At 38.6% G+C, this 72,089-nt stretch overlaps 1 protein-coding gene and 2 long non-coding RNA genes across 4 annotated transcripts in view; all 3 read left to right on the top strand.

Annotated features, from left to right (window-relative positions):
* LOC138896311 (uncharacterized) overlaps positions 1-41 on the top strand; it is a 3,080-nt gene extending 3,039 nt beyond the window's left edge. The window contains exon 6 of the mRNA XM_070181110.1: positions 1-41. This exon is cut by the window's left edge and continues 257 nt beyond it. Coding sequence (XP_070037211.1) covers positions 1-41 — 41 coding nt within the window.
* A 19,379-nt stretch (positions 42-19,420) lies between these two features.
* LOC138895039 (uncharacterized) lies at positions 19,421-47,855 on the top strand. Of its 2 annotated transcripts, XR_011409243.1 has the most exons (4): positions 19,421-19,561; positions 19,657-19,872; positions 47,299-47,608; positions 47,682-47,855. It is a non-coding gene; the product is annotated as an uncharacterized lncRNA (long non-coding RNA). The 2 variants fall into 2 exon arrangements; XR_011409244.1 differs by lacking the exon at positions 19,657-19,872.
* Positions 47,856-49,651: 1,796 nt separating this feature from the next.
* LOC108943500 (uncharacterized) lies at positions 49,652-51,922 on the top strand. Its single transcript, XR_001967429.3, has 2 exons — positions 49,652-50,339; positions 51,753-51,922. It is a non-coding gene; the product is annotated as an uncharacterized lncRNA (long non-coding RNA).
* Positions 51,923-72,089: the final 20,167 nt, after the last annotated feature.

Below are 72,089 nucleotides of genomic sequence, written 5' to 3'. Positions count from 1 at the left end.
TCTTAGGGCGTATCAACTATATCAGCCGTTTCATAGCATAATCAACTATGATATGTGAGCCGATTTTCAAGATGTTGAAGAAAGATGCCGCAACGAGCTGGACTAAAGAATGCCAGAAAGCCTTCGACAAAATCAAGGAGTATTTATCTAAACCACCTGTTCTGGTCCCACCGGAACCAAGGAGACCTTTGCTGCTTTATTTGTCTGTACTAGATGGGGCTTTTGGTTGTGTTCTGGGACACCACGATGAGACGGGAAGAAAGGAGCAATCCATATATTATATGAGTAAACAATTCACACCCTATGAAGCACGGTACTCTTTGCTGGAGCGCACCTGCTGTGCTTTGACATGGATATCTCAAAAGTTGAGGCATTACTTCTGTGCTTATACCACATATCTCATATCAAGAATGGACCCATTAAAATACATCTTCTAGAAACCCATGCCTACCGGAAAGTTGACGATATGGCAAATATTGCTGAGTGAGTTCGACATCTATGTAACTCGGAAGGTAGTCAAAGGGCAAGCATTGCCAGATCATTTGGCAGAAAATTGTGTAGACGGAGAATACGAACCATCGAAAATGTATTTTCCTGACGAGGAAGTATCACTTGTGGGAGAAGACATCATTGAAGCATACGATGGTTGGAGGATATTCTTCAACGGAGCCGCAAACTTCAAAGAATAGGCATTGGAGCTGTCTTAGTATCAAACACTGGCCAACACTATCCTGTATCCGTAAAACTCAGGTTTTCATGTACCAACAATATGTAGAATATGAGGCTTGCATCTTGGGACTCAGGTTGGCCATTGACATGAATGCTCAGGAGTTGCTGGTGATTGGAGATTCTGATCTCTTGGTACATCAGGTTTCAGGAGAGTGGGCCACGAAGAACACTAAGATATTACCATATCTGTACTGTGTGCAAGAGCTGATCAAGAGGTTTACGAATTATACAATTCAAACATGTTCCAAGGATTCAGAATGTGTTCGCAAATGCATTGGCCACTCTATCTTCCATGATACAACACACAGACAAGAATTTCACCGACCCTATCCCAATAGGAATTCATAAGCAACCAGCTTATTGTGCTCATGTTGAAGAAGAAAGTGATGGAAATCCATGGTTCCATGACATCAAAGAATACTTGGCAAAAGGAGAATATCCGGAGCACGCAACTCATACTCAGAAACCCACACTCCGAAGGTTAGCCAACCACTTCTTTCAAAGTGGAGGGATTCTATACAGAAGGACAGATTCATCATACCAAATAAGTAAAAACCTAAAAGGTCCAAATTATGCTAAGTATAGGTCCTACTGTTACAAAATAGTCGTGTTAATTTAAACATGACAGGGAAGCAGGTTATGACAATTACTGGTGAATCAAGGGAGCCAAAAACGTGCTAAAGGGCATATTAACAGAGAACTAGCCATAGTTGATAAAAACAAAGATCTTGATACAGGATTAAAACATGCTAGATAGGCAAGATACCATTACAGAAATTCAGAATATAATAGGAAGAGAAACTTGTGCCATATAGAAAATGCAAACACTCAGGTTTTGAACGCAATCGACTAGTTAAACTAAAGAGAGTACAAATTATGCAGATGAAGCATGTTTGAATAACAGAATTGGCCTTTTTAGCAGAACTAAACACTAAAAAGATGCTAACTAGGGCAAAGGTCACACACAGTAGTGGTTCAGAACATACTTAGGAGAATCTAAATTACTTGAATGAGGCTTAGGCACGTTTCGACTAGCAACATTATGAAGTTAAAGGGTTAAAGAGACCTAAAATTGAAGTAAAGCAAACAAGAATAACCCAGAAAACATATTAAGCTATGAACCTCAGAAGTGAAAACATATGCGAATTTCAGATATATAAGAATTGAAATTGCAAAAGACAGTAACTCACCAGTTAAACGAATAACAGTAAAGAATCAAAATTCCACAAGAATCCAGAATCTCAATACGTCAAAGTTCCCAAGAGCTTCGAAAGAACTCCTGGAAATGCTCGCACCAAGAGGAGGTTGAGTAACAAGGTCTTAGTGGCCTTGGCTTTCAGCCGGCCAAGACAGAATATAGAACAAGAGAATAGCAAAAGCCCCCAATTTTAGTGAAGAATATGTCGATTCAAATCTGCCTCAAAGGGGAATGGGGAGGGATTTATATAGCAGTAAAAATTGAACGACCACACAAGGAAACAGAGTAAATCAAACAACAAATAAGGAAAGAAAGCATGTAAAATCAATTCAAAATCAATTTAGGAGAGAAATCAGGTAAACCCTAGTTTTTTAGGGAAAGTGTAAATCAACAGAGATCTAAATGAAATCGGACTCACATAATATGATATTGAATGTATGTAGATGAAATAATGCCCAAATCAAAGATTCGAACCACTTTGGTTCGATTTCAGAAGGTATTGCTTGCCATATTTAGGCAAGCACCTAGGTAACACCACAAACGGACAACCAATACCAAAAGGTTTCAAATATGGCAAGAGAATAGTAGTCTAATCCCATTATTAGTGGGATTAAGAGAGGGATTAAGGGAAGGCAGTTAGGGTTTAGTGAAGAGGAGATAAGTGATAGAGGGAATAGAGGCAGCTATCTTTAGGAAATGGGGTTAGGGTTAGGTTTGGGGGGTATAAGGAAAGGGAGTGGGGTGTTGTGGGCCGTTGATCGCTTTTGATCAACGGTTGAGATTAAAAATAAGCTGGATCAGATTTTGGACTGGGCGGGGTTGCTTGGGGTTGGGCTTGAGGATTGGACCAGGGATTTGGTTCTGTCTGGTCCGAAAAATAACTCAAAAAATGGGCCAGCTTTGAAATAATAGATTAAAAAGGAAATAATTTAATAAAATAGTTAAATAAATATATAAAGAATGTTATTTATGCAAATTAATACTTTAAACAATTGTAGGAGATTATGAAAAATGTGAAAATATTCTCTTTCATCATTTTCGGATAAAAAGGGGCAGCTGTTGATATCCAATTTTGCCCTCATATTTTTTCAAAATATATATATACTTTCAAAATAGTATTTTTTGCATCATTATTTAGTTTACAAATCTATACAAGCATTTTCTATAATTTCCATAAATTTTAGAGCTTTTAAATTAATTTTCTTGCATTTAAATGATATAAATATTTAGTAATTATTCCTTTAAATTATTCTTGTGATGATCTAACCTTTTAAAATTATTATTTGCATCCATAATATATTTTTCAAATATTTGTACTTTATTTTATATAATTATATTGGTATTCTTAGGCTATTTATCTTGCAATGATAGCCTATATTTAGCATTTTTATTGTATTTGACATTTTATGCAGGGTCAAAAGTATGATAACTTTTGCCAATCTTGCAAACTTGTTCTTTCCTTAACTCTGCTAATGTGTGACTGCCTATGCGCTAAGTATTGAACTTGTTTCTAAATCTTTACTAAATTTGTTCTTAAATCCTGTGACATGTTCGATTATCTGCTATATATGCTCAATTTGACTATGTTTGTGTCCCTCAGTTCTTGTCTCTCAACCTTGGTTCACTCATTTTCACTTGTCACCTGTGCTCTCTTAACATCTTATTCTTAGCCGGCTGAAAGCCAAGGCTACCAAGGCTTTTACTGCTGACCTCCCTAGTGTGAGCACTGCTCGAGGTACTTTTGAGGTCCTTGTGAACTCTGACACTCTAGGATTTGGGTCCCTAATCATTTCTCCTAATACTGGAACCTGAATTATTCCAGTTCCTTCTTCTTATTGTGCCATGAACATGTAAGCTGGTTGGTTTAAGTAATTCGATGCTTGGCAATATGATTGTGTGATTTGGCTTCGAGCTCTTCTATGGATTCTGGGTTGTGTTGATGAACATGACTCTTTGTTGAAAATCTGGGTATGCTATTGAAGTTCCAGACAGTGCTAGGTATTTTGTTCGGGCCAGCTGTGGGCTATTGTCATTATTTGTATAATATTTTGTATCTTACTCATTATTGGGCCTGTAATAACTTTTGTAAAAATGATTGTGGTGTTAGTAAAAATGGGAAAGGGGTAGATTCTTAATATTTGTGTAAAAGGGGTAGACAACATGCCTATAGGACTCATTGATTCACTTGCTATATGTGCCCTTCAATTTATATGTGCATTGTAGAAACTATGTCATTAGGATAAACACACACACACACACACACACACACATACAGTTTGTTGGCAAACATGAATTCAAATGCTGTAATTATTCTTACTGCTATGTGTTACAAGAAAACTTGCATATAGGAACAAATGCCAATGAACTTTCTTTCAATTCATTTCAGCATATTCATTAGAAATTATGCCTATAGAATTTTGATCACCTCATTTGCTATTATCTCGTACTGTTCACTAGAAACCATGCCAATAGGATTTTAATCATCTCATTCGTTACTGCATCGCACTATTCACATAGAAAACATGCCTATAGGGTTGAGCGTAATAATAAAATCAGCTCCAAGTGCTAAACATTAGAGATCCTATCTATAGGACAACACTCTTTCGTCTTAATAAGAGTAAATACTGCACCTCTCAATATGGTTTATTATGCACTTCTGGGATATTCCCAATGGTCCTTTCATTATTCCTTACTGCGCGAGTCATCTAGACACAACAGGCTTAATAACTGAAAATCTGCAATTTCATTAATCAACATGCAAATCGTATAATCCTGTCTATGAGCAATGCTTGGCCTCTGAAACTATTTCCAGGCCCTGATGCCTTGTCACGTAGAAATCATGTCTATATGGACTTAAGTTTCTTAATTCTAAATTACTTAACATGAAGTTTGTCTTGCGTGCATTTGTTGCTTAAGTGTGGAGGCAAACTTGAACCTTAACTGCCTATATGTGAAGTCCAATGTGTTTTTGTATGTCGCCTAGTTTTGACATTTCAGAGCAGCCTAAGTGAGGTCTAGAAGCACCCAAATAGAGGTCCAATACCTCCTGGACCATAGATATGGGACGGGTGGTGCACGCATAGGGTACTACTTAGAATTGAATTAGAACGCTTTTAGGTAACCACTTTAACATAGTAATCGGGAAGCAGGAGATGATAGTCTGTGCTCGCTGAATAATATGAGTAACTCACTATTCCAATGGAGTTACGAAGTATTATTTATGTTGCACGGGGTGATCCTTTAAGCTAAAAAACTCAGGACCCCCCTTGTTGTCACGACCCAATTTTCCCTCCGTTTGGTATCGTGATGGCACCTAGTCTTAGGGACTAGGTAAGCCTAACATTAATTGAAATAATACTATTTAAATAATATCTAACAAGTTAAATAAAAAACTCTTACAATTCCCAAAACCGGTAGTACAAGTCATAAGCTCTACAAAGTGTTTGCTAGAAAACTTCTAAATACAACTGTCCAGAAATAAGAATAAACAGTGCAAAACAAAAACTTGAAGGTGACTCCGAAGCCTGCGAATGCAGCGACAGGTTTAACTTGAGTCTCCGCAACAACAGTCCACACAACTAGTTAATGAGCAAATACCTGGATCTGCACAAAAAATATGCAGAAGAGTAGCATGAGCACACCATAGCGGTGCCCAGTAAGTATCAAGACTAACCTCGGTGGAGTAGTGACGAGGAACAGTCAAGACACCCACTGGTCTAATAAACTAAACGGGTACAATATATGAACAACATGAGTATAATGTCTACATAAGGACCATGCAATATGGCTCACAATACAGTAATGACATTAAAGAAAGAAACAACAAGTATTAGCGAAATATCATGAAAATGGTACAGACAAAGTGAATGGAACACAACCTAAATCCGGAATCACAAATACAGCAAGGACAAGTAATAACTCAGCAACTACAACCGCTTTTACATAAGGTTTTAGCCAACAACTCCACGAGGTACCGAACCTCAGACAATTCACAAATCATGGGTCTCAATACCTGTACCCTAACACTTGGCATCCTGTGCCCTCATAACACCTCATAACCGCACTGACGACTCACGTGCCAATAGAGCCATTCTCACATAGAAGGCAAGTAAACAAGGGTGAGCATCTATGCTCAATAATATCAAGAACACCTCTTATCCGATAAGAGTGCTTAACTATGTGTATGCTTGTGCAAGTGTCCTAACATAGTCTATACCAGCAAATAAGCATAGGGAAGAAGAAGAACAGACAACATGTAGAATATTTTCTCACAGCTTTCACAAGATAAAGCTCACACAAGTACGTATACCACTACACAAATATCAACAACAAGAATGCCCCCAGGCCATAAATCATCACAAATTAATCCCTGGCACAGCCCACCTTGTCTCGCCACGTGTGCAATAGTAACATAAATGCCCCCCTTGTCTCGCCACATGTGCATAATAATGTTCCAACCTTGTCTCGCCACATGCGCAACCCACACACACACACACACACACACACACACACATATATATATATATATATATATATACACACACACACACACATATCCCGCCTTGTCACGCCGTATGTGCAAATATCAATGGTAACAACAGCACGGCAGAAACCTCGTGCAACCCCATAATAACAACCGCACGACAGAAACCTCGTGCATCACAATAATAACAACCGCACGGCAGAAATCTCGTACATCACCACAATAAGTACCACATCAACAATGACAATAGTACAAAGTACGACAAGTAAATCAACTGAAGAATTTTAATTCACAAAGAAACGGTAGAGCCAATTCACAAGGAATAACCACAATAAAGAATGCTAGGCATAAAGGGAACAACACAACAAAGGGAAGCTAATGTGTATTAACGATCCCACAATATACATTTCAACAATAGGGAAACTAACGCGAGTCAAATATTTCCAAATATAACAAGTCGACTAAGATATATGATATCTAAAACTTTTTTTAAGGTTGAGGAATTACTAATGGTTTTCAACAATTTTTATTAAAGATAAGCGGCGGAAAGATAATCATAACCTCAATTAAGACTGAACAAATTATAAGATGATATAATAATAATTTCAAATAAAGATAAGCAGTTATGAAAAAATAGCATGACAATAGAGGAGGTAAAATCTTCAGTTAAGTCAAATAAGAGTCAAATAGGCAATAAGAGTGACTCCTGAAAGCAATTAATTCTAATTAAAGCACGTAGAGGTGAAACTAGTAAATAAGAACTTAATCATATCAAGAACAACTTCATACTCAATGAATATAAGGAGCTAAGAATCCTAAAAGGCCAACTTTTCACAAATAAGTCCGAGCATGCATTCGTCACCTCGCGTGCATGGACTACAATCAACATAGAAGCCTCAATCCTAAGGGAAAAATTTCCCACACAAGGTTAGGCAAGATACTTAACTCAAACCAAGATCAACAAGTCCGTAAGAATGCCCTTTTCTCAATTATCCGACTCCGAATGGCCCAAATCTAGCCAAACACAATTGCATATCATGAATACAACCATAATAGACTCATCTAATTAAAAAAATCAATACTCTAACAAAAATCCCGAAATCCGCCCTAAAAAGTCGACTCGGGCCCACGTCTCGAAATCGGGTAACTGTTACAAAATACGAACACTCATTCACTCATGAGTCTAACCATACAAAAGTCATCAAATTCCGATACCATTTCGTCCCTCAAATCGTGATTTTTCATTTTGAAATTTTTCTTCAAAAACCCCCATTTTCCTCAACTCAAAACACAAATTAAATGATAAAAATAAAGATAGAATCATGGAAATAAATAAATTCTAGGTGAAGAACACTTACCCAATCGATTTGCTTGAAAAACCCACAAGGAATCGCTCAAAACCGAGCTCTAGAACTCAAAAAATGGTGAAAATGGAAAACCCTCGAAATAGAGGACTTTATATTCTGCCCAGGTGTTTTGTGCATCGCGAATGCGGAGAAAGGGACTCGTTCGCGAAGAAGAAATATTAAGGCTGCCAGGAAGTGCTTTGCGAACACGAACACACGCCCGCGAATGCAGAGAAGAAGAGACGGAATCCTACGCGAACGCGTAGGGAAACACGCGAACGCGAAGAGGAAAATGATCACCAGCTCCCAGCTCCTAGTTTCCACTACGCGAACGCGAAGGTAGGGCTGCGAACGCGAAGAAGAGAAGGGCAGACTTACGTGATCGCGGATAGAAGCTCGCGAATGTGAAGAAGAAATATTCCCTCCTCTAAAATTACTCTTCGCGAACGCGAAGGAAGGGATGCGAACGCGATTAAGGAAACCAGATGACAGAAAACAGCAGTTCAAAAATAGAAGGAAATGACCCATAGCCCATCCGAAATACACCCGAGGCCCCCGGGACCCCGTCTAAACACACAAACAAGTTTCGTAAGCTAACACGAACTCGCTCGAGGTCTCAAGTTACATCAAACAACGCCTAAAATACAAATCGCACCACATATAAAACTTATGAACTTTCAAAACTTCCAACTTCTAAAACTCGCGCCGAAACCTATCAAACCAACCCGGAATGACGTCAAATTTTGCAGGCAAGTCCCAATTAACATAACGGAGCTGTTCCAATTCTTGGAATCACATTTGGACCCTGATATCATAAAGTCCACTTCTGGTCAAAATCTAAAAAATTTAAATTTTGCCATTTCAAGCCTAAATCAGCTACAGACCTCAAATTCACAGCCCGGACACACTCCTAAGTCCAAAATCACCCAACGGAGCTAACGGAACCGACAGAACTCCATTCTTGAGTCGTCTTCACATAGTTCCAACCAAGATCAAAATTCTAAGACTTAAGCTTCCGTTTTAGGAATTAAGTGTCCCAAATCACTCTGAATCATCTAGTAACTGAATTCAATCACGCACGCAAGTCAATACACATAATATGAAGTTGCTCAGGGCCTTATGCCGTCGGACGGAACTTAAAATTCTCAAAACGACTGGCCAGGTCGTTACATCCTTCCCTTCTTAAACAAACGTTCGTCCTCGAACGTGCTAAGCATCGCCTCGAAGTCTTGAAATCACTGAATGTACATACCCAACACACACCCGTGGGTGACCCCACATCACCCCAATCCACATAAGCCCGACGACACCATCTCAACTGTAATTTATCCTTTCTGCCAACACCGATAAGCTTTAGAGTAAAAAGTTTTTTCTCACCTTTCATTTATCTTCAAAAGACCCAATTCTAAATCCAAAACCGATATCAGTCTCAACCAGCTGTAACAACTCATGCCTACCCCCACAAAGTACGACCACACAACAAGACACACCACATATAGGCCCATAATAACATTTTTGATCACAATAGCTGCCCGAAATCAAAACCAGCACTGGCAATTAGACCCATATCCGTTAGCAACCCATTTCAAACCTCCACAACGCTGATAATGATGCAAGAAACACGAAGACCTCATAACTATACACCCGAATCAACAAGTCATAACTAACACCATCGGGCACACATCCCGCAAGCCAAAACTTAAGAAGCACAATTCGACAGGCACAATTCTCTAACAGTACCATACTACGAATCAATTTAAAAGGAAAAACTCAAAGTACATGAACAAATCATAAGGATCTCCTCTTGGTATAACCTCCATCGCGGCACGCAGCCCGGCTCAAACATATCAAATAACATGGAATCGCGAGGGTCTCACCCTCACCTATGAATCACAAGTCGAATACACATCATACCCATGGAAATCTTCCACTAACTCAATTCTTCCAATAAAATCACAACACTTACTAAACTCTCACCCCGGTAGAGTATCAAATCATAAATCGTAACCAAATTACTCAGGAATCACCTCAAACCTACCATAATGGATAACATGAATTCACTTCTAGTCTCGTAGCTTTCAAAAATGAATTAAAACAACGACATCCACGACTATCACTCATAGAATCTCCCAACAGGGTAAACACATATACAGAATACTGAGTCATGAACTCACCCATAGGTGAAACAACAAATAGGGGAACTCGCCCTGATAAGCAGAGCCGAATCAAAATACGAATAGTGCCATTTGTAACAAATCAAAAGCATACATGTATGACATCATCTGGCATAGTGGCCTCAAACCTACTATATGAAACACATCAACAGGCCGGGCCTTCCCCTCTTGGGCACCCTCTACTCACCTGAATACTCCGCTGTGACATACCTGTCCGGAGTCTAGGATAATCTCTCAGCCTATGGCTGGTATCTCCACACTCAAAGCAACCTCTCTACTGACGTGGCTGTGGGAACTGCGCGGTACACGTACTCTGAGACCCATGAGCACCCGAAACACTATGCGAAGCTTGAAGTGCAAACTGAATTGGCTGACCCACAAAACCTCTGCCATGTCGTACCCTGCCTCTAAAATAAGGACCAGTAGATCTCTCTGGTCTTCGAGGCCTCCTCACCTCCCTGTCCTCTCTGTCCTGATCTCGCCTGTATTCTCTCTCATGGCCCCGCATGTCCTCTCTCTCCTGATCCCACATGCCCTCTACACGGCGAGCGATCCCTACCACCTGCTGAAATAAAACATCTGACTCTAACTCCCGAGCCATGCTGAACCGAATATCATGCCCGAGTCCCTCAATGAATCTACGGACACGCTCTCTAACTGTGGCGACCAAAGCAGGTGCATGCCTGGCCAAATCACTGAATCTCACGGCATACTCTGACACTGACATAGTTCCCTAGCGCAGCTGCTCAAACTCTGTGCGCCATGTATCTCGAAGGGACTGAGGTACAAACACTCTCAGGAACATCTCTGAAAACTGAACCCATGTAAGTGAAGCTAAATCGGCTGGGCTACCCAACTCATATGCCCGCCACCACTGATAAGCCGCTGCCCTAAGCTGGAACATAGTAAAAGCAACCCCGCTAGTCTCCACAATACCCATAGTACAAAGAATGCGGTGACACTCCTCCAGAAAACCCTGTCCACTCTTTGAAGCCAAACCACTGAATGTAGGAGGGTCATATTTCTTGAACCTTGCAAGTCTAAGATGCTCTTCCTCGGATGCTGTTGCCCTAACCACGAGCTGAACTGGAACCACAGGCTGTGTCGCCATGACACCTGGAACCTGACCAACATGGACTCGCTGCTCTGGGGTATGAGCGGCGGGAGTCTGTATTCCTCCCCCAGTCTGTGAAGTAGCTGGTGCAACCGGAATCAACCCCGCCTGAGCCAATGTACCAAACATGCTCAAGAACTGTGCTAAGGTCTCCTGAAGTCCGGGGGTAACAACAAGCGTCTTTGGTAACTGCCCCCTAACTGGAACTACTGGCGACTCCTCAACCGCTGCTCTGGTAGGTGCTCTAGCTGTGACACGTACTTCTCGTCGACCTCTGCCTCTGCCCCTAGCGACCTTTGCTCCGGGGGTATCGTTATCAACAACTGCAGCTCGTGTCCTCACCATCTGTGAGAGAATGGAGTGATAAAAGTTCAAACTTCGAGATCAATAAGCTCGCATGATAGGAATGAAAGAAGTGAAATTGTCCTAATAGTTCTGTAGCCTCTTGAAGATAAGTACAGACGTCTCCGTACCGATCCGCAAGACTCTACTAAACTCGCTCATGACTCGTAGCACCTATGAACCTAGAGCTCTGATACCAACTTGTCACGACCCAAGTTTTCCTCCGTTTGGTATCGTGATGGAACCTAGTCTTAGGGACTAGGTAAGCCTAACATTAATTGAAATAACACTATTTAAATAACATATAACAAGTTAAATAGAAATCTCTTAAAATTCCCAAAACCGGTAGTACAAGTCATAAGCTCTACAGAGTGTTTGCTAGAAAAATTCTAAATACAACTGTCGAGAAATAAGAATAAACAGTGCAAAATAAAAACTTGAAGGTGACTCCAAAGCCTGCGAACGCAGTAACAGGTTTACCTTGAGTCTCCGCAACAACAGTCCACACAGCTAGCTAACAAACAAATACCTGGATCTGCACAAAAGAATGTGTAGAAGAGTAGCATGAGCACACCACAACGGTGCCCAGAAAGTATCAAGACTAACCTCGGTGGAGTAGTGATGAGGAATAGTCAAGACACCCACTTGTCTAATAAACTAAACGGGTACAGTATATGAACAACATGAGTATAATGTCTACATAAGGACTATGCAATATGGCTCACAATACAGTAATGGCATTAAAGAAAGAAACAACAAGTATCAGCGAAATATCATGAAAATGACGCAGACAAAGTGAATGGAACACAACCTAAATCCGAAATCACAAATACAGCAAGGACAAGTAATAACTCAGCAACTACAACCGCTTTTACATCAGGTTTTAGCCAACAACTCCACGAGGTACCGAACCTCGGACAATTCACAACTCACGGGTCTCAATACCTGAACCCTAACACTTGGCATCCTGTGCCCTCATAACACCTCATAACCGCACTGACGACTCACGTGCCAATAGATCCATTCTCACATAGAAGGCAAGTAAACAAGGGTGAACATGTATGCTCAACAATATCAAGAACACCTCTTATCCGATAAGAGTGCTTAACTGCGTGTATGCTTATGCAAGTGTCCTAACATAGTCCATACCAGCAAATAAGCTTAAGGAAAAAGAAGAACGGACAACAAGTAGAATATTTTCTCACAGCTTTCACAAGATAAAGCTCACACAAGTACGTATACCACTACACAAATATCAACAACAAGAATGCCCCCAAGCCATAAATAATCACAAATCAATCCCTGACACAGCCCATCTTATCTCGTCACGTGTGCAATAGTAACATAAATGCCCGCCTTGTCTTGTCACACGTGCATAATAATGTTCCAACCTTGTCTCGCCACATGCTCAACCCACATTTATATATACATATCCCGCCTTCTCATGCCGCATGTGCAAATATCAATGGTAACAACAGCACGGCAGAAACCTCGTGCAACCTCATAATAACAACCGCACGGCAGAAACCTCGTGCATCACAATAATAACAACCGCATGGCAGAAACCTCGTGCATCACCACAACAAGTACCACAACAACAATGACAATAATACAAAGTACGACAAGTAAATAAACTCAAGAACTTTAATTCACAAAGAATCGGTAGAGGCAATTCACAAGGAATAACCACAATAAAGAATGCTAGGCGTAAAGGGAACAACTCAACAAAGGGAAACTAATGTGTATCAACGATCCTACAATATACATTTCAACAACAGAGAAACTAACACGAGTCAAATAATTCCAAATAAAATAAGTCGACTAAGATATAAGATATCTAAAACTTCTTTTAAGGTTGAGGAATTACTAAGGATTTTCAACAATTTAATTAAGGATAAGCAGCGAAAAGATAATCATAACCTCAATTAAGACTGAACAAGTTATAAGATGATATAATAATAATTTTAAATAAAGATAAGCAGTTATGAAAAGATAGCATGACAATAGAGGAGGTAAAATCTTCAGTTAAGTCAAATAAGAGTCAAATAGGCAATAAGATTGACTCCTGAAAGCAATTAATTCTAATTAAAGCATATAGAGGTGAAACTAGTAAATAGGAACTTAATTATATCAAGAAGAACTTCATACTCAGTGAATATAAGGACCTAAGAATCCTAAAAGGCTAACATTTTACAAATAAGTCCGAGCACGCACTCGTCACCTCGCATGCATGGACTACAATCAACATAGAAGATTCAATCCTAAGGGAAGAATCCTCCACACAAGGTTAGGCAAGATACTTACCTCAAACCAAGCTCAACCAGTCCACAAGAATGCCCTTTTCTCAATTATCCGACTCCGAATAGTCCAAATCTAGCCTAACACAATTGCATATCATGAATACAACCATAATAGAGTCATCTAATTAATAAAATCAATACTTTAACAAAAATCCCGAAATCCGCACCAAAATGTCGACCTGGGCCCACGTCTCGGAATTGGGTAAAACTCACAAAATACGAATACTCATTCACTCACGAGTCTTACCATATAAAAATTATCAAATTCAGATACCATTTCGTCCCTCAAATCGTGATTTTTCATTTTGAAATTTTTCTTCAAACATCACCATTTTTCTCAACTCAAAACACAAATTAAATGATAAAAATAAAGATAGAATCATGGAAATAAATAAATTCTAGGTGAAGAACACTTACCCAATCGATTTGCTTGAAAATCCCACAAGGAATCGCTCAAAACCGAGCTCTAGAACTCCAAAATTGGTGAAAATGGAAAACCCTCGAAATAGAGGACTTTATATTCTGCCCCAGGTGTTTTGTGCATCGCGAACGCGGAGAAAGGGATGCGTTCGCGAAGAAGAAATATTAAGGCTGCCAGGATGTGCTTTGCGAACGCGAAGACACGCCAACAAATACGGAGAAGAAGAGACGGAATCCTACGCGAACGCGTAGGGAAACACGCGAACGCGAAGAGGAAAATGATCACCAGCTCCCAGCTCGACCCCGATATCAAAAAGTCCACTTCTGGTGAAAATCTCAAAAATTTAACTTTTGCCATTTCAAGCCTAAATCAGCTACAACTCTCAAATTCACAATCCGGATACACTCCTAAGTCCAAAATTACTCAATGGAGCTAACGGAACTGACATAACTCTATTCCGAAGTCGTCTTCACATAGTTTCGACTAAGGTCAAAATCCTAAGACTTAAGCTTCCGTATTAAGGATTAAGTATCCCAAATCACTCCGAATCATCCGATAACTGAATTCAATCACGCACGCAAGTCAATACATATAATATGAAGTTTCTTAGGGTCTTATGCCACCGGGCAGAACTTAAATTCTCAAAACGACCGTCCGGGTTATTAAATTTGTTTTCTTCTTTATGTGTGGTTATTATATCTAAGTAATTGTATCCCTATATTCGTACTAAGACTTGTACTAATCATGTTGTAATAAAATTCTTTGATTTCTGAATTCCCTTTGTTTATTTGATCACCTAGTTTAAAATGTAATCCACATAATATTTAGTTCGACTGGGACCCACAGTTGTGGACCTCGAAGAGTGCCTAACACCTTCTATTTGAGGTAATTTGAGCCCTTACCCGATCTTTGGTGGCGTTGACTAGTCAAACAGAGTTAGTTACAAATAGGTGCCCTAACGCACCTTAAAAATCATTAGGTGACGACTCTTATACTTTAGCACTCTATATCCCATTCCAAAAGGAGTTGTCACGAAGTCGAATGCCGCTTTCGCGAGAAAACGGGTTGCGACAGCGGAGATGTGAGGTCTCTTATGGTATCCACAGACAGCGCCAAATTGTTTGACCAAAAAGTATAACTCTTGACTCAAGTAATTAAATTTATGTATTAAGGGATTAAATCTAGTTAACAATAATATTTTCTAGATGTGAGTTCCGAAAACGTAACTAATGTTGAACAGACCGGATAGAGATATACTGATGGTGTATGACAATCATTTTAAGCAGCGTAAATAAAGATAGAGCATTAAATAGCAACAAAAAATAATAAATGACATTTGAGTAAATAAAATAAGTGATTCACCCAATAAAGGAGGAGCTAAGTGTTACTTCTCTTGACAATGTTGAACGATAGGCAAATCCTTGATTATTCGAATTATCCTCGGATCTGGTGAAAAGTATGGAATAATATAGATAAGAATCTTGGTTAAGAAAGTGTTGTTTGTATTATAGTTAGAGAGAGAGAGAGAGAATCTTTTTTCAAAGTGTGTGTTTTAAGAATGAATATCACATGCCCTACACCATGCCTCTTTTTCTATTTATATGACACATGTCTCTAACAAATCCTAATAGTACAAGTTCAGAGAATATTCACTAGAATATTCTCTTTAATATCCTATTTAAAAAATGAGCCGTTACGGCTCTGTCAACGGTGTTCGACCTCGACCATTGTTGACATCTCGATCACGAATCTCACTGCTTCTTGGTCGACCTTGACTGACTCTTTCCTCACTACAAGAAATCTGTCTTTTAGTGGCAATATTTAGTGGCGACTTTATTTATTTCTACAAATATCACATTTATTGTGCAGACTCTAAAAGTCTCTATAGAAAATAAATTTTTAGTAGCGACCTTCTTAGGTCGCTTCTAATATGTGCCACTAAATCCTGAATTTTTTGTTCCCGCTATTAATAAAAATTTAGCTCCAATGTTTTAGGAGAGACTTAAAAATATCGCCCTTGTAGGTCTTTTGGAGCGACTAGGTCGCTACTATAATTTAAAAAAAAATTCACTTAAAATTACATAAATAAAAAGAAGCAAGAAAGCAAATAAAAGACTAGTTTACCGAGAAGAAGTATACGCACTTATGCAACTTCATCCTCTCACTCTCTCTCAACAAAAGGGGTTTTCTCCCACTCTTATTAAACATTATCCATCCAATTCCCTCAAATCTCTTGATACTATCCTTAAATCGTAAATGTAAATCGATACCCAAAGCCCTAATAAGAAATTATATTCTCAAATTAGGTATGTGTTTGAATCCTAAATTCTTTTGGGTGGTACATGCAGCTAGCAAGAATGATTATTTCTACAATTTCATCTTTAATTTCTCTGACCCATTTAAAAATATACAGGAATCATAAGTAATTTTTCTTGAACAACCATCGCCTAAAGCCCTTTTTTAGTGTCGACTGCTCTTTCACTAGGTAAGTTGAAAACTTCTTTCTAAAGTCTTAGACCTTTTGATGATTGCATGTTTGGTATTCCATTCAAAATCATGAAATGTGATGTTAGGTGTTATTGGTCTTCATTGTTCTTGATATTTTTCTATGGAACCCGAAATTATCGTAAATATTTACCCAATAATATTTTGTGTAGTGCGAGTGAAGGTTATTTGAGCTTGTGTTGATATAGTAATCGACAAGAGTCTTTATTGTGTTCATTGCAATTGAATTTATTTTTCGTTTTGTTCTTTTTGTTTTTATTTTTTGGGTTTGTATTATTATAATAAATTTCTTACTTCTACGATAAAGTGAAGTTGCAGCTAAAATTAACAAAACTGAAGGATAGAACAGGAGTAGTCTTTGGACTTATTCTTTTTTTTTTTCCTTTGGCTGTTGTTTTGAGGAAAACACATATGATGAAAGCATGAACTATATTGAGTTTCGCAGTGGTGCCAACTCAATATTTATAATCTTGAAGCTCTAAGTTACAAAAGTCAGGTAGTAAGATACTTTTGCTAAACATATTTTCATGGTCCAGACTTTTAGGTGATTTTAAATTTCTGCTCACAATAAACTATAACGTCTCCTCCCATTTTTTTCTTTTCTTTAAGGTTAGAGATCAGAGGGAATTATTCTTTTAGATGTGGTTGACTCTCTCTTAGTCGTGTGATATTTGGCGAATTTATTCGTTCTTGTAAGTTATAAGGATTTGCTCACTGATTGTTATAAAGATAAACAACATAAAAAGTAATAGAAATTACATAACTAGTCTATCGCATTATTTGAATGGATGAGAATTTGTATTAACATATGGGAGAATACCCTTTATGTATTGAGTACTATCTTAGTGCTTGGTATTTTGTAATTTATAAAACTTTAGTTTCTCATTTTAAAAGTATGTGGTACAGAAATGGCCTAATTTCATTATTAGATATCTACATTTATTGGATTCTATGGAATTGAGATACTTTATGGAAAAGTGACCATGTCCGACAGTAAATATTTCCCTCTTTCACTAGTATAGTATTACTGTATTTTTGTTTGATGCACTATTTCTATTGAGATCTTACTCTTAATAGAAAAAAGTTGTTGCTGCAATGCTAATTTTTATGGGTGATTTGATTTGTTCATCTTTTCAAGTTATGTTTTTGTTCATATGTTGGTTGTTGTTGCACTTCACTTTTAGTTAGTTAATTGATTGCTTTTTATCCTAAAAAATAGGAATGGATAAAAGTTGGTTGAATCTTAGGAATAGAGGAGACCAAAGATACAAAGATGGAGTAGACAACTTTCTTAGTTGGGCATTTAACCAATCAAGGGTGAGCACTGTGATTCGATGTCCTTGTAAAGGGTGTATGAACACTGTGTTCAAGATAAGGACCGATGTAAGAGGAGACTTATTGAGGAAGGGTTTCTGGGATTCTTATAAAGTGTGGGACTTGCATGGAGAAGTGTTAGTTAGAGTTGAAAATTCTAATGTGGCGCGCAATGATGAAGTAGGAGATGATAGCATTGAAGATGATAATATTACGGAAATGATTCACGATGCTTGTGGATACACTAATTTGGCGGATAATAATATTTTTTCAGAGGACAATGAAGAGCCAAATATACATTCAACAAAGTTCTACAAATTATTAGAAGATGCTCAGATAGAACTTTATCCCGATTGTAGTAAAGTCTCAAAGTTGTCTTTTGTTGTTAAACTACTTCACTTGAAGTGCCTTAACCATTGGAGCAACAAATCGATGGATGAATTATTGAGCTTTTTGAAAGAAGTTCTTCGGAGGGGTAATTTATACCAAATTCTTTCTATGAAGCGAAGAAATTTCTTCGTGACCTAGGCTTGGAGTACAACAAAATAGATGCATGTCGGAATGATTGTATTTTATATTAGCGCGATTATGCCAATGCTCAATCATGTCCTAAGTGTGGTAAGACTAGATGGAAGTCAGGCAAACAAAAAGGGAAGAAAGTAGCTTGTAAAATATTGCAATATTTTCCAATCAAACCAAGGCTTCAGAGATTGTACATGGCAAAAGAGACAGCAAAAAAAATGAGGTGGCACAAGGAGGAAAATATTGATGATGGTGTTTTGAGACATCCATCTGAAATCCTTTAATGAACGACATCCCACCTTTTCAGCTGAATTAAGAAATATTTGATTAGGTTTAGCAAGTGACGGGTTCCAACCTTTTGGTAACATGAGTGCCAATCATAGTATTTGGTCAGTCATACTAACTACATATAATTTGCCACCATGGGATTGCATGAAAGATTTGTATTTTATGATGACACTTCTTATTCCAGGACCCAAGTATACAGGTAATGATATAGATGTATACTTACAACCAATGATTGAATAGTTAAAAAAATTATGGGATAGAGTGAAAACTTGTGATACATACTCAAAATCTAATTTTAAGATGCGTGCAACTATCATGTGGACGATTAATGACTTTCCTGCGTATGGAAACCTTTTAGGATGGTCAACGAAAGGCAAGCTTGCATGCCCTTCTTGCCACAAAGACACAAAATCAGTTTCTTTACGTAATAAGTTATTTTATATGAGCCATCATCGCTTTCTCCCAATAGATCATCCATGGCGCTGAAATAGGAGGAAATTTGATAGGAAGGTAGAAAATGGGCTTGCACCTAATCCTTTAACAGGCTATGAAGCACTTATACAATTACAAGGCTTGGAAAATATTAGTTATGGGAAGGGAAAAAGGCAAAAACGTGATTTTCCAAAAAATGCTTACAATTGGAGGAAGAAAAGTATTTTTTTTTCAATTGCTTTATTGGATGACATTGATAGAGAAGTAGGTGATGGGGAAAGAGATATTATTAATTACTGTGGTTTAATCATGAGGAGAACTATCTCATTCCGGGATGGGAATTAGAAAAAGATTATTTCAAAATATGGAGAAACAATGTGGTTAAAGGTTAAGGTAACAAGTTTTTTTGCAATATTGTGTTGACTTCAAATTACATGATTTATTATTGTAGTTAAAATCAATATAATATTATATTTATATATGTTCAGGATAAGTTTGAAGTTCTTGGCGGTGTGCGAGCGCATGTGTTGCAAGACTTTGTCATCAGTAATATGCAAAGGCTTTTTAGAGCATGGAAAGCTCGATTGAGCATGCACTACTCTCGCCAAGTTGCTGATGGAAATATATTATCTCATCGACCTGAAGATGTTGAGCTTGAGGACTAAAAATACCTAGTAGAGTATTTTGGAAGATCTGAATTTAAGGTAACTTAATAATTGTAATAACTCGGCCAGTCGTTTTGAGTGTATTAGCCCCGATCCCCTAGTTATTGATTTTTCCGTATCTGTTTCTACTTATGTGACTTGCCGGGTAGTTTTATTTTTGGTTTCAGAGTATTTTGGGACACTTAGTCCCTAAAATGAAAGCTTACGTCTTAGGATTTTGACTGTAGTCGAAATTATGTGAAGACGACCCCGGAATAGAGTTTTGTTGGTTTCGGTAGATCCGTTGGGTGATTTTGGACTTAGGAGCGTGTTCGGACTGTGAATCTGAGGTCTGTAGCTAATTAGGCTTGAAATGGCGAAAGTCAAATTTTTGGAAAGTTTGACCGGGGGGTTGACTTTTTGATATCGGGGTCAGATTTCAATTCCGAAAGTTGGAGTAGGTCCATAATATTGAATAAGACTTGTGTGAAAAATTTGAGGTCAATCGGACGTGGTTTGATATGATTCGGTATCGTTTGTAGAATTTGAAAATTTCGAAGTTCATTAAGTTTGGATTGGAGGGTGATCCGTATTTTTATTGTTGTTTGACGTGTTTTGAGGGCTCGACTAAGTTCATATGGTGTTTTAGGACTTGTTGGTATATTTGGTTGAGGTCCCGGGAGCCTCGGAGTATTTCGGATGCTTAACGGTTTGAATTTGGACTTAGGCAAATGGCTGAAGGTTTCTGATATCTCATGGTTTCGCACCTGCGGTGGGGAGACTGCAGGTGCGCACTCGCACGTGCGGGTGAAGGAGTGCAGAAGCGGGAATGGAGGAGATGGCCAGGGGTCATAGGTGTGAGAGAATTTCCACATCTGCGAGCCCGCAGATGCGCTTGAAGCTCCGCAGATGCGGAGAGTGAGCTGGTGGGGGGGAGGGGGGAGGGGGAGACCGCAGAAACGGACCCTTGTCCGCAGGTGCGCACACGCAGGTGTGACCTCTTGCTCGTAGATGCGGACCCAGACTCTTAAGTCATTTCCGCATCTGCGAGGGAAATTCTGCAAGTGCGGCGTCGCAGGTGCGACAGTATGTCCGCAGATGCGGAAGAACTGGGCAGAAAATGGAATTTCGAGGGTTTGATTCCCATTTCGATTTTGGGACTTTGAGAGCTCGGTGTGAGGCGATATTTCGAGGTTTCTTCGAGAAGATTGTTGGGGTAATTGATTCTAACTCGGATTGGACTATATTTCATGAATCTATTACTATTTTCATCATCTAATTAGGGATTTAAGTTGTAAATTTGGGAAAAAATGGTAGAAACTTCATAGGCTAAAATTTTGAGTTTTGGAAGGTGATTTGAGGTTGGATTCGAGAAATTCTTGTATGGTTGCACTCGCGAGGGGATGGGTGTTCGTATTTTGTGACTTTTGTCGGATTTCGAGACGTGGGCTGGGTTGAGCCTATTTCGGATTTTGGCTTACAATTTCATATTTTTCTTGTGGAATTGATTCTTTTAGCCTATATTAATTATATCGTACTGCTTGTGGCTAGATTCGGGGTGTTTGGAGATTGATTCGAGGGGAAAAGGCATTGCGGAGTAGGATTTTACGCGGTTTGAGGTAAGTAATAATTTTAAATCTGGTCTTGAGAGTATGAAACCCCGGATTATTTGATTACGTTAGTATTTTGGAGGTGACGCACATGCTAGGTGAAGGGTGTTGATACCCAATTCTTTTCTATATATTTTATATATATATATATATATATATATATATATATATATATATATATATATATATATATATATATATATATATATATATATATATTTTCAAAATAGTATATTTGCATTATCATTTAGTTTATAAACCTATACAAGTTTTTTTCATAATTTTCTTTAATTTATTTAAAGGTTTTAAATCAATTTCTTTCTGCATTTTATTGTATAAATATCCAATAATTATCCTTCAAATTATTTTTATGATGATTTAATCATCCAAACTTATTATTTATACTAACATGTATGTTTTTAAATATTTTACTGCATTTTTTATAATTATATTTGCATTTTTTTGGCTAATTGCATATTTTTGCAATAATAGCCCATATTCATGTATAATTACATTATTTATGCAAAAAATTACTTTTTATATTTTAGTACACAAATAATATTTTTTTATTCATTAATTACTTTTATAAATTATTTTTGCTAAAATGTTGTGTATTTAAAAACTAACCCCACTTTTAAACCTATTTTCAGACTAAATAATGGCCCAAAACACCTAATACACTAGCCCAATAACCCCAACCCAAAACCAATAACCCAATCTCACAACCCGATCGCGACCCATCCAAATAAATCCAACCCAACCCCCTTTTAATCGCGGCCGTTGATATCTGAGATCAACGGCCCATATCACACCCTCTCTTTTAATTATTCCAAACACCCGACCCTAATCCCCATTTCTCACTCCCTTCTTCCTCTCCCAAGAACCCTAGCCGCCGCCTCCTAAATCTTCTCCTAATCCCACCTAATATGGGATTTCATGGCTATTACTTACCATACTCGACCCCCTTCTAGTACTGGCTACTCTCCAATAGTGCTTGCCTAAACATGGCAAGCAGATCTCATCAAAATCGAACCAAAATTAGTTCAAATCCCTAATTTTTGAATGTTATTCCGTCTATGTTCATCCTATGCTACTGTGAGTCCAAATATTTGTTTATATTCTGTTGGTTCTTATCAATTTCTACACTATATAAACCCCTCCCCCTCCCCCTTTTGAAAGAGACTTTGGAATCGATATAATCTCACTAGATTTAAAGTTCTACTCTATTATTTCTTTATCATTTCGTTCTATATTTTGGTTTTTAGCCGGCTGAAAGCCAAGGCCAAAAATTCTGGGTTCTTGCTTCTTGCTGATATTCATAACGCTGTGGACTTTCATTCTTTTTGTTTTTGCATTAACTGGTGAGTTACCAAACCTTTGTCATTTTATTCCTATTTACCTGTCATCAGCATATGTTTTCACTTCTAACGAATGTGGTTTAATGCATTTCTGGGCTGTTCTCGTGTGCAATTCTGACTGTCTTACTTTAATTTTAGGCTTTTCTAACCTTAATTCCATTACGTTTATAGTTTGAGACATGTTTAGACCTGATTTGAGCTAATTGATTTCTTTTTTTTAAGTCTGCCTAGCCTATGTGTTACTGATGTTTAAAACCTTTGCACTTTAGCCATCTCTTTAGTGTTTAAATTTGCTATTGACCCTGTTACTTGAACATGCTTTCGTATCCCTTTTTATGGATTAGATGACTAAGCATAAATATATTCACTAAGTGTCTAGCATAAGTCTGTTTGTGAACTTGCTGTGATGACATATAGCATGTTTGATCCTGTATGCTTCTACCATGTCTGGACTTCCCAATAGTTGCCTTAATTTGTTCTCATTCTGTTAAGTTCTGTTGCCAATTGATATGATCCCTTCTTGGGACACTAGCATCTACACTTAGCATAATCTGAACCTTTTTCTTACTATGAGTTTGTGCACATCAATCTTACAAACCTGTCTTGTTAGTATATGCATTATGTGTTGAACTTGTTTTTCTGAAACTTTGTTAAGTCTGTTCTCAAAACCTAAGAATGTTTTACTACTTGTTCCATGTGCTCAACTTGAATCTGCTTGTATCCCTCAGTGCTGTCCCTTAACCTTAGTCTATTCCCTTACTGCCTGGTCTCTTTTGAGTTCTTATTCTTAGTCGGCTGAAAGCCAAGGCTACTTAGGTTCTATCATTTGACCTCCCTAGTGTGAGCACTGCTCGGGGTCCAATTGAGACCCTTGTGAACTCTGACACACTAGGACTTGGTCTCTAGTCATTCTCTGATTTTCCTCTATCAACTTCCCTAGTGTGAGCACTGCCCTGGGTTTTTGAAGCCATTGGGAACTCTGACATACTAGGGTCATGGTTCTAATTGCTCGACTCTGTTTTTCACCAACTGGCTGAATCAATTGGTTTCTGGCTGCCTTATGTAAATAAAGATATAACTTCTAGACTGTTGTGAACTATGGGGACTTGAGAATGAAGGCCTAGCCTGGCTGGGTATATCGTTGGGCCTATTGTAGGCTCACTATATTTATTTTACTCTGTAATTTATGTCATTCATTGGGTCTGTAATAATGTTGTAATAATAATTGGGGTATTAGTAAAATTGGGAAAAAGGGGGTTTATCTTAATACTTGCATTGAAACTGGTAGAAATCCTGCCTATAGGTGTTTTACTTTGCTCAAATATGTTCTGCTATTGTGTGTGTTAGATGACCTGCCTATAGGTGTTTACTTTGCTCAAATATTTTCTGCAACTGTGTGTGTTAGATAACCTGCCTATAGGTATTTAATTTGTTTGACATATTTTGCTTCCACATACTAGAAACCATGTCTATACGAAATTAAATGACCAATGTCTCAATGTGCATTACAGCATACTCATTAGGCGCTATAGGATTCTGTTAATTTACATGCTACCTAATCTGCAATTTAAAAATCTTTCCTATAGGTCTTAATTATTGATTATAGAAATCATGCCTATAGGATCTAAAATCAGCCTTAATTGTGACTATAGAAATCATGCTTGTAGGATCTAATATCAGTCTTAATTATTGATTTTCTTGCTCGTTTCCTTTAAGTGCTAATGTTGAACTTTCAACACTGTGTCATTGTCACTATTAGGAAGCATGCCAATAGGATCCAACTAAGCAGTTCTGAATATTCTTCTGCAATTATCATTGCTAATTACCGTGTAAATCACCTAGATATCATGTCTATAGGTTCGATCGTTTTTAACCTATAATCAGCAGGAAGACTGTGTAGTCGCTTAGAAATTGTATCTAAAATGGTATCTTGCTCTGAAACTGTCTGCAAGCTTGAATCCAGAATCACATAGAGATCATGTCTACAGAATTCAATAACTTTAATTTGTCTAAAATCTGCAACTGTCAAATGCCTAACTTGTTTACGTACATTTGTTGCCTAAGTGTGGAGGCTAACTTGAGCCCTTATTTGTTTATACATGAGAGTCCAATTTGTTTTGTATGTCGCCTAGTTTTCTCATTTTTGAGCCACCTAAGTTAAGTCTAGAACCATCCAAGATAGAGGTCCAAATGCCTCATGGACTATAAGTATGGGACGGGTAGTGCACGCATAAGGCACGATTTAGAATCAATTAGTATGCTTTAGGTAAACAATTTAAAGATAGTAATCGGGTAGCAGGAGATGATAGTCTGTGCCCGCTGAATAATACGAGTAACACCCCACCTCGAGGGAGTTACGAAGTATTATTTATGTTGTACAGGGTGATCCTTTAGGCTAAAAAATTTAGGACACCCCACCTTGTTTTAAAATCAATTATTTTGTTTATTTTCCCAACTTTGTCTTTTCTCTTTATTTGGACTAATTCATATAATTCGAGATCGGCCGTATAACGACCTGACTTATCGTTTTAAGAATTAATGCCTCATTCAGTGACTTAAGGTCTCGAGAAGTTTTGCAATATGTATTATGACCCGCGGGTGTGGTCGAGTTGAATTACTGAAGATTCAGAATTAAATTAAAAGAACAATCCCTATTTAGAAGCTTAAATGTAAAGAGTGGACCGGAGAGTTGACTTTTGAGCAAACTGCTATGGAATAGAATTTTGATGATGCCAATAGCTTCGTATGGAGATTATGGACTTAGGAGCGTGTCCGAAAAATTATTTGGAGGTCTGTAGTGGAATTAGGCTTGAAATGGCGAAAGATGAATTTTTGGGAAGTTTGACCGGGGGGTTGACTTTTTGATATCGGGGTCGGAATCCGATTCTAGAAATTGGAATAGCTTTGTTGTGCCATTTCTGACTTGTGTGCAAAATTTGAGGTCATTCGGACGTGGTATGGGAGGTTTCGACATCATTTGTGGAATTCGAAAATTTCTAAGTTCATTAGGCTTGAATCCGTGTGTAATTCAAATTTTTGGTGTTGTTGAAGGTGATTTGAAGGTTCGACTAAGTTCATATGATGTTATGGGACGCTTTGGTATGTTTGGTTGAGGTCCTGAGGACCTCGGGTGTGTTTCAGATCATTTTGGGCTACTTTGGATGCTAATTTGCTGATATCTGGTGTTGTTCTTCGCGTTCGCGAGGAGCCTCTCGCGTTCGCGAAGAAGGATTTGACCTCTGGGATTTTGTTCTTCGCATTCGCGAAGAAGGAAATATCTGTTGCAATAGTCTGATTTTGGAGGCTCATATCGCGCAATCTATAAGGAATTTGGAGATGATCCAAAAATGAAAGTTGTAGCCCTTTGTGTCTAGTATTCAGAAAGGTAAAACATTTGTCATTTGGAGTTGTGTACCAAAGGTTATGGTGGATATACTACAGGCTATCTGGGAAGAGTTTGGAAATCTCTGTTGCACAGGGATGACTTTGGAAGCTTATATCTCGCAATCTATAAGGATTGAGGAAATGATTAACAGATAAAACTTATAGTCCTTTGAATCTAGTTTCCAGAAAGTTAAACTATTTGTCATTTGGAGTTTTGTACAAAACGTTATGCCCATTATACTAGAGGCTATCTGAGAAGAGTTTGAAAATGGTTTTTGGAGAATTTGTTCATCGCGAACGCGAGGGAAGGGTCGCGAACGCGAAGAACAAATCCCTGGGCAGCAGAATAAAGTTCAAATTCGTGTCATTCTTCCATTTTTGGACCAAGGAAGCTCGGGTGAGGTGATATTTTGAGAGTGTTTCAAGGAAAAAGTTGGGGTAAGAATTCCTAACTTGATTTTAGTTAAATTACATGAATCTACTATTGTTTTTATCACTAAATTAGTGAATTGGGTTGAAAAATGTAGAAAACCCTCTTGGTTTAAATTTAAGATTTGGAGGTCGATTTGTTATTGAAATTCGATAAAATTGGTATGGTTGAACTCGTATCGGAATGGCTGTTCGGATTTCATGAAACTTATGTCAGGTTCCGAGAGGCGGGTCCCGCATTGACTTTTGTTGACTTTTTAGAATAAATTTTAAGTTGGTGTTTTATTATCCGGAATTATTTTCGATGAATTTTAATGAAGTGGTACAATTAATTTGGATAGATTTGAGCCGTCCAGAGGTCAATTCAAGCAAGAAGGCAATTTTGAAATATCGGCATAACTTCAAAAAGGTAAGTATCTTGCCTAACCTCGAGTGGGGGAATTACCCCTTAGGCATTGAGTCTTATGTGGAAATTGTGTGATTTGAAAGCCGTGTACGCGAAGTGACGAGTACGTACTAAGGCTTATATATACAAATTTTATTGGTTTAAAGTTTTAGGCATTCTTATGTATTAAATTATATAATTGTTGGCATTAGTAAATCCTTGAATTATCACGCCTCATTCCTTATTTGTCAAGTTTGTATTTTATTTAATAACTTGGTGTTATTGTCATTTGGATTTTATGTGAATTACGTGTGTTTGTTGATTTGATATTTTTCTTGGAATTAAATTCATGATGGAATCCTTATATGCAAAAGTTTATTAAAAAAGTTTAAATTGAGGATTTAATATAATTATCAAGAATTTGGATTAATGAAGGCGTTTCCCTATACTGAGTATTTTTTACCTCTGTTGATTGTTTTGAGGTTTTATATACGTTGTGTGGAGCCTTGGGCTATTTGTTGAGAAATTTATTGATTTTGCTACATATTTGGAACTTGATTGTGGTCAGTGAAAAATTGTGATATGAATTGTTGTATTGTGTGTGGATTCAACACTCTCCTTGACATTATTTATGCTTCCTATCTTGCTTGTTAATAATATACATGTGCTTGGTGAGGAAGAGTGTAAAGCACGAAGGGTGATGCCGTGCCATTTGAATTATATTATCATGTGAGGGAGAGTGTAAAGCACGAAGGGTGATGCCGAGCCATTGAGAATGTAAAAGCACGAAGGGTGATGTCGTGCCGTTTCATTTATATTATCAGGTGAGGATGAGAGTAAAAGCACGAAGGGTGATGCCATGCCGTTTCATTTATATTATCAGTTGAGGATGAGAGTAAAAGCACGAAGGGTGATGCCGTGCAATTATTTTTTTATTATCATACACTCATGGCACGAAGGGTGTTTCCGTGCAGGAGAGGACGAGAGACATACATTATATTGTGATATCGTTTTGTTGTGTATACATTCATGCCTTTATCTTGAGATGTTATTGTGCATCTTTATTTTCTATGTGACTTGTAGTCGTTGTTGCTTCCTGTGTGCCTCCACTTTATTTCTTTTATTGTTATTGGCATTTCTCCCACCTAGTTGGTACTGTTATATATATGCACGGTGAGAAAGATATAAATATACGAAGGGTGTTACCGTGCCAATTGATTTGATCTACATATATGTATTGGGTGAGAATGAGCAAGTGCACGAAGGTATTGCCGTGCCATTTGATATGATATGTTGAATATATTTCTCACGCCAGGAAAGTTAAATGAGGTGTTACAAGGTGACTTTTATTTGAAAGAATTATATTTGAAAGATAATTACTTGAACGAAGTATATTTGAAAGATATTTACTTGAAAGAATTATATTTGAAGGATATTTACTTGAAAGAATTATATTTGAAGGATATTTACTTGAAAGAATTATATTAGAAGGATATTTATTGAAAGAATTATATTAAAAAGATAGTTACTTGAAAGAAGTATATTTGAAAGATATTTACTTGAAAGAATTATATTTGAAAGATATTTATTTGAAAGAATTATTTTCAAAAAATATTTATTTGAAAGAATTATAATGAAAGGATATTTATTTGAACGAAGTATATTCGAAATATATATTTATTGAAAAGGATTATATTCTACAGACTTTTATTGAAAAACTTATAGATAAAAGATGTATATTGAAAGAACTTGATTAATTGGTTGTACCTGTGTTTATTATTCATTTGTGTAATATTTTACGGTATTCCTGTTGCCTTGCTGTTTAAATCACTAGTTGATTTATGTTGCTATCACTGCTATTTGTTTTCTATTATTTTGTATATCATATTGCACAGGTTATTAGATTAGTGAGTGTCTTGACTGTACCTTGTCTCTACTCCACTGAGGTTAGTCTTGATACTTACTAGGTACCGACAGTGGTGTACTCATACTACACTTCTGTTTATTTTTGTGCAGAGCTAGGTATTGGAGATATCGGACTCGGACAAAGTTAGAGTGGGATCGCAAGGATTCAAGGTAGAGCTGCTTGGTCGTCGCAGTTCCTTGGAGTCTTTCCATTTGATTGTACTGTTATTTATTATTCAAATAGTATTGAGTATTCGATACTTGCAATCATTTCATATATTCAGTTAGAGTTCGTGACTCAGTACTACCAGTCTTGGGAGGTTTTTAAAATTATTTCCACTTTTGGTTTCGACACGTGTATTAAATTATATCTTTATAAAAAAAATGGCTTGAATTATGATTATAATCGGCTTAGTTAGTTTTAGAGACTAAGTGCCATCACGACACTTGTGGTGAGATTTTAGGGTCGTGACATGCTGGGACCCACAGTTGGACCTCGAGGAGTGCCTAACACCTTCTCCTCAAGGTAATTTGAGACCTTACCCTATCTTTGGTGACGCAGACTGGTTAAACCAGTGTTACCTGCAAATAGGTGCCCTAATGCACCTCAAACCCATTAGGTGGCGACTCTTTTTTTTTAAAACACCCTTCCTTTAGGAAGAGTTGTCACGACGTCGAAGCCCGACTTTCGCGAGAAAGAAAGGGGCGCGACAGCATGGAGACTCTGCTGGGGACATTTTTAGGCTCTTACCATAGAAAACATGATCTATATGAATTAGTCTTCTTTGATGAATGTGTTCCTTGTTCTTTATCGTTACATGAACATCCCGCTTCCATTTTCCCTTTTTATGACTACATGCACACCTTTTCCCCTATTTCCCTCTATTTTGAATTTATATTAATATGCAAATCTTTGCTTAATTTGGTTACAATGTGCGTTTTCCTTTATTTTCTAGTCATGTTCACTTGCTCCGAATTATTTTTAAATTTTCTACATCATGCCTCTCCTTACCCCTACCCCCTCGCTTGCTTTATTGCAATTCTTTTACATTGCGCGAACTAACTTCTTCCTTGTTTTCCTTTCTTTTTATGTCTTTACGCTCCATTTAATACTGCATTTATTGTCTTCATCATGCAAAATACTTGACAACGTGTTGTTTTATCTTTAGATAAAGCATGCTCCATATAATATTCCACTCGTGCGTAACTAATACCATAGCGGCGCTTGATGAGTGTCCGCGCTCTTTCTAAATCACCCTTTTAAATTTGAAAAGGCTTATTTGCGGTAAAATTAGTCGATCAGCAGTACAATCGACGGTTCCGTGCCTTCCCCTCTCAAGTTGTCCACTTGAGGGTACCGGTCTAGACTCTTCTAGAAACCCCCACTCTAATATTAACTGTGCATGCATCATGTCTAAACCTAGTATGGGTTAAAACGCTATCCACATAATAACTCTCTAAGGCAAGCCTTGTCCAAAGCCCGCGGGGATTTCCTTAAATCCCAATGGGTACAATCATGATACGTGCATTATTTGGAGAAAACATGCCGATATGCTAATCATTAATGTGTAAATAGTCGAATCCGGAGGTGGAAATGGCTAACTTTATTTATTTTGCAGAAATGAGGCACGAAGTCCCCAAGTTTAGCATGGTTCGAAGTATCCCACCTTTGTTGCTAGATTGGTGGAAAAATCTCTTGCCAAGTGACAAAAACCATGTGAAAAGAGTTCTCGAGAATTTACCTTCTTTGTTAGATATTCAGCCGAACAATGTGTTAATTGAGGCTGCCACCATGTTCTGGGATGAGAAGAGGTCCGTCTTCCGTTTTGGTGATATAGAAATGACTCCTCTTCTAGAGGAAATAGGAGGCTTCGCTGGGCTCCCATGGGATAGCCCTGACTTGTTGGTACCAGAAAACCGTACTTCTCGAGGTTTCCTAAAAATGATGGGTTTCAGAAAAAATGATGAGTTAGTCTGTCTGAAGAAATCTTTCATACCGTTCGACTTCCTTTACGAGCGTTATGGTCACAACAAGTCATATCATCTTTACCATGATGAATTTGCCATCTCTTCTTTGGGTTGGACTCGCCGCCGAGTTTTTGTTTTCATTGTCTATTTTCTGGGGATGCTGATATTCCCGATACAAAGAGAAAGAATCCACACTCGCCTAGCTATGATCACTAAGATTCTAATGGAAGGAATTGAGGGGCAAACTTACACTATTGTCCCAATGATCGTGGCTGAGATGTACCGAGCCTTAGACCGTTGCAAAAAGAGATATAGGCATTTCGAGGGTTGCAATCTATTGCTACAAATATGGTTGTTGGAACACCTTCAGAGAGGATAATACCATCAAGAATTTCCGCGACAACCATGGAACGACCACATAGCTTTTACCATCCGAAGAGAATGACTTGTATCCCAGATAGGTTTGCACAACCGGAAAACGCTGTGAGCTAGGTATATTTCATTAACAATTTGACTGATGACAAGGTACATTGGATGTTCGAGTGGTTCCCTAGCAGTGAATTCATCATCAGGTCGAGAGATCTTCCTCATCTAGTGCTAGTCGGATTAAGGGGAATCTATCTTTATGCTTTTATCAGAGTCATGAGGCAAGCTGGGAGAAAAAAGGTTATACCACCAGTTTCCAAAATGGTTCATTACAAAGTAGACTTCCAAGGGAATGCCATTCCATTCAAGTTCGAGGCACAACATATGTGGCATCAAAAGATTATTGTGGAGAAAGATAACATCGAGCCAGAAAGGTATTATGTCGGTCATGTGTAATTATACCTATCATGGTTGGTCGATGACATAGAAGGAGAGGTCAAGCCAGGGGTTGATTTGAGAAATAAGGTCATAGACTACGCTGCTGAAGCACAAGTCAAATACATGAGGTTGCGCAAAAGGGTCTTTAAATCCGAGGCCAGGCATTTGGAATAACATAAAGTGGACATAGAAGCAATCAATGAATGGAGAGAAATAGCTACTAAATCAATAGAAATGTTGGAGTATTTGGAGCAGGGTTTGATGGAACTTGAGGGAAAGATGAGGAAAAGGGTCTCGGATTGTCAGAACGCAGAGGGCAATGAAGGAGGACATCTAGCAAGGGCGTATCTGCTGTTGGACATGTGCGACCTGGGGAATCTGATTGACGGGGCTAAGAAGGCCAAGCTTGGAGAAGGTCCCTCTAGGACCAAGTAGATTAGGAATGATGTTTTCTAGATTCATTTTAGAATTTGATTGTAATAAGGCAAATGACACTAGTGACTATTTATAATTATTGTCATTTTAGTAGAGATTTGGTCTATTTATAATATTACTGAAATGACGCAGTTATCGGCATTGAGTTTTCTCCAAAGCTATATGTCGCTAGGCCTACCTCGGGCACGATGAGGTCCCCAAATTAGGACGCGAATTTATAATTCTGCAATACGTGTTTAAATATCGTAAATATCCTTTTAATACTCCTTACTGACTTGTTTACCTTTTGTTTTTTCTTTTCTTTGTTTATTCCCATCCCCTAAGGTTGGTTTGTGCAGATTGGCATCATTGACATATCATACCAGATCTAGAGGTCCTCCACCATCTCCCCCTCCAAGTGATCCTAAGAAAAAAGGAAAGGCTAAGATGGATGATCTGAGCGGTATCAGGAAAGACAACGCTACACATGTAGAGAATGTTGAGACTTCGGATGGTCGGAGTACTCCAGCACAGAATGGCTTGGTTTTGCAATTAGAGCAAAAGATACTGGAGTTATAAGGGGAACTTGAATAGGTCCGTAACTGGGCAAACCTTTCCCTCACCCTGAATGTTCCCGACATCAACCAACAAAACACCAAAAACCCAATACCTCCTCAAAACACACAAAACCAGCACCACCAAAATCCTCCCGCACCTCATCAATACGCCACACTTCCCTAAAATCCTAATCCTCCACCAGTACCAACTTCTCCACAGCACCAACATCATCCAACCCAGTACCCACAAACTACTACCTACCACACTCCTCAGAATCCACCACATCTTACTCCTGACCCGCAAAACTCAACCAATGACCACCATTACGCCCAGATTCCCAGAGTCCACCAAAGTAATCCCATATATGTGGAAATCTTACCCCACACCCCACAACAGACCCTATACATACCCGAATCCGCCGAGAAGGACCTGCTCATCAAGAACATGGCGGAGGAACTTAAGAAGCTTACGAGTCGAGTCCAAGGTGTCGAAGGTGGTAAAGGCATCGAAGGTTTGAACTATGTGGATTTATGCATTCAACCGGACGTAGAATTGCCAGAGGGTTACAAACCTCCTATGTTCGAAATGTTCGACGGAACAAGTGATCCAAAGGTACATCTAAGGACGTATTGCGAGAAGCTCGTAGGGGTTGGTAAATATGAAAGAATCCGCATGAAGCTATTCATGAGGAGCCTCACCGGAGATGCCCTATCCTGATACATCAGTCAAAATCCAAAGAAGTGGATTAATTGGGTAAGCATGGCATCAGATTTCATGGATCAGTTCAGATTCAACATAGAGAATGCACTAGACGTCTTCTATATCCAGAATCTTAAGAAGAAACCGATAGAAACTTATCGCGAGTATGCTACTCGATGGAGATCAGAGGCTACAAAAGTAAGGCCAACATTGGAAGAATAACAAATGAACAAGTTCTTTGTCCGGCCCAGGATCGGTAATATTATGAGAGATTGATGGTTATTGAAAACAATAAATTCTCCGACATCATCAAATTGGGAGAAAGAATAGAAGAGGGAATCAAAACCGGGATGGTAACAAATTTCGAGGTACTCCAGGCTACGAACAAAGCCTTGCAGTCGGGGGTATATCTAAAAAGAAGGAAGTAGGGACTGTGATGGTAGCCCAAGGTCCAAAGTCTCCTTTCACATACCAAACACCTCCACCCACATATCAGCCTTCACCTCCTAGATATCAACAACCCGCTACAGCCTACCACACTTACAACACTCAACCAGCATATTACCACTCACCACCGGCCCGCCAAAACTACCAAAAACCCAGGCCAAATTTCGACCGTAGGCCGCCCAGACAATACACTCTTATTGCCGAACCTATTGACTAGTTGTATGAGAGATTGAAAGCTGTCGGTTATGTCACTCCCATTCCTACTGTCGCCATGGAAAATTCCTGTTAATGGGTCAACCTGAATAAGACATGTGCCCACTATTCGGGCATGAAGGGTGACACTATTGATGAATGCCGCACTCTAAAGGATAAGATCAAGACACTGATTGATACCAAAGTTATACAGGCAAAGGAGACTGTACCTAACGTCTGCAATAATCCCCTCCCGGATCACAGGGGCGAGGGGGTAAATGTGATAGAAACTGATGAAGAATGGGACTCGGAGGGGTCAATTAGACTCATTCGAGAAGGGGATAATCCTGAAACATCTCCAGTCACTCTCACACCTATCATGGTACAAACTCAGGAATCGATTAAAGTTGAGGTAGTTGCACCAACTCCGTTTGGGGTTGAAGTAACAACACCCTTCACTGTGATGGTAGCACCTACACCGTGTTATAAGCCTAATGCTATACTATGGGATTATGTTGCGGAAGTAAGAAGGAAAGAAAAGGGGGAAAAGAAAGAAACTAGTGGAGCACAAGGTATGACTAGAACTGGTAGGGTTTACACGCCCGAGCATTTGGGGGGAACAAGTAAATAAGCCGCTTCCAGGCAGCCCATCATTGAAATCAGCCTGGATGATCTTTGGAGAAAGGTGCAAGCAAGGGAGTATTCTGTGGTTGGTCATTTGAACAAAACCCCTGCTCAGATATCCATTTTATCACTGCTGCAAAACTCTGAGGCACTTAGGAATGCCCTGATGAAGGTGTTGAACGAAGCCTATGTACCCAATAACATTACCAGTGAGGAGATGTCCAATATGGTAGGACAAGTTTTGGAAAGCCACAAGATCACTTTTCATGAAGACGAGCTACCACCGGAAGGACTAAGTCACAACAGGGCACTATATATCACAGTGCAGTTTGAGGATAAGTTCATCGCCAGAGTCCTGATAGATGGGGGTTCAAGTCTTAACATATGTCCACTAACTACTCTAAAAATATTGGGTAAAGGCCTACACGAGATATAGGCAGGAATTATAAATGTGAAAGCATTTGATGGGTCTCAAAGGGACACAATTGGGGAAACCAACCTCAGCCTACAGACGGGCCCAACTTGGTTTGATGTTGAGTTTCAAGTGTTGAACATATCTGCTACCTACAACCTATTGTTGGGACGACCTTGGATACATACCGCTGGGGCTGTAGTATCTACTCTACATCAGGCTGTGAAGTTCGAATGGAAACATCAAGAGGTTATCATTCATGGAGACGGGAGTAACCCTATTTACACCAATCAAATTGTTCCGGTCATCGAGAATAGAAAGAAGTTGGGTGGAGAAACATACCATCACATCGAGCGCATCAACGTAATTGAAAAGGACAAATGGTGGAGCAATAAGATAGAAGGTATATTGACATGGACAGGGTGTGAGCCTGGCAAAGGTCTCGGTAAGAATCTCTAGGGGATCACCAAACCAATACAGCTAAAGCATCACGGCATAACTTTTTGGCTTGGGTATGAATACACCTGACACGAGTATCAGAATTGATCGCCACCATGGCGTGGTCCTTATTACCCTCTAGAGCAACTAGTACCATATTTGAGCCAGTCATTTCATCAAGCTGACATGATGTGGGAGTCCGAAGAAAATGAATTTCTAGCTGGTATAAGGAATCTGTTTCTGGATGATGAAGACATGGATTGCAGTGCGATAGTTGAGGAGGAGGAGGAGGAATTCCTCATTCAGATTGTGGAGAAGGGAGCTGTTCTCAAGAACTGGACTGCTGCACCATCAAGGGCCCGTCGAGTTCCTGGGTAGCCTGGCAATTAGCATCATTTATTTTAAAAGTAGTTTTATGAGCATTTAAGACATTTTCAGTATTTTGTTTTAAGAATGTTTTGTTTTGAAATAATTTCTCGGGTCATCGAGCCGTACCTGTTTGACGTTTTCAAGATTTACCTAATGCATTGTTATTTTTAGTATTTATTATCATTCTTTACGTTTTTCTCTACAACATTATTACCTATCCCGATGAACTTAAGACTGTGACATGTAATGAGACAATGCAACATAAAGATAGTGACTCGGAAGAAATAGAAGAAGGGGGTATAATACCTGAGGAAATTGTCAGAGAAGTGAAAAACTTTGAAAACAAGCCTAAGTCCAATTTGGAGGAGATTGAAACAGTTAATCTAGGAGACACCAAAATAGTCAAGGAAACATGTGTAAGCATTCACCTGTCACCATCAGAGAAAGAAGAATACACTCGTTTCCTGAAGGAATATGAGGATATCTTTGCATGGTCCTATGATGATATGACCGGTTTGAGCATCCATAGTGGCTCATAAACTACCTACCAACCCAATGTGTCCGCCGGTAAAGCAGAAGCTCAGAAAGTTCAAGCCAAATATGAGTTTGAAAATCAAAGAAGAAGTCACCAAGGAGATCAAAGCTAAGGTTCTCAGAGTGGTTGAATATCCAACTTGATTGGCTAACATCGTGCCAGTTCTGAAGAAGGATGGGAAAGTCAGAGTATGCGTAGATTATTGGGACCTAAACAAAGCAAGTCCCAAAGATGATTTCCCATTACCCAACATACACATACTGATCGACAACTACGCCAAGCATGAATTCCAATCCTTTGTGGATTGCTTTGCGGGATATCATCAGATCTGGATGGATGAAGAGGATGCCGAAAAGATAGCTTTTATTACACCGTGGGGGGTGTACTGCTATAAGATGATGTCATTTGGTCTGAAGAATGTTGGGCCACTTATATGAGGGCCATGACAACTATTTTCCACGACATGATACACAAGGAGATAAAGGTATATGTGGATGATGTCATCATCAAATCCAAGAAGAGTACATATCACATAGCAGACTTGAGGAAATTCTGATCGGCTTCGGAGGTACAATTTGAAATTGAATCCCGCAAAATGTGCCTTCGGGGTCCCCGCAGGAAAGTTATTAGGATTCATCATCAGCCACCGAGGAATTGAGCTAGACCCATCAAAGGTCAAAGCTATCCAGGATCTGCCTCCTCCAAAGAACAAGAAAGACGTGATGAGCTTCTTGGGACGTCTCAATTATATCAGCCGCTTCATAGCACAACCAACTGTAATATGTGAGCCGATTTTCAAAATGTTAAAGAAGGATGCCGCAACCAGTTGGACTGAAGACTACCCGAAAGCTTTTGACAAAATCAAAGAATATTTGTCCATACCGCTAGTCCTGGTCCCGCCAAAGCCTGGTAGACCGCTGCTACTCTATCTCTCCGTACTAGATGGGGTTTTCGATTGTGTCTTGGGACAACATGACAAGACGGGAAGGAACAAACATGCCATATATTATCTGAGTAAGAAGTTCACACCCTACGAAGCACGATAATCTCTACTGGAATGCACATGTTGTGCTTTGACCTGGATAGCCCAGAAACTGAGGCACTACTTCTGTGCCTATACCACGTATCTCATATAAAGGATTGGTCCTTTGAAGTACATCTTCCAGAAACCCATGCCTACAGGGAAACTAGCAAAATGGCAGATATTATTGAGTGAATTTGACATCGTCTATGTGACTCAGAAGGCGGTTAAGGGACAAGCATTATCAGATCATCTTGCGGAAAATCCTGTAGGAGGAGAATACGAACCACTAAAAACGTATTTTCTTGATGAAGAAGTATCATTCGTAGGAGACGATATCGCCGAAGCCTACGACAGGTGGAGAATGTTTTTCGATGAAGCCGCAAATTTCAAAGGAGTGGGTATTGGAGCCATTTTGGTATCAGAGACATGTCAACATTATCCGGTATCCGCAAAACTTAGATTTTCATGCACCAATAATATGGCAGAATATGAGGCTTGCATATTGGGGCTCAATTTGGCCGTTGACATGAATATCCAGGAATTACTAGTAATTGGTGATTCAGATCTTCTGGTACATCAGGTGCAAGGAGAATAGGCTACAAAAAATACCAAAATATTACCATATCTATATCATGTGCAAGAGATGATGAAGAGGTTCACAAAGATAGAGTTCAGACATGTCCCGAGAATCCAGAATGAGTTCGCAGATGCATTGGCCACTTTGTCCTCCATGATATAGCATCCGGATAAGAATTTCATTGACCCCATTCAAGTAAAGATTCATAATCAGCCAGCTTACTACGCTCATGTTGAAGAAGAAGCAGACGAAAATCTGTGGTTCCATGATATCAAGGAATACTTGGAAAAAGGGGAATACCCGGAGCATGCAAATCATGCCCAGAAACGCATGCTCCGAAGATTATCCAACCATTTCTTCTAAAGTGGAGGAACTCTATACAGAAGGACTCCAGACCTAGGGTTATTATGGTGTGTTGACGCCAAGGAAGCTTCCAAACTGCTTGAAGAGATACACTCTGGAACTTGCGGACCACACATGAATGGTTTCGTTTTAGCCAAGAATATACTGAGGGCAGGTTATTTTTGGATGACTATGGAAACAGACTGCATCAGGTATATCCAAAAATGTCATCAGTGCCAAATACATGCAGATATGATACAGGTACTGCCAAATAAGCTCAATGAAACAAGTGCACCTTGGCCTTTTGCCGCTTGGGGAATGGATGTCATTGGACCAATCGAGCCCTCCGCTTCAAATGGGCACATGTTCATTTTAGTGGCCATAGACTACTTCACAAAATGGGTCGAAGTTGCATCCTACAAAGCTATAACCAAGAAAGTCGTCGCAGATTTTGTCAGAGATCGTATTGTTTGCCGATTCGGGGTTCCAGAGTCCATCATCACCGACAATGCCACCAATCTCAACAGTGACCTAATGAAGTCTATGTGCGAAACCTTCAAAATCAAGCACAAGAATTCCATAGCATACATGCCTCAAATGAATGGAGTCGTGGAGGCCGCAAACAAGAATATAGAGAACATACTGAGGAAGATGGTAGATAACCACAAGCAATGGCATGAGAAGTTACCATTTGCCTTATTGGGGTACCGTACCACAGTCCGCACATCAACCGGGGCAACTCCCTATTTGCTGGTCTACGGTACCGAAGCTGTCATTCCTGCTGAGGTTGAAATTCCTTCTTTAAGAATTATACAAGAAGCTGAACTCAGTGATGCAGAATGGATAAGAAGCCGCTATCAGAATAGGATGTCCAGAGCTTTCAACAAAAGGGTCAAACCTAGACAGTTCGCACCGGGGCAGCTGGTACTAAAACGGATCTTCCCGCATCAAGATGAAGCCAAAGGGAAATTTTCGCCCAATTGTCAAGGGCCCTACATGGTTCACCGAGTACTAACAGGAGGAGCACTCATACTCGCAGAAATGGACGGAGAGGTTTGGCCAAAGCCTATCAATTCAGACGCAGTCAAGAGATATTATGTTTAGAATGTTCGCATTTCTTCATCTGATGTAATTGAACTACGCTCGACCTGATTCCCATTTAAGAGGGGATACGTAGGCAGCCCTGTGGGTTCGGTCACAATTCAATAAAATTTTTATTTTCCCCACAACCAAAAACTAGGGCAGAATTTTGAGGAGGACCCTTAAAATTCCGGAGCAAGTCTAGCCAACGTCACCATATGTAGAACGGTCAGAGAATCGCCTAAGTAAACTGGGGCAGAATTTTGAGGAGGACCCTCAAAATTCTAAGGAAGTCGCAATGTCTCTAAAAGTGTCACAGTCATTGGTTCATCTAATTTATCCGATATTACAAATAATAATGTATTTTAAATAACTACATTCATCATATGCACGCACATTTTCGAAAACTTTAATTTTATTAAACAACCAGATGCTACCCGTGGTAACTCAAGAAGGACTTCGATACAGAGCAAAGCAAAGCAGGCAGGCGGAGGTATGAATCAACCTTTCCCCGTAAAACTCACGATTGTCCTTTGGATGCATGAATAAGAAATATTCTCAAATTTGGGCATACCTCAGGATCACTATCTTCATAACGACAAAGCTGCCAAGCGCAAACACATTTCCAGCTAAGAAATACTTTGCTACTACTTATTATCTTTTCATTTCATGTGACTAAGCATTGTCTTTATTTTGCATGAGGCTAAGCCCTGCCTCCTTAATTGCATAAGGCTAAGCATTGCCTTCCCCTGCATGAGACTAAGCATTGTCTCTATTTTGCATGAGGCTAAGCCCTGCCTCCTCAATTGCATAAGGCTAAGCACTGCCTTCCCCTGCATGAGACTAAGCATTGTCTCCCGCTTGCATGAGGCTAAGCACTGCCTCCTCAATTGCATAAGGCTAAGCACTTCCTTCCCCTGCATGAGACTAAGCATTGTCTTCACCTTTGCATGAGGTTAAGCTCTGCCTTCTCAATTGCATAAGGCTAAGCACTTCCTTCCCCTGCATGAGACTAAGCATTGTCTCCACCTTTGCATGAGGTTAAGCCTCGCCTCCTCAATTGCATAAGGCTAAGCACTGCCTTCCCCTGCATGAGACTAAGCATTGTCTCCACCTTTGCATGAGGTTAAGCCCTGCCCCCTCAATTGCATAAGGCTAAGCACTGCTTTCCCCTGCATGAGATTAAGCATTGTCTCTATTTTGCATGAGGCTAAACCCTGCCTCCTCAATTGCATAAGGCTAAGCACTGCCTTCCCCTGCATGAGACTAAGCATTGTCTCCCGCTTGCATGAGACTAAGCCCTGCCTCCTCAATTGCATAAGGCTAAGCATTACCTTCGCCTGCACGAGACTAAGCATTGTCTCCCACTTGCATGAGGCTAAGCCCTGCCTCCTCTTGCATGAGACTAAGCATTATCTCCCATCTTGCATAAGGCTAAGCCCTGCTTCCTCCTTGCATGAGACTAAACATTGTCTCCCATTTCGCATGAGACTAAGCATTGCCTCCCTAGTCGTATAAGGCTAAGCTCTGCCCCCGATCTTACACAAGACTAAGCTCTGTCTTGTTTTGCTTCGCATAACCAAACATCATGTCTTTGCATCTCTTGGGCTAAAATACTGCCATTTTGTCTGAAGGCATCATCCTCATAGCCGGAAGACACCATTCCATGGCCTGAGGATCTCTCAATATCGCACATCATTATTCAAAGGTGTCATGGTTCAGAGACACCATTTTCATGGCCCGAGAACATCATTTCATGGCCTATGAATCCCTTATCACGCGATTCATGGCCCAGGACATCATGGTCTGAAAACATCATCCGCAATGTCCAAAGACAACTTTCATGGTCCAAAGGGAATTTGCATCATGTTTAAATTCTCGCAATAATCCATATATACTTGCATGCATTGTGTTTTAAGTTTTGCAGGTAATCTAGGAAGTAACTGTTCTCCTAACAGGAGCAATCTTCGCTCTGATTTCTGTTCAACGTTCACATCCTGCAATTATTTCAAACATAACCAACCACCGTCCGTTACCCATTACCATATGATAACCGTTCAAATATCCATAACCATTCCAAGGTACATCCATTCACAATTCTGATATCGTCCTATCCAGAAGAGCTTGTTCGTTCCTATAACAACTTCATAGGCTTATTCCACTGTTGGATCCAGAACTACACACAGCCTGATTCCCGTAAAACCAGGGATATGTAGGCAACTCAGAAACCGGAGTTCCTCCTATATTTTTCCAAATCACCCCATTCGTCAAAATCGGTCATCCTTTCTTTACCCGATAACTCTTTCATCATTCCCGGGTAAAGAGGGGCAGCTGTTGATACCCAATTATTCCCTCATATTTTTTAGTGTGTGTATATATATATATATATATATATATATATATATATATATATATATATATATATTCAAAATAGTATATTTGCATTATCATTTAGTTTATAAACCTATACAAGTTCTTTTCATAATTTTCCGTAATTCTTTTAAAGGCTTTAAATTAATTTCTTTCTGTATTTTATTGTATAAATATCCAATAATTATCCTTTAAATTATTTTTATGATGATTTAATCATCCAAACTTATCATTTACACCAACATGTGTGCTTTTAAATATTTTACTGCATTTTTTATAATTCATTTGCATTTTTTGGCTAATTGCATATTTTTGCAATAATAGCCCATATTCATGTATAACTACATTATTTATGCAAAAAATAATTTTTTATATTTTTATAATGTTACGTTATTATTTTTAATCATTTTAGTACACAAATAATATTTCTTTACTCATTAATTATTTTTATAAATTATATTTGCTAAAATATTTGGTATTTAAAAACTAGCCCCACTTTTAAACCTATTTTCGGACAAAATAATGGCCCAAAACATCTAATACACTAGCCCAATAACCCCAGCCCAAAACCAATAACCCAATCCCACAACCCGGTCGCGACCCGTCCAAATAAATTCGACCCAACCCCCTTTTAATCGTGACTGTTGATCTCTGAGATCAACGGCCCATATCACACCCTCTCTTTTAATTATCCCAAACACCCAACCCTAATCCCTATTTCTCACAGTCCGCCGCCCCCATATCCTCTCAACCCCTTCTCCCTCTCTCAAGAACCCAAGCCGCCCCCCTAAAGCTTCTCCTAATCCCACCTAATATGGGATTCCATGGTTATTACTTACCATACTCGACCACCTTCTGGTACTGGCTACTCTCCTATAGTGCTTGCCTAAACATGGAAAGCAGATCTCATCAAAATCGAACCAAAATCAGTTCAAATACCTGATTTTTGAATGTTATTCCGTCTATGTTCATCCTATGCTACTATGAGTCCAAATATTTGTTTACATTCTGTTGGTTCTTACTTACCCTAAAACTAGGGTTTTCAGATTTCTTCAAATCAGACCAAAATTGGTTCGATTCTCTGACTTTTAGTACTATTTATGTCTATATTCATCCTATGTTATCGTTTCTGTGTATATTTCGTTGATATTTATTTTTCCTAAAACAAACTAGGGTTTGGCCTGATTTTCTCCTAAATTGGTTCTAATTGATTCTGCATGCTCTTCTTTCCTTATTTTTATGTCTGATTGATTATATTTCCTTGTTTGTGTGTTCGATTTCTATACTATATAAACCCCTCCCCCTCCTTCTCCCCCTCCCCCTTTTGAAAGAGACTTTGGAATCGATATAATCTCACTAGATTTAAATTTCTACTTTGTTATTTCTTTATCATTTCGTTATATATTTTGGTTTTTAGCCGACTGAAAGCCAAGGCCAGAAATTCTGGATTCTTGCTCCTTACTGATATTCATAACGTTGTGGACTTCCCTTTTTTTTTTTTGCATTAACTGGTGAGTTACCAAGCCTTTGTCATTTCATTCCTATTTACCTGTCATCAGCATATGTTTTCACTTCTGAAGAATGTGGTTTAATGTGTTTTTGGGCTGTTCTCGTGTGCAATTATGACTGTCTTACTTCAATTTTAGGCTTTTCTATTCTTAATTCCATTACGTTTGTAGTTTGAGACATGCTTAGACCTGATTTGAGCTAATTGATTTCTTTTTTTTAAGTCTGCCTAGCCTGTGTTACTGATGTTTAGAACCTTTGCACTTTAGCCATCTTTTTAGTGTTTAAATTTGCTATTGACCCTATTACTTGAACTTGCTTTCGTATCCCCTTTTATGGATTAGATTACTAAGCATAAATGTATTCACTTAGTGTCTAGCATAAGTCTGTTTCTGAACTTGCTGTGATAACATATAGCATGTTTGATCTTGTATGCTTCTACCATGTCTGGACTTCCCAATAGTTGCCTTAATTTGTTCTCATTCTGTTATGTTCTGTTGCCAATTGATATGATCCCTTCTTGGGACACTAGCATTTACACTTAGCATAATCTGAACCTTTTTCTTACTATGAGTATGTGCACATCAATCTTGCAAACCTGTCTAGTTAGTATATGCATTATGTGTTGAACTTGTTTTTCTGAAACTTTGTTAAGTCTGTTCTCAAAAACAAAGCATGTTTTACTACTTGTTACATGTGCTCAACTTGAATCGGCTTGTATCCCTCAGTGATGTCCCTTGACCTTAGTCTATTCCCTTACTGCCTGGTCTCTTTTGAGTTCTTATTCTTAGCCGGCTGTAAGCCAAGGCTACTTAGGTTCTATCATTTGACCTCCCTAGTGTGAGCACTGTTCGGGGTCCAATTGAGACCCTTGTGAACTCTGACATACTAGGACTTGGTCCCTAGTAATTCTCTGATTTTCCTCTATCAACTTCCCTAGTGTGAGCACTGCCCTGGATTTTTGAAGCCCTTGGGAACTCTGACATACTAGGGTCATGGTTCTAATTGCTCGACCCTATTTTTCACCTATTGGCTGAATCAATTGGTTTCTGGCTGCCTTATGTAAATGAAGATATAACTTCTAGACTGTTGTGAACTATGGGGACTTGAGAATGAAGGCCTGGCCTAGCTAGGTATATCTTTGGGCCTGCTGTAGGCTCACTATAGTTATTTTACTCTGTAATTTATGCCATTAATTGGGTCTGTAATAATGTTGTAATAATAATTGGGGTATCAATAAAATTGGAAAAAGGGGGTTTATCTTAATATTTGCATTGAAACGGGTAGAAATCCTGCCTATAGGTATTTTACTTTGCTCAAATATGTTCTGCTATTGTGTGTGTTAGATGACCTGCCTATAGGTGTTTACTTTGCTCAAATATGTTCTGCTACTGTGTTAGATAACCTGCCTATAGGTATTTAATTTGTTTGACATATTTTGCTTCCACATGCTAGAAACCATGCCTATAGGAAATTAAATGACCAATGTCTCAATGTGCATTACAACATACTCATTAAGCGCTATAGGATTCTGTTAATTTACATGCTACCTAATCTGCAATTTAAAAATCCTGCCTATAGGTCTTAATTATTGATTATAGAAATTATGCCTATAGGATCTAAACTCAGCCTTATGACTATAGAAATCATGCTTGTAGGATCTAATATCAATCTTAATTATTGATTTTCTTGCTCGTTTTCTTTAAGCGCTAATGTTGAAGTTTCAACACTGTGTCATTGTCACTATTAGAAAGTATGCCAATAGGATCCAACTAAGCAGTTCTGAATATTCTCCTACAATTATCATTGCTAATTACCGCGTAAATCACCTAGATATCATGTCTATATGTTCGATCGTTTATAACCTATAATCAGCAGGCAGACTATGTTTTCACTTAGAAATTGTATCTAAAATGGCATCTTGCTCTGAAACTGCTTGCACGCTTGAATCCAGAATCACATAGAGATCATGTCTATAGGTATTCAATAACTTTAATTTGTCTAAAATCTTCAACTGTCAAATGCGTAACTTGTTTGCGTACATTTGTTGCCTAAGTGTGGAGGCTAACTTGAGCCCTTATTTGTTTATACATGAGAGTCCAATTTATGTTGTATGTCGCCTAGTTTTCTCATTTTTGAGCCACCTAAGTTAAGTTTAGAACCATCCAAGATAGAGCTCCAAACGCCTCCTGGACTATAGGTATGGGATGGCTAGTGCACGCATAAGGCACGATTTAGAATCAATTAGTACGCTTTAGGTAAACAACTTAAAGGTAGTAATCGGTTAGCAGGAGATGATAGTCTGTATCCGCTGAATAATACGAGTAACACCCCACCTCGAGAGAGTTACAAAGTATTATTTATGTTGCACGGGGTGATCCTTTAGGCTAAAAAATTTAGGACCCCCCCCCCGACCTTGTTTAAAAATCAATTATTTTGTTTATTTGCCCAACTTTGTCTTTTCTCTTTATTTGGACTAATTCATATAATTCGAGTTCAGCCGGGACCCACAGTTGTGGACCTCGAGGAGTGCCTAACACCTTCTCCTCGAGGTAATTTGAGCCCTTACCCGATCTTTTGGTGACGTAGATTGGTTAAAGAAGAGTTACTTGCAAATAGGTACCCTAACGCACCTCAAACCCGTTAGGTGGAGACTCTCTCTTTTTTTAACACCCTTCCTTTAGGAAGAGTTGTCACGACGTCAAAGCCCGACTTTCGCGAGAAATAAAAGGGCACGACAATGGGCGTGTGGGAGTGCACCGTAGGAATTGGGACTTGGCCCATTCCGTGAAACTGTAAAGTTGAATAACTTGTTGCTAGCTACATGCTCTCCCTGTGTTATAGAAATTTGACTGCAAATCATGTTAGAAATCATGCTTAGGCTATGGGATGATACTGTTCGGGCCCGCATAGGTCGCGTACTTGTTGAATTACTTGCTAATTATTGTCTTCTACTCAGTCATGATTTTACTTGTGTATCATATCTCAGTCTCTTCTTGATTCTTGTTGATACACTATGTTATCTTTGTTTGGGCCGATCTTTGTGGTTTCCGAGAGCCCGGGAGACTAGAGAGGTTGATGAATGAGTGAGGCCGAGGGTCTGTCTGTGAGGTATTGATGCTATGGAGCGTGAGTTGTCCGTGCAACACGTGAGTTGTCCGTGTGGTTCCATATATTGATACTGTAGCACGTGAGTTGTCTGTGCGGATATAGCGCTTGGGCTAAAAGAATCCCCTCCGGAGTCTAAACACCCCCAGTGAGCGTAGGTACCTATTGAGTGTGAGTACTGAGGGCTGAGAGCCGAGTGATTTGAGCTGTTGTGACGAGTTGAGTGACTGTTGCCCTGAGAGGTTGTACTTGCCTTTTCATTTGTTGATGCACTTAGTTGCTATCTGTCATTGTTGTGAAATTTTTGAAAGATTTTATATCTGAATTACCTGAACTTTAACTGTATAAAACTGATTGGACTTAAACTGTTGGATGCGAAAGCATATCTATTCTTTGCTGAAATTATTGAAAATGAACTATAATTGTATAGCTCGTCACTGCTTCTCATTTCCATATTTATTTCTGTTACTTGCTGAGTTGGTTGTATTCATGCTACATCCTGCACTTCATGTGCAGATCCAGGTGTATTTGATCACATAGGTCATTGAGTTCGTGCGCGATCGAGTACCGGAGACTACGAGGTAGCTGCCGGCGTTCGCATACCTTGTCTCTCCTTCTATGTTTTATTTCTTTCCTGTATTGATACCTAGACACTGTGTTTATTTGACTGGATATCTAGACGTTCATGACTTGGTGACACCCCGATGTTTGGGGCTATCTTTCTGCATTTTATTTTGAATTTAACTCCGTTTTTTTGTAAAACTTTCTAGTATGAAAAAACTTTGAATTATCCTTTTTATGAAATATTAAAGTATTTTGAAAGGTCGGCGTGCCTAGTACCATCGATAGGCGCCATCACGACAGGTTAGAGTTTTGGGTCGTGACTATAATAGTGTTTGGTTCACTACTCTTTGAATAATGATTTAATAATCTGTTGACTTAGTGCAGGTTGTAAGCGAGAGAAATAGAAAGAATATGGAAAAGCAGATAACTAAGCATGTTTGTGGTACACGGTCTTTTGTAGAAGTAGAGGAATCGATGGTGAAAATATATTTATTATCATGCTGTCATATATACTTCTTGTTATCTATATATTCATTTATTTGATTATTTATGTTTTTCCTATTGAACTATATTGTAGAAAAATCCCGCCACTGGAGAAAAAAAAACACCAGATCGAGTCTAGGAGATCCAACATACACGTAAAAAAGATAATGGAGAAATTGTGTGGGTGGATTCACAATCCCAACAAATTCATGTAATATTCTTAAATCACTACATTCTTATCTTTTTATATATTTTTTACTATAAATGGATACGCGTAATTATAGGGCCAACTACAGGAACTAGTGGCTCAGCAACAATCTGAAGAGAACGAGCATCCCATGACTAGAGATGAGATTTTATCCTCCGTTCTCGATGAGAGAACATGCTATGTTCGCGGTAAAGGGTACGGAAAGAAGCCTCCAAAAAAGATTCACATTCAAGCAGCAAACTTAGAGGCTAGTATGTCTTCTGTGATGGAAACTGTGCGTCAAGAAATGCATGCAGAAATGCAAGCTGAGATGAGTCGAAAGTTGCAAGAAGAAAGTGAACAAATGGCTGCCGAATTAAAAAGTAACTGTTACATCCCGCAATTTAATATTAGAATTAGTCGTAGTAATCCATATGAGCTAGAAGGGATTAAGACCATTCATGAGATTATAGAGGACTTGTGACTATATTATTGTAAGACTCCGTAAGTTTAAGAACATTGATACCGTTAGATATTATGTTAATGTGATATTTTCTTTTAAGTGAAGTATTTTAGTAAAAGTTTTATAAGTATAATTTTGGATAGTTACCATTATTACTATTTTCGGATATGATAAATTATATACCTAATATGAGAAAGTTTATGAGATTTTCTTTATTGTAAAGATAGAAATTATTTTCTCACAAGAAAAGAAGGTTATCTTTTGTACCATTTTAAGAATTAAGCGTACGAAATTTTTTCTTTTTATATGAGATTAGGAAAATTATAAGTTGAGAATATATATATATATATATATATATATATATATATATATATATATATATATATATATATATATATTTACACGGATATTTTAATGAAATAATAGTATATGTATTGATTTTATATGGTACCACATGACCACTATAGTAGGGTATATACAAAGTGTGTTAAAAGTGGATAGTATTTTAAGTAATTTGAGATAGTTCTTAATTATGCGGGTAATTGATTAATTACCAAATAGCGGGATATTACCTAATTAATTAATGAATTAAGTGGCTAATGTTGGATAAGCCTAAACTTTCCCCACGTGGCAGCAACACATGATTCTTGAGTGACTCTTGAAATCAAATTTGCAAAATGTCACAATTAAGAGGGGTTGGTGCCTAATCATCACTTTATACTACACTTTTTTCATAAATTCCAATCCTTGAATTGTATAATTCTAACATTTCACGTCAAAATCCCAAAGCTCTTGAATTGTATAACTTTAACACTTTCACGTCAAAAAGCTTCAGCAAAATTCATGGATTGCAATAGCAACGTACTGCTTCAAAACATTTCGTACAGAGACCATTTTTACTATATAGCGTGAGATTTTGCGATTCTAAGGGAGTACGGTGCAATCCTTCTCAAAAAATATCATACGAATTTTCTCTACTCCAGGTATGTTAAGGTTATCCCTTCTTTTCTTTTGGAATGATTCAAGTAACGATACGTAAACGTAGTGCTATTCCATAAGTGATTCTACTCTTAGCAGTTAAGGATGTCTATGTTATTCATTCCCGTAAAGTGATATTCAAGTATGTCTAAATATGTATCTAGTTCCCTATTGAGTTATTTGATAAAGATATTAATGTTTATAATATAGTGATACATGCATCTTCATGCATTTACTACCGTGCTACGACCGGTTGGGCAGACATGCATATTTATTTACCACCGAGCTACGACCGATTGGGTAATTATATATTTACCACCGAGCTACGGCCGGTTGGACAGTTACATATTTATCACCGAGCTATGGCCGGTCGGGCAGTTACCACCGGTTGGGCAGTTATGTAACATTATTTACCACCGGTTGGGCAGAAATGCATATTCATTTACCACCGAGCTACGACCGGTCGGGCAGTCATGTATTTACCACCGCGCTATGGCCGGTCGGGCAGTTACCACTGATCAGTTGGGCAGTCATGCATCATACGATATAGATAATAGTCTTAAAGAGAAGCATTGTATATATATAAGTATAATAAGTATATATTTACGGTGACACATCAGAGATTCAGGTTGATTCTTATATGTCCTTAATTAATGTTGACTTATTGTTATGTTTTAGTTCTGCCTTACATACTCAGTACATTATTCGTACTGACGTCCTTTTGTTGGGGACGTTGCATTCATGCCTGCAGGTATAGATAATCAGTTTGACGAGCCCTCATAATAGACGAGATTGGCATTCAGCGAAAGATCGGTAAGACTCCACCTCATTCGGAGTGCATCCGAGTCTATGAGTCATCGTGTCAGAATTTTGCTACAGACTTATGGGTAGGCCGGTATCCTGTCCCATTTGATGTCAAATAATCTTAGAGGCTTTGTAGACAGATGTTCATTTTGTACAGTATGTCAGAGGCCTTGACGGCCTATATGTATTCATGTTTTAAGAAAAATAGTTCACTGATATAGTGTTGCTCACTTATAGTTATACATTATGAGTTGTGGCCATATTGGCCCATGATAGTTACAGAAGAAAAATAAATGAGTTACACAGTAGTTCGCTTGGGCCAGCACAGCACTGGGTGCCAGCCACGCCTCCCCAGGTTCGGGGCGTGACAGTAACATGGAACAAGAGTTGCAAAGGAAGTTGAAAGAGAAACTTGAGCACGTGAATGTGGAAGTAGACAACCAGATCAGTGTAGAAGTAGCCAAGAGGATTCAAGAATAACTGGCTGCTATCATGACTAGAATGCAACATGTGATCTACTCTTAATGTTTCTTTACTCTTCTTGACTATTCTTCTTCTTCTTTTTTTCTTGAATTTTTGTTCCTTCCTGGCAATTCTTCTCTTCATATCTTTTGTGAGGCACATAATGTGTTTGATAAAATACCTTCTTTTATGAGGCACATAATGTGTTTGATAAAATACCTGGGAGATATCTTAGTTTATATTCTAATATAACTATAAAAATGCTAGCCTATTTTATGATATTATTGGGCAGAAGTGTCTATTTTATGAGAAATTTTGATTTGTTTATGATATTATTCTACAGAAGTGTATATTCTGGTGCAACTATAAGAATGGTAGCTTATATTATGAGTTTTTTTCAAATATTTTTATGAGAAATTTGGGCTTGTTTCGAATGATAGCCAATTTTATGATATTACTGTCAAATCTACTGAATTTCATAAGTTTGGATGCCGACAATAAGAAGGGAAAATGCCATAAACTACTTTTTATAGCTTCTCATGTTCTTGCCAGGATTAGTCTCTGGAGGTGTCTTTTTTTTTTTTTTTGGATTAAATGGACGATCTGAAGTTCATATTTTAGCTATGTTTTGTAGCTGAAATTTTCTGGATTTTAGATATTTATTGTCATCGTTAGTTGGAGATTTTGATCAGTGTAATCAAAATTTGCAAAGCTAGTTTTGCTTCTTTTTTTTTTTTTTTTTTTTTTGTGTGTGGGGAGTGTGGATGTATAGGTGAGTAATCGTTCTTGTTATTTCTGAAAATGGGAATACAAGGAGCAGTACCTTGGAAGACATATATAGCAAAGTCTAATTTTGATTCTAGACTTTTAATAGACGAGCTGAGCTGGGCAATAAAAGTTGGAGATCTGGATAATATATTTGTTTTATAAGCCTTTTTGGATTTGAACATAGTTATTTTTTTTGGATTAGTAAAAGATAAATTGACTTTTTTATAGTAAGAGGTATTTATTTAAGTACTTAGTGATTTTTAATCATACTAAGAACTGTTATATTGGCAGAAAGATGATCTCTGTAATCTTTATGTAGTACTCTCTTGCAAATGTTTAGTTATTGTTGTTATTACTTTCTACACCAAAGTAGTTGCATATAACTTTTGCGGTTCGATGTAGTACCCTTGTGCAAATGTTTAGTTATTGGATAGGTGGCATTTCTGTGGATTAATCTCTCAGTCTTGGTGTCATACTGTTGTAAATCTGGTTTATGGTGAAGTAAAATGAAGCTTGGTTGTTGTCTTAGAAATAAATTATCAATGCTTTGCGCAAGATTTTTTTTTTGTTTATTATGAGACTCTCGAGCTTAAATCGATTCTTCGGCCTAATGTTCTAATCTGTATCTCTTTTCACCTTGATATTGTCTTCAAGTTCTAACAATGTGATCTTGTATTTTTTCTTTAATAATAGGAACAAGGTTCTTAAACAGTGGTGACAATGAAGGAGCAGCTTGAAGCTAAGGCACTCAATGTTTTGCTTTTTGGTTATATGTGATTGCGTACAATGACAATGAAGTATTACGTAGTATATATGTAACTGAACTTTTAGTAATGGAAGTGTTTAGTATTTGGTTTAGGAAATTCTTTTGGTGTTTATAAAATACTATTGGATGATCTTAAACTTATATATTAATATAAGTTTAATATTAATATTAATACTAGAGTAAACTCTAGTGGCGAGTTTCAGTTGCTACTAAATATCTTTCTTCAGTAGCGATATTAGAGTTGCCACTGATGCCGTTTATTGTGGCGGTGGAGTCGCCACTAAAAATCACTATTCAGTAGCGTTATTAGATTTGCCACTGATGGCTAATCATTTTTGTGGCAACTAAGTCGCCACTAAATGTGACTCTTCAGTAGCGGTATTAGAGTTTTCACGGATGACTAATCATTTTTATGGCAACTAAGTCGCCACTAAATGTCACTCTACAGTAGCACTATTAGAATTTCCACTGATGATTAATTGCTTTTATGGAGATTACGTTGCCACTATATATTACTCTTCAGTAGCGACTTAAATAAAATCAGTTTGGTGGAACTCTTTCTTGTGTGGAGTACGTTAAGTTTTTGTAGCGACAAAGTCGTCACAAAATGTATACATTCTGTGGCGATCTAATGTTGTCTCCACTAGTAACATTCAGTAATGGAAGTACTTGCAGTAGTTCCATAGTCGCTACTGTAAAAGACATATTTCTTGTAGTCTCAATGCTATCTTATCCTAAATATTTGTCACGACCCAAAATCTCACCACAGGCGTCGTGATGGCACTTAGTCTCTATGACTAAGCAAGCCGATCATAATAACAATTCAAGCCATTTTTTTTAAATAGATAATCGAAACCAACAGTGAAAATAATTATAACACCTTCCCAAGACTGGTAATACTGAGTTACGAACTCTAACTGAATACATGCAATGATTTCAAGGATCGATTATACAATACTGTTCAAAATAGCGTTGACAGTATAATAAAATGGAAAGACTCCAAGTGATCACACTCTAACTCTGTCCAAGTCTGATATCTCCAATACCTGGATCTGCACAAAAATGTACAGAAGTGTAGTATGAGTACACCACAGTCGGTACCCAGTAAGTATCAAGACTAACCTCGGTGGAGTAGTGACGAGGTACAATCAAGACACTCACTAGTCTAATAACCTGTGCAATATTGCATACAAAAATAATAGAAAATAATTAGCAATGATAGAAACAATAATCAACCAGTGATATATACATCAGGATAACACGAAAAACCATTTAATCAAGTCCTTCAATTATAAATCTTTCACCTAAAAGTTTTTCAAATAATAATCTTTAGAATATAATCCTTACCTGTCACGATCCAATTCTATTTTTGGCCGTGATGGCGCCCAACACCATTGTTAAACAAGCTCACAGTGAACAATCTAGTGATTTTCCTATTTTATTAAGTTTTTCCCATGTAAATAACTTTCCTTAATTTAATAGGTTTAGTAAGGAACATATTTAAATTAATAAAACGAAAGCAGCTGAATGTATTTATGGCCGTAGGAAAAAAACAAAAATCACAAGTCTACTAGTGTGTGCCAAGATCTAGTGTCACAAGTGTGTGGGTTACTAGTAGAATATATAAAAGATCTCTACTCTACTATCTGAAATAGAATAGACAGGAAATAAATCAAAAGAGAGACTCTGGCTGCTGCTGAACGGCTCAAAAGGGCATCTCACCGTGGTCTTGGACCAGAAGTCAAGCATGCGTGCCGGACTGATAACCAGATGCACCTGCCTGAGATCTTGCACATCAAGTGCAGAAGTGTAGCGTTAGTACATAAACAACATGTACCCAATAAGTATCTAGTCTAACCTCGAAGAAGTAGTAACGAGGGGTCGACTTCGACACTTACTATGGGCCAAAAATATAATATTATGAAGTTCTAATTAAACATGACATATAAAATGATAATAGAACTTAGAACAGGAAAATAAGTAAATAATCCTTTCATTTCAAGTGAGAACCAAGTCATTTCTCTCGTCTAATCCTTTCACCTTTCAAGTCCATGGGCCAATATTAAATATAAAGGGGTTCCAATATCTTTACGCATGAATTATGCCGAGGATGTATGACCCGATCCAAATATATACATATAAATATACTATGCACTACCGAGGGTCGAAGGGCCTGAACCATAAATACATTAATTAACCTGTCGAGGCGAACGACCCGCTCCCATGAGAGTAGTGGAAATTTACCCCGCTCGCGGAATATACTTGCGAAATGGTTGAATTTAGATTTTTCTCAAGTTATCATAATATTTCTCAATTCTTTTTCAAAGCAAGAAATTCAGCTAGGAACCTTTAAAAAAATTGAAATCCTCAACCTCCGCCTTAATCCAAACAATTAGTACGCATAAACAAGCAACGATATCAACAAAAATATGGTGTAAGCCTAAATCTACCCGGACATAAGCATGAATAGTAGCTACGCACTGACTCTCGTCACTTCGTATGTACCTAGCCCCCACAAATAGAAGTACATAATGATTAAGTTCACCTATGGGGTTAATTCTCTCTTACAAGGTTAGAAAAGAGACTTACCCCGTTTCAAGGCTTACTTCCCGGTCCAAGAATGTGCTCACACCCTCAATTCGGTGCCGAAGCAACCCAAAACTAATCAACTAGTATATAAACTAATCAATACACGCTCAAAAGTTCGTATTCCAACAATTAAAGAGGTTACCCAACCCTAAATGTAAGATTCTTAAAATTTACCCCGGGCCCACGTACCCGAATTCCAAAAATTTCAAAGAAAGTTGTTACCCATAACCTCATGAACTCAAATATATGATTTTTACTAGATTCCATAACGAATTTCATGATTAAATCTCATTTTTATCACAAACCTACGGTTTTCTCCTAAACCCATGATTTCCACTAATTTACATGTTATAATCTACCCATAAGTTATGTATTTGATTCATATTTGGTAGGAATTACTTATCTCAAGGTGTTAGATAAAAAAACTCATTCTCTAAGAGCTCCAAGAAACACTCAACAATGGAATAAATGAGCCAAAATGACTAAGTCCCGCATTAAATGAAGGATTCTGCCTTCAGCGGTTTCTGCGCATGCGGAGGGACTTCCGCTTCTGCGGGACCGCTTTTGCGGTCAAAAGTCCGCTTCTGTGGAACCGGCCTGGCCACTCGCCCATCGCACCTGTGGAGCCAGGGCCGCTCATCCGCAACCGCTCCTGCGACCGACTCTTTCGCGCTTGCGAACACAGCCGCTTCTGCGGTCACAGTCATCGCACCTGCGCGTTTGCAGGTGCGCCAAACTCTTCGATCCTGCAAATCCTGGGCAGCCTTGGCTTACTCGCTTATGTGGCTCCTGGCTCGCACCTGCGGCTGACCAAGAGCAGGTGCGATTACACCAGCACCTGGGAACTTCAGCTGTTGCTCCCATGTTTCAACTTGGTCCGAGCCTCATCCGATCGATACCTGGCGTCCCCCGAGGCCCCGTCCGAACATACCGACAAGATTGAAAACATAAAACAGACCCGATCGAACACTCGGAATGCTCAAAATGACATTAGAATTAAGGATCACACCCCAAACCAATTGGATAAAAAATATAAACTTTAAGTTCTTCAATTTCGTCCCAAAGCGCCGAAACATACTTACACTACTCGGATTGACACCAAATTTTGCGTGCAAGTCTTAAATGACATTACGGAACTAACTGTGGTCTCGGAATTCCATTCGGACCTCGATAACACAAAAACCTACTCTAAACCAAATTTAAAGATCTTCAAGAACCTTCAAAGAACCAACTTTCAATATTAGGTGCCAAAACACTCCCGGTTCATCCACAATACGGTCCAAGCATACGCTCTAGTCCGAACTTACCATACGAACCTATTGGAACTATCAAATCCTGATTCCGATGTTGTTTACTCAAAATATTGAACGGAGTCAAACTTAGCATTTTAAGGCCCACTTAAGGAACCAAGTGTTCTGATTTCAACCCGAACCCTTCCAAATCTCGAGCTAACCGTCCCCGAGTGTCATAAAACAGTAAAAGCATATACAGGGAGTCTTATTTAGGGGAACGGGGTTCTAAAAAGGAAAACGACTGGTCGGGTCGTTACATTACCAATAAATATATTTCGAATATACTCTCTTTAAATAAATATCTTTCAAATATAATTCTTTCAAATAAAAATCTTTCAAAAATAATTCTTTGAAATGATGTTTTGAATATAATTCTTTCAAATAAAAGTCACCTTGTGACACCTCATTTCAAAATCTTAAAAATACGGGTCTCAGCCCACTTCAATATTTTTACGAAACCTTGTACCCATATTTTTATCACAACTGCACAGACAACTCATGTGCCAATAATATAAATATATATAAGATCCACATGATTAATTTATTTCCACTAAAGTGAGTTTACAATTTTTAAATCAAGTAAGAAATCAACATAGAAATGAATTTATTTTAGAAATCATTTGGGTGAAGAAAATAATATTGCACTTAAATTAAAGCATTAGATAAACTACTGATTTGGATGTAAAACTATTTAATTTAAAATATAATAATAATTTCTTTTATTTAATCAACTCAATCATCGAAAATCAGTAAGAAAAACCAGAAATATACTTCTTCAGAGTCTCGTGCTAAAATGTCAAACCAACACAATACAACTAGGAGCACAAAACACATAATAATAAAGTCAACTAGTACATCACGTAAGAATACAAGAATTTACATATTAAATGAAACAAAATCACCAAAGACAAGAACATAAATAAAGAAATATCAACAGGGAACTCCCGAGGTACCGCCTCGCAATCCCAAATCATAAATAAATTCACAATATCTTATTTTCTTATATTACCGCGGGAGCCTTCACATTTAATTATAAAGAAATTATTTTTCCCGAAATAGCATTCCGCGTTTTAGCCACCCTTATCACACCGCATGACTTCTAGTAGTTCCCCTGCTAGCCACGTATTTCAAGCCACCCTTATCTCACCGCATGCGTTTCAACACCCTGACCTTATATCACCGCATGCATATCAATATCACAATATTTTACAAATCGCACCTCAAGTGCCAAAATATCAGAACATAATACAACTTGCACCTCAAGTGCTCACATCTCACAACATATCACAAATTGCACATCAAGTGCTCAAATATTACAACATATCACGAATTGCACATCAAGTGCTCAAATCTTACAACATATCATAAATTGCACATCAAGTGCTCCAATATTACAACATATCACAAATTACACATCAAATGCTCAATTATTACAATTTGCCGCAGAAATCAACAATACATTACTTTTCACAATAAGGAGCCCACAACTCGATCATAATGTGCACAACATCTTAACAAAATATTCGGGAGTGATCAACTCAACCGAATAATATTTCATAATTTAGCACTTTACCTCAATATGATTTACGGCTTTTATAATTCAATACCAAATTTTCAACAGCGTGAACTGAAAAGTAATTTATCAAGGAACACCACCTCTTTTAAATCACAACTTCAGGAAATAAATAGATTTATTCATCATATTAACTAAATTTTCCATTTAAATTATCTGTAGGTAAAATCAATAATGAAAATGTTTTCCATAAAAATGGAAACTCAAACAAACTCTACAGTTCACATAAAAGTCAAGTGGAAATCACACCAAATTATCATATAAAAACAACCTCGGCAAACAAGGAATGAGGCATGACAAATAAGGGATTTAATAAGTTACAATAAATTTTCAATTTAATACATAAGGGTGTCTACGAATTTTAACCGATATAATTTGCACATATAAACCAAGTACGTACTTGGCACCTCACGTACATGGTTTTCAATCATACAATTTTCACATAAGACTCAATGCCTAAGGGGTAATTCCCCCACACAAGATTAGACAAGATACTTACCTTAGTGGAGTTAGGCTGATATTCCAAAATAGCATTCATGCGCGAAAAGACCTTCGAACGACTCAAATCCAAAATCCGCCCCTTAATGATACTACAACGATCCACTACACTACGCAGCTTCAATCTACAATAATCCAACACAATTGCATCAATATTAGCAAGATTTCCATAGTTTAGGCCATTTAGGCATTTGATCAAACACCTAGAGTGCATATATTTCTACAACCTCCTTCAATGGAATTTCTTCACCTAACAACCACCTTCCACACAAATGATTCATCTCACAATTGTCTCTAGTCCTTTCACATCTTCGTTTAGAACATGCATGCCCAACAATTCACTCCCAACCCACAAATCTTATCAATTAATTCATTTTACAATCTCTACAATGGGTATTCATTTAACTTGAGAATTTATGGCTTCCAATCACCATACCATGAGGTATAATACTTAATTCAGACTCTTATTCCCATAATAAATCCGTACATGTAAGTCTAAGGGTGTGGGATTACCTTTTTGGAAGAAATCTTGCAAAACCCTCCTTTGAGTTCTTGAAGAAATTTCTTGAAGATCTAAGTATTTTATGTGTAGATTGAGTTAGGTTTAGGGTGGAATTGATGGAATGAAATACAAAATTAGTAGATTTTACTCACCTTGAAGATAGGAGGAGTTGGAGGTCTTGAGAGAGTGGAGAAGATGTACAAAATCCGCCCAAATGAAGTGGGGAAAATAACCCCCAAATGTCTTATATCAAAATAGGGTCGGTTTATAAAACAAAAAAAACCAGAATTTGTACAGCCGTGTCGCGTGGGGCACGGGGCGGCTGTGCAAAAAGTGTCTAGAAATGAAATTTCGGAGCGTTCTGGAATTTCCCACAGACGCAGCGCGCCGGGCGGTGCGTGGGATGGCGAGGTAGTACAAAATCTTCCAGCGTTTGGTAATTTGGTCATAACTTCTTGTAGAAGTGTCCAAATGACGAATGGTTTAGAAACTTGACTCGAAGATCTTTCATTTGATAGGTTTTCTATCACATAACTCCATATATATATATATATATATATATATATATATATATATATATATGTGTGTGTGTGTGTGTGTGTGTGTGTGTGTGTGTGTGTATGTGTCTGCCCAAAGTTTGGTCTTTTGCGTACTCATTTGGAACTTTAGTCTATTATGAAAGTTTCCAACTTGGCTTAGACTCAGTACTTTCCTTAGACCCCACATCACTTATAATATGCCTCGTACACTTTATTATCACATCCTATTGATATCCTTAGTCCTTGTCCGCACACAAAATAATATAATTAGAACACATCAACTTTCTAATTTCGCCAAAATGTGCTAAATTGTTCTACGAGCTTCCAACTCCAAATTTCGGACATACGCCTAAGTCCGAAATCACCATATGAAACTATTGGAACCATCCAAGTTCCATTCCGCGGTCGTTTGTACAAAAGTCAAACTTCGGTCAACTCTTTTCATTTAAGCTTCCAAAATAAGAATATATTGTTCTTTCAATTAAATCTCGAATCATCCGAAAACCAAATTCGACCGCGCGCGCCAGTCATAATACACATTACAAAGCTTCTCAAGGTCTTAAGACGCTAAAAGGGATACTAATTCTTAAAACAACAAGTCGGGTCGTTACATTCTCCACCTCTTAAACAAACGTTCGCCCTCGAACGTGCTAAGAATTATTCTGAGGTTACCAAATTGATGATTTTACTTTTACACATATACTCACGGTTGATCCCACATTACCGCATTCGACATAAGCCCGACAACACCATCTCAATTGAGATTATTTCTTTTATCCATAATTGTAAACTTTAAGACGAAATTTCTTACACTCCAAATATTTTCAAAAACAATCCGATTTTTCACATATATTAGTCTCAAATGGCTATGGAAACTCGTGCCTACGTACACATCAACTTTTTTAATAGTGCTTAAGTACTTCAAAAACTTTCGGGGTTTTATATTCTCTCCCACTTAGGATCATTCGTCCTCAATTGAGAAGTAGAGTTTTCCCTCAACACATAACATAACTTATCTCTTCTTTCGCATATCTCAATCTCCCAAATTTTTCTAATTCCCAAATTTTTCAGAAATTTCGGCAGAGTCTCCCCTGTAATTGGGCCTATCCACCTGCCATAGTGTCACTATCCAAAATCCATAAAGGTCGTGATGGCGCAGGACTCCACTGTCAGGCAAGCCAACAATAAATACTTAATTAAATCCTTATTTTAATATTTTTGAAATCGTAAATTTACTTCAATTTATCTAGTAAAAGATGAATTTACAGAATAAATAACAATGTTTTCCAATTCCATTAGTGAACATCCCATAATCATCCCAGAACCCGGTGACACAAGTGCATGAACCTTTTTTAGAAATTTAAAATAAAATACAATAACTGTACAGAATAGAACTTGGACAGGAAGAAAATATAATACTCTGAAGGAGACTCTGCTGGCTGCGATTCGTCGTATAGAAATCAGCTCACTTGAGTCCCCGTCATAATCGCGCCTCTGCGCCCACAAGGCCTCTAAACATATGTGTACCTACACAAAAATGTACAGAAAGTGTAGTATGAGTACGTAAATCAATGCGTACCCAATAAATATCCCGCCTAACCCCAAAGAAGTAGTGACGAGGGGTCGACTTCGACACTTACTATGGGCTATAAGTAAATAGAATAATATCATTAAATTAAACATGGATTAATTAATACGGTTGCAAGCCCATTATTCTAAAATAAGTAAGCAGTTCTTTTATAATTAAGAACTGTCCAAATTGATTTTTCATTATTTAACAATTTATCTCAGGCCGAGAGGCAATATCAATTATTACAAGTTCCAAATCAATCAATTAAGTCATGCGCAAATCATGCCGAGGTCGGACGGTCCGATCCAACAAATATTTAAACTGTGCACTGCCAGAGGGTCGAATGGCGCAAATCATAGATGCATCTATTTACTACCGAGGTGCTCGGCCCGATCCACAATAACAATTATTTCAAGAAAACACAAGTTTCTCATTTACAGTCAAGTATCTCAAACAAACCTTCAAGTATGTGAATTTAACCTTATACAATTCTTTTATCAATTTCTATCATGACTAAGTGATTATATTAGCAAGTAGGGGCACAAACATTCCAAGTATAGCATGATAGATGTCCTAAACTACCCGAACAATAGTATAATAGTAGCTACGTACGGACTCTCGTCACCTCGTATGCACGTAGCCCCCACAATTAGGTACAAACATTTATTTAATTCACCTATGGGGTTAATTCCCTCTTACAAGGTTAGAAACAAGACTTACCTCGCTCCGATGTTTCATAACCGGCTCCCAAGCCATTCAATCTACTCAAATCGATGGCCAACGCTCCAAAACTAGTCAATAAGTAAGCAAATCCATAAATGTATACTCTAATACTCATTATAATCCTATTTACAATAATTCCCAACTCTGTTCGAAAAGTCGATAAAATCACCCTCGGGCCCACGTGCCTGGATTCTGAAAATTTTCGAAGATAATTATTACCCATAGCCTTATGAACTCAAATATATGCTTTATTCCCAATTCCATCCCCAAATTTCGTGGAAAAAATCCAAAATACCAAGTTCTAGGTCTTTGTTCAAAATCTCAAATTTCTACTAGTTTTCATATCTAAATCCGTATTTAAACCTTGTATTTAGCTTGCAATAGGTGGGAATCACTTACCTTGATGTAGATGATGAAGGTGGAGCTCCAAAATCGCTCCAATATCGGCTCCCATGAAGGAAATGAAATGTAAATGAGCCAAAACCTCCTCGATTTTTAAAAGAACACTGCCCAGGTCTTTCCCCTTCGCGATCGCGAAAATCCACTCGCGATCGCGAAGGCCAAATCAACAGCTGCCTAAAAGCTTCCCTTTTGCGAACGCGATGCCTAGAACGTGATCGCATTGCTTAGCCCTCTACTTTCGCGATCGCGAACACCTCTATGCGATTGCATAGAACAACCTTTACCAAACGGGCCAGCCTCATTAACACAGCGCGTTCGCGATAGCCCCGACACGAACGTGAATAACCTCCCCCTCGACCCTCCGCAAACGCGAACCATTATACGCGATCGCGTAGAGTAAAAATCCACTAGTCCATTTAACCTTTCGCGATTGCGGCCCTTTCTTCGCCATCGCGGAAGAGGAAACCAGATGCCCAGAAACCAGCAATTCCTCAATGTTCAATATACGTCCAAACTCAATCCGAGACACACCTGCGGCCCTTGGGACCTCAACCAATTAAGCCAACACGTTCCAAAACACATTACAAACTTAGCCGAGCCTTCAAATCACATCGAAATAATGAATCGCACCTCAATTCAAACTTAATGAGCTTTGAAATTTCAATTCTACAATCGATGCCGAAACCTATCAAATCACGCCCGATTGTCCTCAAGTTTTGCACACAAGTCACATTTGACATTACAGACCTACTCTAACTTTTGGAATTGGATTCCGACCCCGATATCAAAAGGTCTACTTCTGGTCAAACTTCTCAAAAACCTTCAAATTTCTAGCTTTAGCCAAATGACTCCAAAATGACCTATGGATCTCCGAATCCACTTTCGGACGAGCTCCCAATTCCAGAATCACCATACAGAGTTATTCCCAGACCCGGAATTCCAAAATGTCAACTTCCACAATAGGCGCCAAAACGCTCCCGGGTCATCCAAAACCTGATCTGGACATATGCCCAAGTCCGAAATCATCATACAAACCTGTTGGAACCTTCAAATCCCGATTCCGATATCGTTTACTAAAAAATCTAACCTTAGTCAATTCTTCTAAGTTAAAGCTTCCGAAATGAGAATTTTCTTTCCAAATCAACTCTGAACTCCCTGAATCTCAATTCTAACTACGCGTAGAAGTCATAATACCTGAAGTGAAGCTGCTCATGGCCTCAAACTACTGAACGACGTGCTAGATCTTAAAACGACCGGTCCGGTCGTTACATTCTCTCCCACTTAATCATACGTTCGTCCTCGAACGTGCTAAGAACTGCACTGGAGTTGTCCGAAATTACTGTTTAACACCTCGTGCACCTACCTGTGCTACCACAACTCAGTTGAGCGCATTAGCTTGATCAAATCTGAAGATATTCTCTTTTATTTAGGCAAATAATCCTTAGAGCCCAGTTCCAACACTCGGAATTCTCTGCCAGGCCGGCTTCCCACATACGAACACTGTATCAATCACCACACGATGTACCAGAACATGACTGCATACCTTTGCTAAATTCACAACATGCACCGCAATATTCACATGACCATAATAACATTCTCTGATCATAATAGCCGAAATCTCACGAATCTGATGCTCACAATACAACTCATGACATATACAAGTCTTGTTTCAACTCTGGCAATACCGCCACGACGGAAGAGATGTGTAGAAATTCATAACCAACTGCCAAGTCAACAAACCATTGAACCTCTCCTCTTGACTAGAATCATCGCCTCATTATGAACCAAATAATGGTATTTGCTCTTTACTCTACTTCATATAATACGATCGCACTGATCCCGGATCCAATAATTTTGTATCACCCAATATAAGTTGTTCAGGCAATAAGCCACCTCAGACGCTGCCAAAAGTCTCATATGATTCCACAATGTGCCAATAAGTTACAAACTCGACGTGATACACAAGGAAAATGAACTCTGGAAGGGACTACTCAACCCACGTATCTAATTAGACAACTGAAAAGGTGTCATGAACCTTCCTCAGAAAAATGGAACACAAAACACACAAAATAGAATATAGGGGACTGTACTCAACATCACACTGTTACGGCGTGCAACCCGATCCAAACAACATACCCGTGGCGGCGTGCCACCCAATCCGCACAAAACAAAAAAATAATCTATAAGGAAATACTTACTGAGCTAGAATGCTCATTATTACAAAATACCCGAATATCGGCCACAAGCATGCTAAGTGCATAATATCATCCCTGGGGAGACAGATAGCGCCATACGCTATAAAACTCAAGCACAACTATGGTGCGATATATGATCTGCATCTCGAGAGCCATCCTGCTCACATAACACCGCTGCTGTGCGGGAACTCAACACATTGTACAAATAATCAAGCCGTCTCATAGTCCACATGGCACAATAAATATAACACACGAAATAGTAGGCAAAGAAATTAACATCCAACGTCTGAATACTCCTCCACAAGGAGCGCTAAGCTGAAATGAACACATCTAGCCCTATATAGAGCCCACATTCATATCTAGATCCATCCATGGACCTCAAGCCGATTTGGATCGCACCGTACTAGTCTAATAATCTTTCAAGGGCTCATAATAACCTTTTTTCCCTATAACACACAAGAACAACCATCATATCCGGAACAAACCTCCACAGTCCACAATCAAATGAACCAAGCGCCCTCCAAGCATAAATTCTCACATGAAAAATAGTACCGCAATCTCCATACTTGGTTCCAATATCCTATCAATCAAGTGACCACATGTCACACTTATACAATCTCCTCGTGGGACGTGCTCCCATGACCTTCCGCACCAGATAACAAGTCTGCACATCCATACCACCGGCCGCTCAATTGTTGTAAAGCAAATCAAAAATCCGAAATCACTACTCAAAGCCTCTTACAAAGGACACCGATCCCAGGTGACGCTAAAGACAATACCAGCTTACTCTAACCATCTGAATCCATTCCCGCTCATCCGAGCTCTTGACATTCTTGTCGACACCAAAATGTAACCTTGATCCTCAACTTCTGAATCCCATGCCAACCACTGCATTTAATCATGCCAATGCGCAAGAGTACAAGAATTTCATCTTAACTTCCGAACTATTAATAGGGTAAACACTTCATCACATAGAAACCTTTTACTTAACTTATTCTAAGAGAACCATCGCAACACGCGACTGAATCCTCATATCCGCAGAAAATACCAACCTCAAGTAGTGGTCTAAATCACCATAACCTCTCCGGGATCCATCTGCACATAACATGCCATAATACTCGAAAGCCTCCAAATAAGATCAGTTACGGCGACCGTCAAACCTCGCACGTACCGTCACAAATCATATGAATAACCCAACACTCTGAAAGAGCTGATCATTGCCATCATTATGCCAATTCAACCATTGCTAACCAAACCCGACTTCTCCCAATTTACTCTGGATGTTGCTTAGAAATAACAAAAGCTCCTTTATCAATATAATGAACTCAATCCGCACTCATCCCGTGTGACCCCATTTCACAAGACCACATTGTCTCAAAACCCACGAACCATTTCATACCCCCCTTGTGCGCATAATAGCGTCTCCAACTGGTACACCCATTCTGATAATTCCTTGCTGGATCCGAAGCTACTTATTCCCTTCCTCCAATACTACGCCGCATACCCAATGATAACATAGAGCATTCCAAGTCCTTAGTTCCAAATCCTTAGGCACTGCACTCAAAGTCTTGAACCCACTAGGACCACTATTGAGAGTCACCCACTCTGACTTGGCCCCGAATATAAGCCAAACTCTAGTGCCTCTGCTAGCACGTGAACACCCTATCCGTAAAGCAACAGACTGAATTCTTTTCCATTGTACATTACTCCCACCAAAAGCAGAAACTCTGAGTCTTTCAAACAATGAACATGAATAGATAAGGCCAAAATATAGCACACATTCCTCAAGTCCTTTGCTCGGATTACCAGTGATATTCTCTTCCCTTAGTTGGAATAACCCACCAATATGCCGATAACCAAAAATCTCATAAATGGATGACCATGCAATCCAAACGTAGGCGATGGGACACTCCCACTTAGCTTAAAGTCGCTACATAACTCTGGAACCCACCAAGATTCTTTCTCCATCGTTGACCTGATCTTGCACAAACAACCCGCCAAATTCCTCGAAACCTTTATGTTAAACACTTCATCAACACTCTGAATCATAGCCACATGCACATATTCGGCCTCTTCCTAGATAGTTAGTAAAAATTCTCCGTAGGAGCTTTGTCAACACCACGCAACCGCTAACCTGCTCACAGGAGATGACCCACATTTAGAAACTTCATACCAACATCATCCAACGACGTTGTACTGGGTACGATTACTATAAAATCAGCAACCCATCCCGAGCCCGTGCTCATTCACCGGCTGTCAATTCCATTCACTGCTCATGGACAAGGTGCGACAATACGTTTCAATCCATGGTCATGTTGTGTCCTTCTCCATATCAAGAAACTCCTTTCTGTCATTCCCAATCTCCCTCGTATAATAGCCAGTATTCCAAATAAATTCCGTAGACCTAGCCATTGCCCACCGTGATTCCTAAATCATTTTGAACTTTTCTCAAGCATTTAGTCATTCTACCATTGAACCCATATGCTACTCTGCCACTCTCCCACTTTGGTCAAACCCTCTCCTTTAAGCAACTACTTGACTTCTACTCCTTACACATGGCCTTCTAGAAATTTAACTACCGCAAGACACCTCCCACATGTCCTTCCTCATACTTCGCCGTCTAGTGGTTGCCTTAAATCATTATCTATCTCTGTAGCATTTGAACCATTAGATCGCTAACAACTTTAAACTCCTTCAAAGATCATCTTTCTCGAGCCATCAACACCCGGAACACGGATTCAAATCCTGAACCACCGCACACTCCAGTCTCAGATAGCCGCTTCTCTTGTATTATTTCACGCTACTCTACCCCACAGACAAATTGAATAAAACCATAACACCGGCGAACATAACATATTCAACCAGGACAATGATACCACATCACAGATGAAAATTCCACCCTGCTCGAAAATACCAAGTCTCGTCACTCCATCAACCCAAACTTGAACATTTATAGTCCGATTGCCTTTCCTCCGCCGGAAATAAAATATCAAATCTCTGAATAATACACTGAGTAAACCTCCTTTCAAGTCATTCACTACCCCGACACATAGACAAGCATCCTACCATCACATCAATACTATGCGATAACAACTCATGAGAATCATAGCAACCTGTGCATTGCCTCAAAGCTCTCAGAAGTATAGCTACCGAGCTGAAATGACAGAGTATCTTTCCGCAAGGCGACAACAATAGCCCAATCAACTACGCAGGTAGAAACGTCCCGCATCGCATATGTAGTACCATTACAATTCCTCAATTCTCGATCGATAACAAGCACTTCACGTCGCATAAGATTGAATGGGAAGGAAATGAAGGCATAAGCCTCAAAGAAATTAAATTGCACGATGAGGAATCAAGAAGGGAAGTGCTCCTAACAGCCCTGTAGCCTCTCGAAGATAAGTACATACGTCTCCGTACCAATCCGCAAGACTCTACTAGACTTACTCATGACTCGTGAAACCTAAGTAAACCTAGCGCTTTGATACCATGTTGTCACGACCCAAAATCTATAAAGGTCGTGATGGCGCCAGACTCCACTGTCAGGCAAGCCAACAATAAATACTTAATTAAATCCTCATTTTAATATTTTTGAAATCATAAATTTACTTCAATTTATCTAGTAAAAGATGAATTTACAGAATAAATAACAATGTTTTCCAATTCCAATAGTGAACATCCCATAATCATCCCAGAACCCGGTGTCACAAGTGCATGAGCCTTTTTTTAGAAATTTTAAATAAAATACAATAACTGTCCGGAATACAACTTGGACAGGAAAGAAAATACAATACTCTGAAGGAGACTCTGCTGGCTGCGGTGCATCGTATAGAAAGCAGCTCACCTAAGTCCCCGCCATAATTGCGCCTCTCTACCCACAAGGCTGCTAAACATATGTGTACCTACACAAAAATGTGCAGCAAGTGTAGTATGAGTACGTAAATCAATGCGTACCCAGTAAGTATCCCGCCTAACCCCGAAGAAGTAGTGACGAGAGGCCGACTTCGACACTTACTATGGTCTATAAGTAAATAGAATAATATCATTAAATTAGACATGGATTAATTAATACGGTTGCAAGCCCATTATTCTGAAGTAAGTAAGCAGTTCTTTTATAATTAAGAACTCTCCAAATTGATTTCCCATTATTTAACAATTTATCTCAGGCCGAAAAGGCAATAGTAATTATTACAATTTCCAAATCAAACAATTAAGTCATGCACAAATCATGTCGAGGTCGTACGGCCCGATCCAACAAATATTTAAACTGTGCACTACTAGAGGGTCGAATGGCCCGAACCATAGATGCATCTATTACTAGCAAGGCGCTCGGCTCGATCCACAATAACAATTATTTCAAGAAAACATAAGTTTCTCGTTTACAGTCAAGTATCTCATACAAATCTTCAAGTATGTGAATTTAACCTTATACAATTCTTTTATCAATTTCTATCATGACTAAGTGATTATATTAGCAAGTAGGGGCACAAACATTCCAAGTATAGCATGATACGAGTCCTAAACTACCCGGATAATAGCATAATAGTAGCTACGTACGGACTCTCGTCACCTCGTACGTACGTACCACCAGCCCCCCCAATTAGGTACAAACATTTATTTAATTCACCTATGAGGTTAACTTCCTCTTACAAGGTTAGAAATGAGACTTACCTCACTCCGAAGTTTCATAACCGGCTGCCAAGCCATTCAATCAACTCAACTCGATGCCCAACGCTCCAAAACTAGTCAATAAGTAAGCAAATCCATAAATATATATTTTAATACTCATTATAATCCTATTTACAACAATTCCTAACTCAATTCGAAAAGTCGATAAAATCACCCTCGGGCCCATAGCCTTATGAACTCAAATATATGATTTATTCCCAATTTCATACCCAAATTTCGTGGCAAAAATCCAAAATACCAAGTTCTAGGTCTTTCTTCAAAATCTCAAATTTCTACTAATTTTCATATCTAAATCCGTATTTAAACCTTGTATTTAGCTTGGAATAGGTGGGAATGACTTACCTTGATGTAGATGATGAAGGTGGAGCTCCAAAATCACTCCAATACCGGCTCCCATGAAGGAAATGAAATGCAAATGCGCCAAAACCTCGATTTTTAAAAGAACACTGCCCAGGTCTTTCCCCTTCACAATCTCGAAAATCCACTCGCGATAGCGAAGGCCAAATCAACAGCTTCCTAAAAGCTTCCCTTGCGCGAACGCGATGCCCAAAACACGATCGCATTGCTCAGTCCCCTACTTTCACGATCGCGAACACCTCTATGCGATCGCATAGAACAACCTTCACCAAACGGGCCAGCCCCATTAACACAGCGCATTCGCGATAGCCCCGACGCACACTTAGCCTTTCGCGGTCGCTGCCCTTTCTTCGCGATCGTGGAAGAGGAAACCAGTTGCCCAAAAACCAGCAATTCCTCCAAGTCCAATATATGTCCGAACTCGATCCGAGACACACCCGAGGCCCTTGGGACCTCAACCAGTTATGCCAACATGTTCCAAAATACATTACGAACTTAGTCGAGCCTTCAAATCATATCAAATAATATCGAAATAATGAATTGCACCCCAATTCAAACTTAATGAGCTTTGAAACTTCAACTTCTACAATCGATGCCGAAACCTATCAAATCACGCCCGATTGTCCTCAAATATTGCACACAAGTCACATTTGACATTACAGACCTACTCTAACTTCCGGAATCGGATTCTGACCCCGATATCAAAAAGTCTACCTCCGATCAAACTTCTCAAAAACCTTCAAATTTCTAGCTTTAGCCAAATGACTCCAAAATGACCTACAGATCTCCGAATCCACTTCCGGACGTGCTCCCAATTCCAGAATCACCATATGGAGCTATTCACAGACCCAGAATCCCAAACGGACGTTGATAACATTGAAATGCACTTCAACGCAAATTTATGAAATTCTTCCAAAATGTCAACTTCCACAATAGGCGCCTTAAACGCTCCCGGGTCATCCAAAACCCGATCCGGACATATGCCCAAGTTCGAAATCATCATACGAACCTGTTGGAACCTTCAAATCCCGATTCTGAGATCGTTTACTAAAAATCTAACCTTAGTCAATTCTTCTAACTTAAAGCTTCCGAAATGAGAATTTTTTTTAAATCAACTCTAAACTCCCTGAATCTCAATTCTGACTACGCGTACAAGTCATAATACCCGAAATGAAGTTGCTCATGGCCTCAAACTGCTGAACGATGCGCTAGATCTCAAAACGACCGGTTGGGTCGTTACATAGAGTAATACCAAAACAACTCCTAATAACCCATCCACAATCCAACAAAGCACCACAATGCATATATCAATAACACTAATCTCAACATTACAAGCACTGTATTATCAAAATGATATCTCGACATGAAACACATCCTATGTATGCTCATAACCACATCTCTGGTCTTAATAGTTGTTCATAATCGATTACAACATGGCCAATTAACCTCATATTAACAAAAATCTCATTTCAAACCTCCACTTTACTAACAACGAGACACGAGGCATGAAGTCTTCATAATTATTTACCCGAATTGACGAGTCACATTTAACGCCACTTGGGCACTCACCTCGTAGGTTAAAACTCAATAATTATAACATGAATTTGACAAATTATGCAAAGAGAACTTCATACAAGAATTTTCAAATAAGCCTAACGGGCATGACTCCCTATAAGTACTATAGTACACATTTAATTTCACAAGGGAGAATTTAAACACATAAATTTTTATCACAAGGATCTCGTCCTTATATAACTTCCATCGCGGCTCGTAGACCGGTTTAAACATATCAAATCATATTAAAATGCGAGGATCTTGTCCTCAGTTCTGAATCACAAGTAATATTCACATCGTGCCAATCGAAACATTCCATTTTCTTCTTTTAAATAATTTCAGTTAAATAAAATCACAACACATAATGAACCCTCATACCGTTAGAGCATATAATTCACAATTGAAATCAATTATCTGGAAATTACATCAAACTCACCGAAATGATTAACAAAAGCCACTTTCACAGCTATTTCTAGTGACCAACACATAATGATAGACATAACTATCTCCATATAATCTCCCAACAGGAGTATTCAGATAAGTAGATTTCAGGATTACGAAGCTCACTCATGAGTGGGGCATATAAGGTGGACTTGCCTTGATACTCAGGACCGAATCAAGTTAATGAAATTGTTACTTTATAATAACTCGAGATCGTACTTGTAATGACACCATCTTGGGTTGCGACCTCAACCATACCATAGCAAATATATCAATGGGCCGAGCCGGGCCTCCACCTCTTGGGCGCCCTCTACCCGCCTGTCCTCCACCCCTAACTGGTAGTGTAGGTAGAGTAGTAACTGTAATGGAGTTTGTGGCCTGAGTGATATGATGAAATAGGTTTCTCTCAAGTCTGGGATAATTTCTCATGATGTGCCTAGTATCTCCACACTCATAACAACCCATCTGCGGTTTGGCTGCTCATAATGAGTCTGTGTCGGATAACTTGAATAACCATTATAGGAACCATGTGTCAGTGGTGCATTAAATGAACCTACTGGAGCATTCCGAGTATTTTAAAATTATTTCCATGTCCCCGTTGATACTGAAATGTAGAATTATTAAGGACGCGGGAATACCGCAAGTCCCAGCATCATCCCATACAAATCTCAGCTTTTAATCATATACAAGTTTCGGCGAACCTTTCAATACCACATAAATACATCTTAGACCAAAACTGATAGATATATGCTTCAAGCTGAATAAATGTCGCATGATAAGGAATGAAAGAATTGAAAATTTTCCTACTAGATCTGTAGCCTCTCGAAGATAAGTACAGACATCTCTGTACCGATCCGCAAGACACTACTAAACTCGTTTGTGACTCGTAGAACCTATGAATCTAGAGCTCTGATACCAACTTATCACGACCCAAAATCCCACCACATGCGTCGTGATACACTTAGTCTCTAAGATTAAGTAAGCCGATCATAATAACAATTCAAGCCATTTTTTAAATAGATAATCGAAACTAACAGCGAAAATAATTATAACACCTTCCCAAGACTGGTAATACTGAGTCATGAATGCTAACTGAATGCATGCAATGATTTCAAGGATCAAATATATAATACTTTTCAAAATAGAGTTGATAGCACAATAAAATGGAAAGACTCCAAGTGACTGCGACGACCAAGTAGCTCTACCTTAAGTCCTTGCGATCACACTCTAACTCTGTCCAAGTCTGATATCTTCAATACCTGACTCTGCATAAAAATATGTAGAAGTGTAGTATAAGTACACCACAGTCGATACCTAGTAAGTATCAAGATTAACCTCGG

This window comes from Nicotiana tomentosiformis, chromosome 7, assembly GCF_000390325.3.
Source record: "Nicotiana tomentosiformis chromosome 7, ASM39032v3, whole genome shotgun sequence".
Lineage (NCBI taxonomy): Eukaryota > Viridiplantae > Streptophyta > Magnoliopsida > Solanales > Solanaceae > Nicotiana > Nicotiana tomentosiformis.
Note: the sequence above shows the minus strand (reverse complement) of the source record. Positions and strands in the feature narration are given on the sequence as shown.